General features: G+C 42.1%; 3 protein-coding genes across 3 annotated transcripts; all 3 read right to left on the bottom strand.

Moving 5' to 3' along the window:
- Nucleotides 1-5563: 5563 nt before the first annotated feature.
- odc1 (ornithine decarboxylase 1) lies at nucleotides 5564-11044 on the bottom strand. Its single transcript, XM_076299644.1, has 11 exons — nucleotides 10906-11044; nucleotides 9364-9506; nucleotides 8826-8953; nucleotides 8530-8703; nucleotides 8123-8295; nucleotides 7795-8011; nucleotides 7600-7683; nucleotides 7326-7488; nucleotides 7102-7217; nucleotides 6717-6931; nucleotides 5564-6625 (listed from the first exon to the last, which is right to left on the bottom strand). The coding sequence occupies exons 3-11, from the start codon at nucleotides 8925-8927 to the stop codon at nucleotides 6487-6489; spliced, it is 1383 nt and encodes a 460-aa protein (XP_076155759.1). The 5' UTR covers nucleotides 8928-8953; nucleotides 9364-9506; nucleotides 10906-11044; the 3' UTR covers nucleotides 5564-6486.
- Nucleotides 11045-21509: 10465 nt separating this feature from the next.
- nol10 (nucleolar protein 10) lies at nucleotides 21510-49844 on the bottom strand. Its single transcript, XM_076299645.1, has 21 exons — nucleotides 49659-49844; nucleotides 49247-49292; nucleotides 45503-45601; nucleotides 45246-45323; nucleotides 43632-43669; nucleotides 43342-43478; nucleotides 43182-43247; nucleotides 42890-42950; nucleotides 42702-42787; nucleotides 42448-42526; nucleotides 41681-41830; nucleotides 38702-38768; nucleotides 32993-33045; nucleotides 31791-31917; nucleotides 29066-29145; nucleotides 28626-28724; nucleotides 27474-27566; nucleotides 27077-27250; nucleotides 26370-26704; nucleotides 25157-25259; nucleotides 21510-22097 (listed from the first exon to the last, which is right to left on the bottom strand). Exons 1-21 carry the CDS (start codon nucleotides 49722-49724, stop codon nucleotides 21903-21905), a joined length of 2232 nt encoding a protein of 743 aa, XP_076155760.1. The 5' UTR covers nucleotides 49725-49844; the 3' UTR covers nucleotides 21510-21902.
- A 2957-nt stretch (nucleotides 49845-52801) lies between these two features.
- Nucleotides 52802-56470, bottom strand: LOC143139434 (cytochrome P450 2F2-like). Its single transcript, XM_076300028.1, has 9 exons — nucleotides 56309-56470; nucleotides 55702-55864; nucleotides 54618-54770; nucleotides 54325-54485; nucleotides 54038-54211; nucleotides 53807-53945; nucleotides 53519-53706; nucleotides 53270-53411; nucleotides 52802-53048 (listed from the first exon to the last, which is right to left on the bottom strand). The coding sequence occupies exons 1-9, from the start codon at nucleotides 56468-56470 to the stop codon at nucleotides 52861-52863; spliced, it is 1470 nt and encodes a 489-aa protein (XP_076156143.1). The 3' UTR covers nucleotides 52802-52860.
- Between the last annotated feature and the right edge of the window lie 9656 nt (nucleotides 56471-66126).

The following is a 66126-nucleotide window of genomic DNA, read 5'->3' on the forward strand; positions in this document are numbered from 1 at the left end:
TAGACTCAGGTTAGGTGCACGAGCTACCGGCGTGGTCACGTCACGTAGGCTATAGTTCTTAACCATCCAACATGACAAAATTATGTGAATTTGACATTCTCAAGGAATAGCTTAGGCTCACATGATTTTTTTTAATTTCAGAAGGACCACTAATAAATCATGTGAGGTTCTTTCAATAAATTCATGCAATTTCAACAACCCCAAAGAGACCTTTTTTTCAGTGTAGGCTATTTCGCGGTTTACCTAAGTAGGCAAGGCAGTCGTGACCTAGGGGAGACCGGGGACAGTTGCAACAGGGGATGGTTGCAACATGTCAATTTTCTCCAATCAGAAACAACGTAGAGTGATGACACTCACAATGCATATGCTCAGTTGGATGCCCCCCCTAGCAGAGAAAAAGCAAGCAAGGAGATTCCTGAACTGCTCCAGGATTTATTGTAAAAAAACATTTTTTTAGGTAAGTATTTATTTTCTTGAGCTTTGTTTCTGTTAAACTGCTGTCACTGTTTTTGTGATTCAGCTCAAACTTATATGATTTAAATGAGTGATATGGTCACTTTAAGCTAGTATGGTTAGCATGTGTCAAGGTCCCCTTGTTTAGCTAGCACATGAGGTTTTATCATGGCTGACAGGAAAGGGGACAGTTGCAACAACTGTTGTGTCCCCGTACAGTCCCGTACAATGCATAAATATGATAATATAAAATATATATTTTTAAAAACATGTTTTACATGACAATAGTCTAAATAATCGTTAACTGCCTCCCAAATTGTTCCATTCTTCCTATGTCACTAAAGTCCTACTGTATTTTATATCAATTTCAATATTTGACATCTGCACATAAGGCCTACCGATCTAGACAAATCTATAATTGTCAGCTAATCAAAGCTGGTGAATAAATAACACTGTAATATTATTATAACTCACATAACTTGTATTAACATACAAAAATAATCATTTTGCTGCACTGACATTTATTGTAATATATTGTATTTTTAACATGTTGCAACCATCCCCAAACAATGTTGCAACTGTCCCCGGGCCCGGGGTCAGTTGCAACATCTGACTCCTTACATTCAAATGCAAATTGTGAAAAATGTAGATTCTGTAATTATCTTTAAATGGTTTAGACTATTAACAGACAGATGTAAGTGTATTGTATAAAAAAAATGGTTTGTCTAATCCAAACCGTCTCTGAGTAACAGAGCCAAATGCAAAAAGTGTTGCAACTGTCCCCGGGCCTGGAACCGGAGGGTTGCTGGTTCAATCCCTGACCAGTGGGAACGGCTGAAGTGCTCTGTACCAACGCAGCTCACTGCTCTGGGTTAGTGTGTGCTTCACCTCACTGTGTGTTCACTAATTCACAGATTGGATAAATGCAGAGACCAAATTCCTTGTATAAGTATACTCTTGTTCTAGAAACCTGATTTACATTTACATGTTTTCATTAGTGGGGTTGTTTGATCTGTGGCTGTGCAAGACAGTATAATTTTCATCATCCTGCGTGTGAAGTTACTAGAACAATAGGCGGCGCCAAATATACAGTTATGGAAATAGATGGAGTTTAGAGTGCAACCGTTTCTTTGGCCAAGGATTATTTGGTCCCTGGGGATCATAGGGTCTTACAACTTCTCGGTTGTTAAGGTTGAACTGATGGGCGTTATTAGTTTCATCGTGTAAATCTTCTATGCAGTGGTATGCTGGGGAGGAAGCAGGCCCAGAGTGGGTAATCGGGAGAATCGGGAGAATTCCTGGTGGGCCGCTTCACTTTTGGCCGGTCGAGGGATTGGAGAAAAATATTGGCATTTGTCACGTTAATCTATCTTCTCTTAAAGTTGGCTACACACGTTCGCATTCTATGCCTAACACGGCACCCCTAACACCATGCAGCCTGCATGGGTTGTTCTCCCCTCCCAAGAAGAGTTAATTGGTTGGGTCCATATAGCCCGTCTTTCCTAAAAAGTTTTCTCAGATACCAGCTGGGCCGGCCCTACCGTAGTGATAAGCGTCAGGGAGGATGGATGGTAGAAAGATGCCATGAGGGACTGAAAAGGCCAGGTAAAAAAGACGAAAAGTATTGGAGGGAAATGCTGCCAAATGTGCCATGCTTCCATTTTTTTTGAAGAGGACAGACATAAGTGGCAACTGGTAAAGAGATATAGCCATGATTATAACGGCGTAATTGGGCTAATAACCTACTGGACGTAGCCTGGACTAGCCTGAGCAGCAGATCAGCCAGTCCCCCGCTGAAAATGACGAGCCCGAAATTAACTATGACTATAGGGACAAGAAAGGATAATAGAGTTAATGAATAAAGTTATTTTATGGAAGAAAGAACAACAACAACATGATAGCTGACCCATGCAGAAAAAAACATGTAAACAATACAGTAGTTCAATATGCCTCTTAGTGGAATTGTGGGATACATTTCAAATGCTTTATTTCTTCCTTCCTGTTTTTGTTAACTTATCAACCTATCCTTGTGGAATAGTGGAATATTAGCCTATAATAAAAACTACAGGATAGTAAGAGCTGAAATGTTGCCTTATTTATCCAATTTCCACCACCACTAAAAAAGTGGGCCGGTCTTGGGCCTGAAACTCCCGGGCTGAAAAGTGGCCCCACTCCGGCCCTGGGAGGAAGCACAAAAAAGGATGCGGGGCGACTTGACAGGCTGGTAAGGGACTGTACGATATTTACCGGGGGGAGAGGGCCGGTCGCCAGACGATCGGGTTAAAAATGTTCTGCCTGGCCCTCCCCCCTGGTCAAAAATGTTTTTCCAGGGGCCTCCCCCCGGCTCAAAAAAATTCTCCTAGGCCCTCCCCCCTACGTGAATCAAATAAAACTGGTCGGAAAATGACGTTTAATAAGTTAAAACGGCCAGCAAATGTCATTAGCACACATACACACACACGGGCTACAAACCAGTGTTGCGCGGGTTTGGTCACAAGCGGCCCGCGGTCGCCCGATATTTTAATCAACCCGACCGCAACTCGGACCGCGAATATTAATTAGGACAAAATTATACCCGACCCACGATCCGACCCGCTTATTTACAAAATGTGTGCTTTTGGTTATAGCCTGCATGCAGTAGTCCATTTCTGTAAAACAAACTAATTTATTTGCAAACCTTTATGCAGTAGAACTACGCAGGCATGCAGGACATAATGTTTGCGCAGGAGAGAGAATGAGAATAAGAGCGCAAGCACGCACGCAACCACCAAGGATTAGAACACTAGGATAAGATTTGGCCATGGACATACTTCTTTCGAAAATAGAAATGGGGAGGCAAGGTAGGCAAGAGAGATACATTGCTGGTCAAAACGTTAGCGTAAGAACTGGTTTAAAATGCTGAATGAAGCACAAAGCTTTACTAAAGCACATCCACTGTTTAAAGTCACAAACACAACGAACTAAGGTAACTTTTATGCATGCGCGAACCTATACATACCGGTAGATATGGCTGTGTAGTCTGTGCCATAAGATTTATTCCTGCAGGCTGCCTGTTTCGGCTGTCATACTTTTAAATGGCTTCGCAAGAAGTAGGCCTACATAGACCATAACTTGTACTACTGTCATCTTCTTTCAGAACTTTTCCCAATATTTCCCATAGCCTATATCGCTTTTCCTGAAGGGGTGTCTTTATTATTTTAACTCGCGTCTTCAGCTTCTTGACTTACTGTATTGATGCTTTACTGTATTGATGCTAGCCTTCTCGTGATATTTTAAGTAGGCCTATTTGTAGAAAATATATATTTAATTAATTTTAACTGACCCGCCCGCAAATGACCCGAATATCATTAAAATATTTGGTTTATGACTCATAACCGCGGGTGACCTGCAAGCTTACAAGGGGAGTTGTGGGAGATTCAGGTAGGGTTGCGACTTTTTGGACTCGCCCACTCTGTCAAAGAGACGTGAATCATGTTTTGTTCTACAAACCTTTTAAAATATCGAAAACGGCCATTGATCAGGAGAAAAAAATATCATGGATCAGGAAAAAAATTATTTCTTGGCTGTTCAAGACAGAGAGCATCCTGATTGGCCGGTTTCATGTTCAGTTCAGTAGGAACAGGAGCGTCATGGCAGAGGCAGAGTGCCCCCCAAAAAGGACCCATTTCACATCAGACTACACGAAAGTGTACCCTTGTCTCATAAGAGTTCAAAATAACAATAGTCTTGCATGCTGCACTGTTTGTAGGCTAACAGTGACTTTGGCGGGTTAAATGATTGCAAAAGACATGCTGAGGTGAGTTTAACAAGTGTAATTTCATCTGCATATTATTCCAGACTAGCCTACTGGCTATTTGCCAAGGCTACATAAAGACCAAACTACCAAAATCTACATATTTTATTATCACAATTTCTAATAGGCCTTACTTATTTGGTGTGGTGAGTAGAGACAATTAATTAACAAACATAGGCTATTCATCACTATTTCAGTATCTAAGAAGGCTAAAGTAATTTTTTTTATTGATATTTATTTTATTTTTTATTTATTTACTTATTTTTTTACTTTTTTTTTTTTTTTTTTGGGGGGGGGGGTACCTCCCTGAAATGGCTTTTTGCAGGTTGGGATGTCTGCGACCGGCCCTCCCCTCCCGGTAAATATCGTACAGTCCCTAAAGAAAGCTGGCTCTGTAGTGGGAGCTGAACTGGAGTGCATCACTTCAATATCTGACAAAAGGTCAAGGACCCTGAACAAACTGATCAACATCTTGGACAATGAGTGTCATCCACTCCACTCCACAGCACTATTGTAAAGCAGAAGAGCCTGATCAGCTGGAGACTACTGCCTTGCACAACAGACAGACTGAGGAAGTCATTTGTCCCCAGGGCCATTGAACTGTTCAATGCTTAACTTTAGGGAAGAGGAGAGATATACTTCTCCGCATAGTCTGTCTGCCTCTTCATCCCCTCCATGTTTGGATACGGTCTGTCCACTAGCCACTTTTTACCACTGTCTTTCTGCCTCACTGTTTGCGTGCTATATTAGCACATTAGCACATATGCATAACCCCTCCCTCCATGCCACACTTATACCTTTTCTTAAAATAGTTATATATATAGACATATAGACTTTATTCTTGCACTGTTGGACTTACTCATTTGCACTATTACCGTGACACTCACTCACACAGAGCACCTTACCTTACTATGCACAGAGAATCACAGGCTCAGTCCCTGCCGCAGTCATTGCAAGCACCTCTTGATTGATTAATCACCACTATGTGGATACTGTTTTTAGAATTGATTTAGATTAAGTGTTAGTTAGTATAATTTGTATTTTAGTATATTCTTTATCTTCTACTGTCCTTATTGCTTAGTTGTGTTTATATTATATACTTTTAATTACTTTTTCTGCTGTTAGTGAATGTGTGTGTGTTGTCTGTATGCTACTGAGACCTTGAATTTCCCCTGGGGATCAATAAAGTATATATCTATCTAAGTATGTTACATGTTTTAGTTGGCCATATATTTAATGGAACTGATTTACATATTTTTGATATAACTGTACAGGGTGGGTTCTTGGTGGTAATAATTGCATAGACAGTATACAGAGTAATCTGGATCATGTTAATATTTTTATTCCCTTTGCCTTCCCATTGTCCTTAATAAAAAATACAGAGACATTGCAACTACATTATTTTATTTATAAAAAATACAAAAAATTAAAAAAAGGTTTCCATAGGAAAGCAAATTATAGATGCAATCCCAGCTCTTCGTAATCCACTTCCAAATGCATTGTTGATGGCAACTACATCCTCTCGCTTATTAATATCAACATACTTACTAGCAAATAAAAATACATAAAATGTTTAACAAAAGGAGAACCAAAATAAATTCTGAGAATATGAAGGGCATATGCACATATTTCAGTATGGAAGATGAGATTGGAGAACTTAAATACATTTATAGCAGCCATTTCCTGAAATGCAGCCCTTTCTCGTTCATAACGCACTCTGAAAATTGCCGTCCACAGAACACCTTAAATGCAATTAGATGTATTCATGAGGGATGCTTAAGAGATCGAGATGCACATCAGGATTTCACCTCCATACTAGGAAATGAAATCATGCCTATGTTTTCCCCCTTCATGTTCTCAGTCAAGTAACTGGCCTTTCAATGCAAGTAAAAAAAAAAAGACAAAGACATCGGATAACCGCGGGAGGGAAAAAAAACAAAACAAAAAAACAGGGTGAGATGTGTGTGCGTCTGCTAATGCGTCAGGAGTGTGGGCCCCATACAGTTATGAACAAAACAGACACATTCACACAGACTCACATGAAATGTATGCCCTGAATGACTAGTTGGTTTGTCTTGAAATTGCCAATTGAAAGATTTGAAGTCTAGACCATTCACATGGTTACTGGCTGATGGACTGGTGGGAAATTAAACACTGTAGGTTTGGCGTATTGTGTTATCAGTGAGCTGTGTGCATCAATGCTTTGTGCATGGTGGATGGGGTGGTGCTGCAGGTGGCATTCACAGCACATGGGTGGGACAGGGCTTGGCTGGGAGCTCAAGGCCGCTCTCACGCCCACAGCAGGACGGCATGCTGCCCTGGCTCGACTCTTCCACAGGGGCGGGCATCCCCTGGGCACGGATCTGCTGCATGCACTGCCTGTAAATGAGATCAATGTTAATTCCTCAATAACAAACTTAAAACGTATCAAGTGATTTCACATTTGTGTCTTAAGACTGAAAGAACGCACCAGGCCGCACGGGTCATGACATAGTGGATGTCGGGCCTCTGGAAGCCGTTGAAGGTTGAGGCGGCAGCCACGGTGTAAGCCCCCATGTTCTCAAACAGCAGCCAGTCGCCCACCTGCAGGTCAGGTAGGGTGGAGTTCTCCACGATGCGGTCTAAGCCATCACAAGTAGGACCCCAGATGTTGCATGGGTACAGCCGCTCGTCTGGCTTGGCTTTCTGTACGCCAACAGGAAGCATAACAGTGAGCTTTGTCAACTGGTCACTACAGGAGAACATTTTTGGAACATTTCTAATCCATCAGTTTAGTCTGGCTTTGTTCATGGACTAAATGGTAGACAGAAAATTAATGGTTTCAAGAGTGTTTCAGATGTTTAACATGAGCTCACCTTGTGCAATGTTGGTAGCACATGGGCATGGTCATACAAGATGCAGTTGAAGGACCCATAGACTCCATCGTTAACGTAATACATCACGGTACGGTCATTGGTCCCATCGTCTTCCTCTGAAAAAGGGAAAAAGAGTAAGGTCAGCAAACGGACAGTGCTTTGGTCATACACAGTGCTATTAGGTCTGGCTTCACAGAACTGCTGGTCAGATAGAATCTGCGTACCATCAGAGGCAGACTGCTCATTCATCACAACTTTCTTGGCAATGATGTTGACGGCGAGTGTGTAGGCTGACGCTACATAGTAGCGGCCAGGCTCAGCGATGACCTTCACCCCAGAGTCAACAGGGAAGTATTTATCCAGTGCAGGGTTGATGACCGCTGTGATCTGTGAATATTAGAGGGCCAAGTTAGTAAGACCACCTCCAATGATGCCAACTACAGGGCTTGTAGTGCACTGGATGACTTGTGTGAGAGTTATAATTGGTTAAGAACAAACCTCTTCAAACTTCAGCTTGGCATCTTCTGATCCAGGAAAACCACCCCCAATGTCCAGGAGGGTCATGTCGTATCCCAACTCAGCCTGAATGAAGAAATGTTGGTTAAAACACCACTTCCTGAAATTCACTGGCTCTTTAAAATCATTTATAAATTGATGCAAATAAACAAATGGAGTGCTTTCAACACAACTTACCCCCATGTCAAAGACGCAGCGGGCATCAGAGATGGCCTTGGTGTAGGTCTCAGGGTCAGTGCAGCCACTGCCCACATGGAAGCTGACGCCAATGACGTCCAGACCCAGCTCCCGCGCACGCTCCAGCAGCAGCCGGCTGTTCTTCAGCGTGGCGCCGAACTTGATGCTCAGACGGCACACGGCCTTCGAGTCGTCCGTGGCAATGCGCAAAACCAGCCTGACAACGAGCAGACAGACAAATTATTGGATACAGAAATACAGAAGCGGGAACAGAAAGCTGGAGTGACCGTAATGACTGCTTTTGACCTCCTGTTACGGGAACACTTACTTGGCACTGTCATGGCAGCGGGCCACCTTCATGAGCTCCACCTCATTGTCAAAGGTCATCATCTGGACACCATGGGCCGAGGCGTACTTGATCTGGGAGACCTGTTTGCAGGGGTTGGCGTAGATAATGCGGCTGGACTCCACACCCAGAGACTGCACCAGCTGGATCTCCGTCTGAGGAACCAAAGAGAGGAGCCAATCAAACGTGAGCCCACTGTCTACAGTTGTCAGCTGATTAATGACAGTGCAGTGTTTGCAGCACAAAACAAGCAGTGGAAATTAAAGGGATAAGGTAAAGAAGACAAAAGTGTTTAATAAGTGTGAATGAATGAATACATTTGTGTTTTTTGTGATTGTCAGTTCAAAAGTAATCTGTTTAATTCTTCAAAAACATATTGGTGGCTGTACCTTGCTTGCACAGTCAAAACCAGCTCCCACAGAGGCTAGGGTCATGACCACCGCCTTGCTATCGTTACACTTAACGGCATAGAAGGGTTGGACCCGGGGCAAGGCACGAGCCCAACGGAGGTGCTTCTTCAAGACGTCCCCAAGGTCAGCAACATAGAAGGCATCCTTGTCATCCTGAAGGCAAGACATTGTAGCCCAATTAATAAAATGAATTGTGTAACAAGACACACTTGAATAAAGATAATCAGATTAACAGGGGAGACAATGAGGGGTTACTACTGTTGAGGGGTACTTACAGACATGGACATTTCATTGATGTTCTGATCCACTATGTCCCGTGCACAGAAACCCTCCTCCAAGAGGGTGAAGTCAAAGTCAGCAGGAGTGAAAGAGTTCATGATTCCAACTTTGGATTGCAAAAGAACTGCATGAAGGGGAAAAACAACTTGAGTTTAAGACCAGCTAATCTGTCTATACATTAGACATCTCTGATTTAAAACTGTCCCGTTAGTGGGAATTTGCAAGACATTCTCCTCATTTGGAGCCCATGTCACAGGTGTGTCAACCCAACCAATCAAGTGTTCAAATAGTCGCCTACTGTACATAGCCGAACACCATCAATGTGTTTAAATTACTTTACTGCTAGCAATAAAGGGATAAATAAACCCCTACTGTTTAACAGTGCAAGGAAAACTATGAAGATAACAAAACACTACAACAGTTTGGTAGCCTTCATTCAAATGTGGTGATGTCTATGCCTTTACACACACACACACACACACACACACACAACATAAAAAAACATTAAAAAAAGGACAAATATTCAACACTCACTTGAACAAGAAAGAGATGGAATTATTTCTTCTTTATCAGGTGTAGAGCAGCCAAGGGGGTTCTCCTGTAAAATTGAATCCTTTCAGATAAGACTCAAGGCCATTCCCCTCTGAGTAGGTGTGCAATGTTCTCAAGTGATTATTCTGTGGAAGGATCATAGAAAAGATGCATATGGCGTTAGGCCTACCCAATTGGCAACAGATTCAATGCTGCCCTGTATTGTTACTGGTCATAAACAATAATATGACTATCGTTAGACCTGTGAATAAGCACAGAGGGCGATAAACATTTATGACGCATCTTCATTTCTCTGCGCCCCGATTTCGCTCAGTGAACCCCACTCAACACGGATTTCACCCCATATAGACCCTGTAGGCCCAGTCCTCTTATGAAATACCCCGATGGACTTCATTCACAAACGTGGATGAGCAAACAGACCAGTCACTGTTCACTCTGCGTGACAACTATAAAGGTCAACTGAAGCGCACAAGGAAAAAAATGTAGCAAACAGCCGGCGAAACAAGTGCCCTCCTCTGTGCGAAGTTCAACATAATTATAGCCAATGTGGAGCCGAAGAATCGGACGACGCAGAATTTGCATGAAAAAGAACCAATAGCGAAAACTTCAAGCACACTCTTCCATCTAGAGAAACCAATAAGAACAAACTGGGACGCCCCTTTTCCATTCTGACTCGAAACCCACACGAACAGCATGCGCTACAAATGTGGTAAACGTTGATAGAACACGTTTTTTTCCACTTCTCGCGGTTAAAAGCAAGCCAAGAACAAGATCACATTTTTTTACAAGCATTTTTATATTAATCCTAGTCTACGAGTCATCAGAAAGCAAGAAGCATCACATTAGTCACCAGTCCAAGATCACTCTACTCTGAGACCCAATTCATATGTAAAGTTAGAAACACAAAAAAACTAGACCACAAGTCAAACATGATATGAGCTAGCCTAATGTAGCCCATCAGTCACCATCAGAAGACAGGGTTGCCATTCATTGTTTAACATTACACAACATTGTAATTGCGGTTTCACAAATTAGGTTTAAATATAAATGTCCATTTTGGCATAACGCGAAATTACATTACTTTGCTATCCACCTATATTCGTCCTACCGCATGAACCTAACTGTAACGTAACATTAACTATCGGTGCGTTGAAGACCGCTAGCGCAACTTGAGGAGTAGACCACGTTGTAACAGGAAGCCATTAATTCGAACCCAGCTGACGTTAACCAAGTTCTCTTGACAATCCACAACCTAGCCGAAGATAGATGTCTCTGAGGACTTTACACAGTTAATTGACGTAAACAGTTAAAGAAAATAACCAAAGACAATTCATAACGGAGTACCGACAAGTCAACTGAAGTCTAGCAGATGTTTCTACGATAGATGAGATGAGCTAGGATGCTAGTGACCGGCTAGGGTAGACGGCTACATTAGCAGATATTTCCGTTACTGATGCTACTTTAAATTATCCTTTACTAATTGTAATATATTCATCCAAGCACAAATAACTTTATTATACATACCTTTAAAAGCATTTACAAAGAGTTTTTCCATTGGACATGAATCCTTGAAATAAAAGTGTCGGTTTATTCTCGCCAGAAAGCAACGCCTTGTGACACTGTGCTACCGCCTGCCTGCCCTGAAGTTGAAGTGGAAGCCGGTAGCGGAACGCTACCTTATATATAGTTTAGCCGTTTCCACGGCAACATACCAGCTGAAACTGGACTTCTATCTCTTCAATCCCATGTGCGAACCGGTTTTGGCTTGTTACCGGCTCCACGCGCTCAATGCAAAGAAGAGCCTACTGGAGCTCTTACTGGAGAACTTTGAGAAATGAATGGGATTGCCTATGGAAAACAATAGGAGTTGATAGGAAGTTTTAACATGGCTTATTTAGGCTACTTTATTTTGTACAATTTAGGTCTACACGAATACGACATAGATCTGCGTCTCTGGCCAGATTTAACTTATTCGTAGGCTATTATCTTATGTTTCACACGTCTTTGACTTTAAGAAGGGGAGAAACTAAAATTGCGTAAAAAATGCTTGATAAATAATTATCACAAAAAAAGGATTGACATTGATTGATGATGATTTAAATTGATTGATGATGACCACCAACATAATGAAATAAAAAATTTGTTCATATATTTATTATTTATTATATTATATATTTATTCTTTATTATATATTTTTTCTTTATTTGTTGCTTCTTTGCAGGTTTCTCTAGCCTACCATGTTTTTTTTTATTCTCACAAATACCTTTTGCACTAACAATGCAGCTCCCACGTCCATCTTTGTTGGAATTAGGCTACTATATAATTTGTTTTAGGGTGTTGTTGGTGAGATGCCTTTTCCTGTTCACCTGACAATGGGTAGGCACCTTCCTAACTGAAAAAGGCTTTGGCATCCATGGCCATGCTTGCTTGTTGCTAAAGCACATGTCTGAACGTTTAGACTATGTAGAAGTCCCACATAAGGGGTATGTCAAAGGGGTCAGTGACAAATAAGCATTTAATGACTGCTGTCCAGTCATTAATTATGGAGATAAAATATTCAAACTCCAAGAGAAGTAAAATTATGTTTGAGGCTCTAAGGCCATATGACGGCTACATCAAGAACTTTGCTGATTCAGGACACCTCCAATTCCTCAATTTCCATAGAATCTGCGGTCATCTTAGAGGAATTTGTTCTGTGCTTCATCAGCTTCAGCTTTATTCTAGTACTGGCGTAACTGACTGGTGTAAAGTTCTGTTGCAACTGACTGGTGTAAAGTTCTGTTGCAACATACTGGAAAATAACACAATGAGGAAACGTCTGGTACCAGAGTTGGTGCAAACTGCCCTCAAACAAACCAGAAGCAGATCATTTGTGCAGGGTCACGTGACTCACTGAGTCCGTCTGGTGTCTTGACTAAATCTTTGAGTGACAGCAGGTCCTTGTGGGTCAGTGCTCTATCCAGAGCAGAGTTAGACAGGAACCCTGGCTACCACAAGTGTTGAAGTCATAGAATCAGCCACACGGACAGGCCTGAAATTTCAGCTAGAACTTTCTAGCATTAAATCCACCAAATTGATACAAATAGCATGTATTAATTACATCATGTACACAAAATGAGTGAGCTTTTGAAGTTTTTGTAGGACTGGGTGAAAACAGAAAAGATTGAGACCGCCAGTTAAGGCAAAAACATCTCCCCACCTCAGACCATAACAGATAAATAAAACTTACGTTGGTTAAATGGGTGTAAGTCTGTTTTATTTGTCACATGCCTTCAATAAATGGGTGATACTGGAAACAATGACTGCGATGACCATGTCTAGCTCCAAAAAAGCTGCTCAAAAAGGTCTTGAAGCCTATGACCTCAAACAGAGATGTCATGTCCCTGGATGGTACATTTCAGTAAAGTTGCCACAATAATTTCCTCAAATAAAGCATGGTACTAGGAAAATGACTAATGTGCTATGAATTCTAAGAATGAGGACAATTCTGTCCCTCACAGTCTTTTTAGTGAAAAATGTCTGCATCTCTTCCAAGTAGACATGTGAAAAGTTACATAAAGATAGTTTCTCATAGTGTCACCACAGTGGTGGTGGGTTTGAGTGGTGATATATTTTGTGTTGTATTTTATGTGAACCCCATTACTCTCTGTGACTGGCCCTGAATTGAACTCCGCAGATTTACAGTTTGGTTATGAGAAATTCCGCCTCAGAAAGAGAGAGGCTGGCGTGCAGGTCCAAAGCCTGCAGTCGCACCAGTTTCCGCTGCAAGCTTCATGTAGGAAACTTTATGAACCATGAAAGACTAAGTTTCTGTGGCTCAGCCATAAATGCATTTCCCAGATGAAATAGTTCACGTTAGCCCCCCCCTTCATAAAAAATCGCCTCTCCTCAACCCCCCACCCCCAACCCTATTCAACTACATGGTGTTTCCATGTCGACTGTCTGATTTCCTGCCAATCCAGAGCATGAGGTCATTTTTTTATGACTGTGCCTCAAACCCGAAGAACCGCAATGCTTTTTATGAATGGAATTATTGAAAAAAAGGAAAGTGAGCAGTGAGAGCAGGGGAAAAAGAAGACATGTCTGTTCTCCATCCACCACTGAAATCCTCCACCTCCCACACTCGCAGTCTTCGCCCCAGGGATGTCAGACGGACGCAGACTCTAACCCCTGTAGCATGTGCCTTCCCTCTCCACAGGAAGTCCAACAGGGACACTGTGCTCCTCAAGGCTAATTAATTTATCACAGGCATTTTATCGGACTTGGCGTCATGGGATAGGCAGAGCATGGGAGTAGTGACCTTGAGCTCAACTTTTTCTTTATTTCTTTCTTTCTCTCTCTCTCACTCTACCCCTTTCCCTTTCTATCTCGCGCTATCGTGTGAGTTGTACGGGGCCTCTGTTATCACCTCCCAACCAACTGTTATCTGCACCCTACACAGAGGTGTCAATTGTTACGGCCTAAGATATATTGGGGACACATCTAATATGGCTCAAAAATTTTGCCTGAGGAAGAACCAGCCGGGTCGAAACATTGCAGCACACAATAAACGTACGGGAGTTTTTAGCAGAGTGTGGGCATTTCATTCTTTTTTGAGTTCTAGTTCCATTTGCCCTGCACCTCACCAGTGGGGATACTATTACAACTACTCTACACATCTAACATGGGGCTGATTTGGAAGCAAGGTTAACACAACCATCCATGTATGAATAACATACAGTAGGCTACATACACACACCGTCTGACAAGTCAGATGATGTTTGAAATGACCAATTATGGCTTGCCTCTGTCTTATTTGTTATATGTTATATGTTTGCTTCCCACTGGTCTCTGTAAAGCACTTTGGTTGATGCAAATCATGTTTAAATGTGCTATATAAATAAATCTGATTGATTGATTGATTGACCAATCAAGTCAAAATGATTAAAAAGCTAACAGCCTTTTTGAGTTCTCCAAAGCCGGTTTAACACTAAACAAAGTTTGTATTATCACATTAATCGTGGTGTTTTCATGAGGACCAGGTCTTATGCTGGGTAGTTGGTATAGACCCTTTCAAGAGAGTCCCATTATCAGCATCATAGTTGGCCCCACAAGACTTCCTTTTTAACATTCCATATGTTATCTTAATGCAGAGGAAGTAGATTGGGGCCTAAATAGAACGTTCAAGCATTGTTTTTGTTTTTACTGTTGAAAGGGTCTATAGCACACTGAACCATATGTATCTTTATGTGAGCACTCATGCCAGTGCAGCAGCTCAGCCACTGACAGCTGTCTCTTGTGAACAAGTGACGTCACGTGCACGTATTTGCAACGGCTAAGTTCATTAAGTTATCACTGAGCAAACACACTAAGCTCGAGGTGAATGCAGACTATATACTTCCCTCTAAGCTTGTGGATACACACAGGTCCAAGGGTTAATATGCGTGCACATCTCTCTCTCTGTGTGTGTGTGTGTGTGTGTAAGTGTAAGACAGTGGCACAGTGACTCGGGGCATGTGACATGTGGCCTAGTAATGGAGTCATTCAGCAAGTCACACTCATTCATGTCATGGTGATCCCTGATGTATGTCAGGCTTGACTTTACCACAGAAGGATTATGAGGAACTATTGAAGCTGCTCTGCATGCAGCTATAAAGTATTATAGACATATAAAGGATGTGTTTATATACTTACTACTGTGTTACCTCATATCTACCCAATGGAGTGAAATAGAGTGTTAAATATGCATTTAATGTCCTCCTTGTGCACACAGAATACATTTGAACAATGACTAGTTTCTCCCGTCTTTTTAAAAATCAATTTGTTCTAAATTCATGCTGTATTCTGTTTCTTGTTTTTGTTTGTTTAATTCATTCACTAATTCAAAGACCCAGAGAGCAATTGTCATACTGACACACACAGATAAAAAGGTGCACACACACACACACACACACAGCTGAAGGAAAAGAGATTGCTGAGTGGGTGGCGGCTGGCTGAGGGTCATTTGCTGCAGTGTGGGGACAGTAAAAAAATTAAATATACAGATGGGGAAAGCACATAAAAGGAACCAGATGTCAATCAGCGGCCCAAAGTTCAGCTCCCTCTCCCCAGCATTCAAGATGCCGCATTTGGATCAGGGCTTCACCACAGAACCCAACCTCTAATGGGCTCGCCAGCACAGGGATCTCCTCATCAAAATCAAACTTTCCAGTTGGCACCACCTCTTTCCATGGAATCCACGTCATGAGTGGTTGCGCAATGGCTGCATTTCATAATTACTCACACAGACATACATATCATGCACATGTGCTGTAAGAATAGACAATTGGTGTTGAGGCATGAGTAACTGTCCATGAGTCATAGATTTATTTGTTGCGCAACAACGTGATACGACTGTTACTCATAACATAACACTCAATGAGTAATGAGCACACACTAACAAACCCAAACACATACCAAAACACTAAATAAACAGACAGGTTGTTAACAAAAACAGTAAGTTAAAGGCAGATTTTATGATGTCTGAAATTTCTTTTGGAATGCAAGAATGTCTAGAATTGCCTTTGTTCAGTCTACAGACTTTCTGTAGCTCTCCTCCTGGGCCTTAGAGTAGGTGAACTGACCAGTCATATCAGACTGGGCTATCCATACCAACCCTGTTAAGTCACACCTTGACATGTGAGGGAATGAGAAAGGCACAATGTGCACTGGGAGCTTTGTGTGGGTTTGGTCAGTTTGGAGTATACCTACAGATAGAGGATAGTCCCTGATAACTTGACAATCGTGGCCAGGCTGCGCCGAGCTCATTTCCATTTCCAGTACAACACTTGAACTGCGCCGCACCATGCTGGGCCGTGCTCCTTTTGGACCTCCTCCTGAACTGGGCCAGAGTCGCGCCAAGTCCGCCTCCAAACGTGACGCTGAGCCTGAAGTCTGAGCACTGTCACAATTTCACAAGCTTTTTTTAAAACTGGAGATGCAAAACAGCATGAAATTTCAGGTCACTGATAGGAGATGATAGAAAATAGAAATGAAAGGCCATCACAGGCAATTCTAGGTAAACACTCCAAGCTCAACATTAAAGCGCTTAAGAAGTAAATCACTTGCCACATCAAAAGAAGAATGACAATTCATGCTGACAAGAACACTGCGGTCGTTCAGGGAGAAAATAATTTCCTTTGATTTCTCCCTCTCCATGGCATAAGTATAGGGTCTGCTCAAAGTCAAAGCATTTGTCTAGAAACATGTAAAGTGGGGGCCCATTTGAATGCAGATACGTATCCATCCACAAACACAAATAACAGAGTCAGTGACTGTCTGGCATTTATTGAAATGTTGAGGCTTTGCTGATTTGAAGTCAGAAAACCTCAAGTGCTTCTGGCCTCCCAATCTCTCCCCTGGGTTCAGCTGTGAACGCCTGCTTTGTAAAGGTCACAGCGTGGCCATCCAAGCTGAGTGGAGATCCAGAAGGTCTCTCAAGCCAATGGTGTTCATGTACTATTCCAAAAAGGACTCGTAAAAACGCACAACGGAATTTGAAAGACCTTTTCATGGGGGGAAAAATAAACACTTAACACTGCCATTCTCGTGTTCACGGACCCACTTCAGTAAGTAGCTGGAACTTTGTGTGGTTGATATGACACACATGGGAACAGGACAGGGCGTTCGTCATGGCACCAACTACCTTACAGCCTCTCGCCACAAAATACAGTGTGTAGCGGGCAGCGGTGCCATCTTCATTCTGGGCGGCAGCCACGTGGGCAAGACGGCATCGGTGGAGATCCATCGCCGCGTATCTTTTATGACTTGTCAAGTGGCGTGGTGTGGTGGAGCAGGAGAGGGAGCGGGCGCTGCGCTTAGCCGCCTGGAACTCCTGAGACCGAGGCAGACGGGCCGAACGCCAAGGGCGACGGCGGTGAGATCACTCTCTCCGCGCACACTCGCACACGTCCAGAGTCAGCACATTTCTGCCTCTCCCATGGGAAGAGAAGGGCCCGAGACAAAAGGGAGAAAGGGATAGAGTGGGAGACACTGAAAGAGAGGAATCAGGGCAGATCGGAGGAGGAGAGAAAGTGTAGAAAATGTAGGAGCCTTTTTTTCTGACATCATTTGTACAAAGAAATATTACATAATCTGTCGTTTTCAAGAATTTGGGCATTTTGAACTCGCAGTCTCTATTGTTCTGCTGTGGCATGCACATAAACTACGCATGCTCTAAGGAAGGTGAGATGACTGAAAGCTTAGCATTGATAAATTATTGAAAAGCTGGTGCAGGAGTCACCTCCAAATATTGATCTTTGACTACCAGTGCTGAGAGGATGTGTGACAGAACCTATGTGCTGCTGTCTGTCTCACAGTGTACAGGGAATGAAATATAAGGCCTTTCAGCTCCCTCCCTCCCCTCTATAGCCCTCAGTCACCCCTCTCTGGCCTCTCAGAGGGTAAGTAATGATGAAAGTAGCCTCAAATGCAAAGCGGCAGAAGAGGGGGGAACCTCTGCCCTCTTTTTCTTAGAAATCCATCCCTGGCCCCTCGCTCCACTTTCTCTCCCCTTTGCTCCGCGCGCTCTCCCGTTGGCTGAAAGGGTGCGAGGTCTTCCAGGCCCTTTGAACTTCCCACCAAACGGCCCCCAGACAGTGACGTGAGTGGCGGTGGCTGCGCCTGATCCCAGTGAAGCGCGCGGCGAGTGGGATTAACCAGTCAAAGCAGCCCCTCTCCCCGCTCCCGGAGCCTAACCTGCTTTGGTCTCGCCGCCGCTGGCCTACATGCAGCCCGCCAAGACTCCTCGCCCCTCAGGCTGCAACAGCTACTCAGATGCACTACACACAATGGGACGGAGCGGCCATGGGAAGCACATGGGGCAGATAAGGCGGGATAGGGCACCGGGGCTGTAGGGGACACTATGTGCTCATTGATACGGACCGTAACTGTTACACTTTTTTAAACATGTTGAGCTGATAATTGTCTAACTGGGCCTTTAGCTCCACAGTAAGATACCCTGCACATGAAGCTTGGTACATATTGTATGTACACAGCACTGCTGCTGACATTTGAGAAGCTACAAAGGGATCTCAGTGCAAGACATATTCAAGTATATGAGGTTTTTTTTTTCCTTCTAAACACAACAAGCCTGACCTAGAAAGCCATCAAGCTGAGGGAATTCTGAACATATACAATCTTAGTGCAAGGTTAAGTTATTATATTACCTGGTTTAATTCAAATCTGTGGAAATTGGAAGCAGACAACACAGTATACTGTGTACCCTGACCAAAAAAAAAATGCTGAAGACAAACATTTGTTTACTCCTCTGACCGTCGTTAAGTCGTCTGCTCATCCCCTCCTTCCGCCTCACTTGACGTATGATCTGTCCATGAGGTCAGGGGTCCATTTGAAAAGCTCATGTTCAAGTCGAGGATTTGTATGTGTGACCATCTGCTGTTCTCAAGCCCTTCAACCCCAAATGCAAAATGTCAAACATATTTAAACATGAGTACATGTGGTGAATCCAAAGGCTGGCTGGTGAGCCGGCTTACTTCATCAAACATCCACTGACCTATTTATGCCCCGAATTTGGGCCCAAATGAACCTACACTGTGCAGTTCACTGAAGCTAGTGTTTCTAACACTAAGAAACAAGACCATGAATGGACAAAAATGTGACACTGAAAAACGACACCATATTGCCCCATCTTTTTGGATGTAATAAAAAGATGGGGCAACCCAACCCAAATCAGTTCAGAATCAGAAGAAAAAGCCTACTTCTGTTATTGTGACAGGGCGTGTGGAGAGTGAACGAACGTATTATGTAACATCTTAATTCCAGAGTGCCCTTTCATTGGTCCACCAAATTTCCAAGCTACAGTTGGTGGCAAGACCTCACACATGTAAGGTCTGCTCTGTTGGGCTGGAGAACAATTTCCAGCGACGCAATTGTCATGGTGATGGGAGATCTGGGACACTTAAAGTAGGTCAGGCACTCGATGGCATTTCTAGGAGCATGGCACACTTTTTCTCCCCAAACACAAAACACCGGAATTACCCATCACAGAATCGGAACACAGTGGACTCACCCACTGATGAGGAAACCTTTTCTTTCCTGTCGTGAAGAAAGAAAGCCACTAGCTCAGGGCTGTGTTGGTTTCTAACATGTCTGTTTATGGACACATGTCTGTTTATTTTCTTCACACTGCCTTTGGCAATTTCTTTTGTGAGCTAGCAGAACAGGAAACCAGACCTACATTACTCCTATATGTGCACACACACACACACATTAAGTTTATTCACAAAGAGCTGAGACAAGACACCTCCCAGCAAACACTTCAGAAGCTCACATCTCCTTCCCCCACCCTCCTTACTTCCTGCTACACACTGCTGGATGACTTGGCCCCCACCACTGATGATCTATGACAGGTTGAGAAGTTAGGAAACACTGGCTTGCCAAATCGAGTCCCGTAAAGACCAGCCCCCAACTCTCTGCCATGTTTTCCGTGCTGGTCAAGACTGGACCTGACTGGTTTGTTTCAGCCATTGTTGTCAGGGAGCCACCCACTCCCTCTACACACATTGATGTCTTTTGTTGTGAATGGCCATTTTTGCACCACAAAGGTGTCATTTATGAAGACTTGACAACCATTTCATTTCAATTACCCAACTAGCTCCTTGTTGGGCCATATCCCATAGTTCATTATCTGAAATCTTGACACAAGTCAGTTGCAAAATGGATTCCACTCTTCAAATTAGTTCTTCTTTCTTACCCATTGGACTTTTTGTGTTGTCCCATAACTCAATTTAAAGAGATCAAATTATCATCTATTATCACTTTGGTAGACTTCCCTTAAGTTTCTGCATCAGTTTGGTGCTGACGTTTTCATTGGTCTGTTTATCACTCTGGTCTAGGCTGGACCCAACTAAAAAAAGTTTAGCCTCCACATGTACAGTCAATACTGGTTTGTTGTACTTGTCAATAGCCCTTATATCCTTTGAGCACCAAAGTCGAGTAGCGTGAAAGACATGTTAACCTCTGCAAATGGTTCCAAATAGTTTGAGATCATGCTTAAGATAAAACTGATAATCTGGAACCTATGGAATGTTGATATTTTGGTAGTAGATAGTGCAGTGAGCTAATTGCAGCCTATTGAGCTGCTCGTCTCTGGACTAGAAATCGTGCCTTAACTTCTCTACGCTGCCATTATAAAGATCTACCCTCAGGAACCCCCCAGTCTATAAAGAACAAAAGAAGAAATCCCCCAGAAGGTAGCTTAGGACTGACAATGACAGGGCAGTTGAATGGACGAGGCTGCTTGCTCTGCTAAGTAAATGTGTCATTGCCTTCAAGGTGTCAGGGAGGCCTGGGAAGGGGGAGCAGGATATGCTGCACCATGGTGTCATAAGAGCACAGCTCTGTCTGAGAGGACAACGGGGCCTCTGCAGCCAGGGGCTGCTGGGAGAGAGGAGGAGGGTGAGGGGAGAGGACGACTCATTCCAAGAATTTGGGCCTCATTTGCCTTCGCTCTCCATTTCCACGCTGCTCTGGGGGTTGGGGGTTGGGTGGGTGGGCTAACATGTCTGATGGTGGGTAACTGCAACATGAACAAAACTGTTGTTTGTCAAGAAAAATTCCTCTCCCACACAGTCATGAGTGAGAAAACTTGTTTTTATCATGTTTCCCCCCTGAACTACTGAACTTGTATGTTATGAGCATAAACATGGCAAGTTAAGCAGAAATGTCTTCCAGGTAGAGGCTTGCACTGGATGGACTTTCCAGCCCAGCCCCTGTTGCACAAATAATATTTAGTCCCGCTCCCACCCTCATCTTTCAAGTTTTGTCCCATTCCTGCCCGCAGTATCCTGCAGGTGGACATGCACAGGGTCTTGCTCCTGCCCACTCCCATGCTTAAAAACCACTGACCTTGCACCTGTTTATGTAAACCATGGGTTATTACTGGCTACGAATAAAGTTTTGTATTTGAAGAAAAAAACAAAACAAACTGTTCACTCTATTTGAAACATATTGTGTGGGACTGCGCACAAATGTATTTCTGCCCGCCCCACTCTTTAGCACCAAGTCTTTTAAACTCTGCCAGTTCTGGCGTATACCTAAAGGACATCTCTTTCCTACCCACAGTTCTAGACATATACACCCAAAGAATGAGGGACCACAATTTTTGATTAAAAATGCTTATATTCCAATATAGTACACAATCTCCTGTTTAGTCTGCCCTGAAGGACATCGGGAAGGAAAAGTACAAGCTGAAGGCTGCTTCACGGACAGATACACTTCTGAGGACACAACCTGAGTAGTGGGTTACACTCTGTGTACTTCAGGATTCTCTCTCTCTTTCTCTCTCTCTCTCTCTAAAACACACACACACATACACACTTTTGTTGTGTCACTTCTGATGTTCTCCTCATGATTTGTAAAAAAAAACTATGAAATAGTCTTTTGGTCATGTGAAGATGACCATTCGCCTGCATTCCACCAGGGTTTCTTCCTTATAAAAGCAGTCCTCCACTGGTGAGCTTCCCAGTGGCCTGTGAGGGAAATCAGAAGCGGCCTCTGCCTCCTCCGCGGCCTCTGCCTCCTCCGCGGCCTCTGCCTCGGCCTCTTCCTCCTCCTCGGCCTCTACCGCCACCCCAGCCTCGGCCTCCTGTCTGCAGGTGTCCTGCAGATCGCCTCACTTTCCTCCTCTCCTCGTGGTGGTCCCTCTCCGCCTTCTGCTGGGAGCGCTGCTTCTCAGACTAACACACAGCGAGGGAGAAAAGGAGAGAGAGAGAGAGAGAGAGGAAGAGAGAGAGAGGGTCATTTAGTCAAATATAAAACACTAGTTTTGCATGGACGTTTTCCACAGGTCTGTCCTCGTTCCTGGTCTAGTGGACGGAGACATGCCATGCGCTATAAGTCTGGGGACAACTATGGGAGATCTAGGTCTTACAATTGTGTGAATGGTCATGTGATTTGTGCAAATGGTCATGTGATCTACGCTTCAGGCTGATCTATGCTTCAGGTGTCCCCCCCTACCACGCAGACAAGATCCAGAAATTGGATCGTGAGTGTATTTGAACTGAAACCATGTTTTAAAATGAAAACAGAATAGTGTGAATGTTGCCTAAATACTGGTGTGAACAATTACGATATTTTGTCTGTTTGAGATATTCCAAAGCCAACTCATGGAGTTGGCTCAAGTGGAGTTGAAGAAATAAAAAAACAGCAAAATTGAGGGGTGCTTTTGTCAAGTTATGTGTGCTGTCGCTTGCACTGCACTACCACGTTGGAAGAGTTGTCTGCTGACAACTGCTTATGCTTTTGTCACAAAGTGTCAGTAAGTCATGGCCGGCCAAAGAAAAGCTTGCACTGCAAAAAATAAAATCTAACCAAGAGTTATTAATCTTATATTAAGATTAAAAAAAAATCTTTTTGGTATTGTTTTTAGTATGATGAGACCTAGCACTCTCTCGAAAGATTATTTTGACTTAATTTAAAAAGACTTATTTTAAGAAGTCTTATCAAGACATATTTACTCAACACACTGGCAGACAAATTTGCTTGTTTTCAGGATGAGACGTCTTAAAAGACGTCAAACTCTTCTTAAATTAAGTCAAATAATTTTACGAGAAAGTGCTAGATAAGTCTCTTTATACTTAAAACATTAATAACTAGATTTTTTGATCTTGATACAAGATTAATAACACTTGGTTAGATTTTATTCGATTAGCGGTTTTTACAGTGTGAGACTGGGAAATGCCACACCAATCCTGAGCTACAGAGCTGGGAAGGCCTTCATCCCATCATCTTCGTAGCAAGAATACTTATGGCACATAGTGGTTGGTGAGACACATCACCCATGCTTACTCCAGTCAGCACCAATACTGTCAGACAGTGTGTGTGTGTGTGTGTGTGTGTGTGTGCCTGCGTGCGTGTGTACACATGTTTCATATAGAATACCATCCAGACCAGAAGTAATCCAAACATAACGTGCCCGAACATCCTGGAGACGGGGTGGTCCTCAAAACTCGACACAATCTGGTGGCTTCTATTCTTACACCCATAATTGCCCTGCCGATTTAACTGCTGTGTGGAGCCAGGCGTTGGGGAACACTGTCACCCTGCAAAGCCGGCATGGACCTCCCAGGCAGAGGGGAGCCACTTGTCTGTGGCACTGACCTCAACCTCTGTTTGGCCTTAAACCCGGTGGAGAGCCGGGCCAAGGATGCGTGGGGGATTATGAAAGGGATCATCTGGATTAACGCAAACATGACATTTTCGGTGACATTCCTGGCTAGTTCAGAGAAAAAGGCAGCCAGACGCGCCATTCGCCTGTGAGCCTCCTTCCCCAGCCTCAGTTCAGGAGCGAGAACGCACAGTGTGCCAGAAAAGGGGAGAGAGAGAGACAGACAGAGAGAGAGACAGAGAGAGAGACAGAGATAAATGAGTGACAGAGGAGAGAACAGAGGGGGAGAGAGAAAAGAATGCTGCAGACCAGCAGCATTCTTGGTCAACAAATGGAGGGTCAGCAGAATCCCAAACTGTTGGATGCAAAGAGTGAGAGTGTGAGAGATAGAAAGTGGGAGAGAGAGAGAGAGAGAGAGAGAGAGAGAGGAGTGTGAGCTCCTGCTTTCCCACACTCGACCCAGAGTGACCTCTTTCACCCACTCAGTGCTCGGGCCATCTGCACACTCCCATGAGAGAGGGAGGAGAGGGAGGAGAGGTGGGAGAGAGGAAAGGAGGCGGCCACTAGAGGATGACAGCAAGAGGAAAAGGATGAACAGAGACAGAACAGAGAGGGTCAAAATGTGGCCAGAGGGGGTGGACAGTATATGCGGCGTGTGCGTGTTTGTAGGGGACAAACCACACTCTTCACTCTGCAAACTCAGCAAGGGATATGTACTCTGGGATTAAAAAACCACTATTGGTCAGTTGAAATATTAGTCGATTGGCTGGCCAGTCGTTTAAAAATGATAGAAATGATATACGGCAACTAAGCTGAATATAACTTTAATCATCATGACCCAGCTTTGGTGGTGTGACCTTGCTTTTGGTGGTGTGCACTGCACTGCGGTGACCTGATCCATTCTGTCATGTTGATAAACTCCCTTGGCATGTCCCACTACTCTGTCTTTAGCTGTTGAAAGTCTCATTTGCACAGCTGCTTTCAGCCTAGAATATGACTGCTGATAACCCTTGATCAGCTTGCAGTTAACCATGTAGTCATGACTACGGCAACCTCCAGCCAACATTTCTGGGAACTCGCACTAGTGTCTACCCTGAAGCAGAAGCTAAACATTTAAAGAAATTAAACTGATGTAAAGGGAGTGCCAAGAGAGGCCAATATTTCACAATTAACTTGTAAAGGACTCGTTTACATTTCCATGACAGAATGTCATTATCCTCCAGATATATTGTATTATACTGTGATTTATTCTGTTGTTTTTTATTCATGCTTAATATAGCTGATGTGGGTTTTCAGTAAGCCCTTGCACACTGCATCTCTGACTTCCCCTGAAGGCTTATGAAAATAGTGCACAACAGCAGTCCTCTTCATGAATTATTAATCATCCTGCTGGCTGTGATCACCTTTGCTGACTAACTCTTGAAGGAAACGATCTGCTATTGGCCTGTCTGTAAAAGACATCTACAACTACCAAATATGGAGTCCCAGACATACATAGCCACATCATGCATAGGTGTCAAAGGTTCTTAGCGGGACTCATGATGTAGTGTGAACACTGTGCACATGTATCCAGACAAGTTGTGATCAGGGATACAATGCACTGCAGCACTGGGGGACTCCACCACTTACCTTTTGAAGTGTGAACGTGAGCTGCTTGCTGCCGACCGCCGAGTCAGCAAGGTTGGACATGCCCGAACTCTCATCCAACCTCAGACGCTCCTCCAGGGTGGCCCTGTTACAAACACGCACGCACACACACAGATATAATTGGAAGTAATGGGAAAACCCCTCTTTAAACAAACATTTCCATTAGTGCATGAGGCATTCACATCCTTCCTTTAACAATCCCACACAAGCTTTAATAAGTCACGCCACCATCTCACACCACAACTTGGATCTGCACGGGTCAGAGTCAAAGGGTAACAGAGAGAAGGAGATGGTTCGGAGCCTCAGCTATCTGCCTCTGATAGATTTCACAGAGTGGTGCAAGACCAATCCAACAGGGAACATTCCAGACTTTAAACCCTGAGCAACCTCTGGCTCATCGCAGAGACAGATCAGCACAGCAGATCTCTCCACGCTTGTGAGCCTCACCCCCCCTTTCTCATAGATCACCAAAGACCAGCCCTCTGTGTGTAGCGTGGGGTGGGGTGGGGTGGGGTGGGTGACTGACCCAACAGGGGCAACCCCTACGACAGGCTCCCATCTATATTTGGGCCTCTTCCAATGATCCTTCTCCTCTTCCTGGCTCCAGCATGTGTCACCTGTCAATTAACCAATAGGATGTTTCACAAGCCCCCGCCACTCTGGCATTCCAGAGTCCAACAAAGACGGCCAGATGGACAGGCACAGGCACTAGGCCAAAGGGAATGCGGAGGAAATGGACAGTCTGGCAAGAGCGCTCTGGTCATTAGGGTATAATCTTTAATCAATGACGCTGCTCAACTACTGAGGGAGCAGTAGAGGGGTGGGGGCACTGCCAGCCAAAATGCCTCTCAAATTGCCCCATAATCTTTGGCACAGGGTCAGAGCAGCATTAGGAGAATGATTAAAGGTTTATCAGGGGCAAATGGTATGCTGCTGTAGGCTACTGGCTGGGTCCTGCAGCTTATCTCGCTCAGGCAAGTCATTTGGAAACGACTAACACAGAAGTCTCAGTATAGGGGAAGCTGATACCAGCCAGGTCATAAAGCCAGACTATTGTCTGGTCCTCCCAAAGAGTCTGAATACACACTAACCTCAGGACTGTACTCTTACACAACTTCTTGCATGCAATCCTCAGTGGCTACTACATTTGACTCCACATAGCCAGACAGACCATCCAATGAGCGGCACTACTCACTTCTGGAGTTTCTGCTTGCGCGCCACGTCGCCAAAGCTGCGGAACTCTTCTCCAGCTTTGATCTGGTAGAAGCGTGGCTGGCTCTGCGGCTGGGTCTGCCTCTGGGACGGGCCCTGCTGGGCAGCCGCGGTGCCGGACCGGAGGTCAGCGTCTCGGTCCTGTCGCCGGCCGTCCTGCCGCTGCTGGTCCTGGAGCTGGCGCCTCTCGAAATGCAGGAGGCGGCGCTGCTCGCGCACCTCGGCCACCCAGCTCTTGTCGTCGTCGTCGTCCGAGGTATCCTCGTCGGAGCTGCCGCGGCCCTCCGGCTCCTCTTCCTCCTCCTGCTGGGCCTTCTTCTGTGGTTGGGGGAAAGACCAAATTCCAGTCTCTATATTCACATCTGCCAGTCAAGCGACTAGGAGAAAGTGCACGGTTTTGAGACTTACTTTGGCTAACAGGCAGGCTACACCGGGTGCGCAACTAAGGAGCGTAAAGCATGTTCTAGAAGACTGGTCTATTTGTTTGGAATGTACAAGCAGTTTTCACAAGCCATCCAGTGTAGCCATCCAAGCTAATTGTTGCGGCAGATGCTCCGCAAGCGGGACATAGCGCATCAGTTACGTGCCTGGTCTAGCCTGCCTGTAAAGGACTTTAGATGTTCTAAACCAGTGTCTGGTGCCTTAGCTATTAGCCTCAGTAGTGAACCTCAGACTTGTCGGCCACCTCACCTCTTCCTCAGCCTCCATCTCGGCCAGCATCTTCAGCTTCTTCTTCCTCTTCTGGCTGACCTTGGAGACGAGCGGGTTGAGCAGGCGGTACTCCTCACTCTCCTCATCCACCTGGTAGTCGGGGTTCTCGAACATCACCTTGAAGCGGTCGTCACTGAGCAGGCTGGTGGAGCCCTGGGGAAATAAGAGAGTCAAAAGAGGAAGGTGAACGTGGATTACAGAGGAACGTCACCCTAATCACGGGTCAAAGCATCTGCTTCAATTTGTGGCATCTCTCCTCTCCACAGAGGTTTGGGCTTGAAGCCCTTTAGCATTACACACCGACAGTTACACCGAGACATTAAACACACCGGCACAAATAAATATATTTCTTTATAAATGTGTCTGTGTGTCCCACCTTGGCCTTCTTCTTCCTGGACTTGAGCAGGGCCTCGTCCTCTCCCTCGTCCATGAGCTTCAAGGCCAGCTCCTTGTTCACCTTGGGCAGCTTCTGTCTCGGAGACACACAAGACTCTGGTGAGCCAGCGCATCTCACTGCTCCTGTCCAGCACTAGCACACCTCCCACCAGCCTCTCACAACCCCAACCGGCTCCAGCAGCCAGAGATAAAAGGCCAGGTATCCCCTGTCCCGCCATTTCACTCCAATTCAGATCAGTTAGAGCCAAAAACGCTGAGATGTTCTGCCAATACTAGACAGCCCGTTGTTCCTGCAGCTGCATATTGCCTAGTTGGCTGATGCACAAAGTTCTTCTGTCTGTAGAAAGCGAACGCTGTGCCTTGTCATAGGCTACCCGGAATTTACTAAGCTTTCACTTCAACAGGTAAACAACCTGCGACAACATTAAAATGAATACAAAGTTTATTGATCATGAAATTGGCCTAATACATAATAAGAGTCAACAACCAGAGATATATGCTAATGCAGTAGTTCTAATCTATTTAAAAATATTTGTGCTTGTAGCCCACTTTGAATGACGTGAAAGTAAGACATCAAAAAGCAAACAAAAGTTAAAGGTGCTCTAAGCAATGTTGGGTAACGTCACTTCTGTTGACGTTCAAACTAAACAGAAAGCTAGCACGTTTAGGAGAGTTTCAATTTGTCAATTTGTTTGCTGAAACAATTTGTTATGTTTTTATGGTCTAGGCTGGACCAAGTTGTTTTTGTTGCCATTTGTGGAGCCTGGGCTGTCCACAGAGACCATGTTTTTTACAGTGTATACAGGGCACAGGCAGCTAGCGGATGGTGAAGTGATGTTTGCTGTATGTGACAAAAAATGTTTTAGCTTAGGAACTGTGTAACATTGCTTAGAGCACCTTTTATTTAATGTTGCTTTTGACATAGGTCTGGTACAATGAAACAAAACTGGTGTCCTACTGATTCTGATGTCTCTGAAAGTTTTTCTATTTGACGGACTTTGACGGATTTGGATTAGGCTACACCTGTTTTTAAAAGGCGGAAAATTTTCACCGCAAATTTTCACTTCTTATGTGCGTACCCCCACAAGACATAACCACAAGGCATGAAAGTACACAGTTTACAGGGCCACACCTTCAGCTGCACCCGCTGGGTCCTTGATTCATCAATCTTCTGTCGGATCTTGTCCTTGCGATACTCATCATAGGCAAATGGATTCACCATCGTCTTGACCTGATGGAAAAGCATGACAAGGTTCTTTCAGGTCGTTTCCCAACTTCTTAAAGAAGTTCTACAGAACATGTGATATGACAGCATGTTGTAACTAGCAATCAGTGTTATGTAGCAATGTGTTTTTGCATTTTGAAAGAGAGAACACTGTTATGTGACTCATAGGACATGCCTGGTAGGAAAAAAGACAAACATTTCCTACAGATTAATATCAGTAGCTCATTAAAACGTGATGAAGATTAATGCAACTGCTCCATACTGACACTGACAGTGAAGATACAGTTAATTAAATGTTTGGCATTCCAGACACTCTTACAGACAGGCACAGGCACACCTACACATACCTTATGGTAGAGGCGGATGTCCATAAAGAAGCCATGCATGTAGGCACGCAGGAGGGGTGTGCCAATCAGATGGGTGAGACCTACAGGGTTTATCAGAGGACAGTTAGCTGCACCACACGCACACACAGACAGAGACACCACAACTATCTCCACCAAAGATAGTTCCAGCATATTGAGCAAATGTATGGCCATTTAGAAGAATTCATCCAAATCAAAACCTCAGTGAAATTAATTGGTCCCGACATGGATGGGTTGATCACATAAGAAACCAAGTAAGCGCAAAGAAGCATTAAGGGCACAGCACAAAGCTGACAAATGCCATGAGTTGTGCAACCGCCATACATGTGCATGTACATTGGAACAACTGAACGGCTAATTGAAATGTGAGGCCATATGTCATTGTGCTTTTTCACTGGATTTGACGGGAGAGTAATGGCTTTTGCAGGACGCCTGTAATTAAAAAAGCACCAAATCCCTCTTAACAAGTTAGGTCAACCCTGACTTTATGTGTGTGGAACAAAACTCTGACTCTAAGCCATGGATGTGGTTCTTTGGAGAACCACACACAACTTTCTTTTTTTGTCAGCTGGCCTCACACCCGTTGTGCTGGAGAGGTCAGATGATCCATTAGGGGGAGAGTGTGTATGTGTGTGTATGTATGTGAGAGAGAGTGAATGAGAGAGAGGGAGAGAGAGAGTGAAGAAATGAGCCTGAGAAACCACCACTCCCTCAAGGGTGACTTCCTGTAACGGGGGCCTCAAGATTTACAAGGCCCTTACGTAAAGGCGTCTGGCAGCGTGCCTGATGCGTGTGGGAAAGGTCCTGGGTGGCCCGCTAATTAGCAGTGTGCCAAACGGAGAAGGCTTCGGCGCAGGACGCCTTGGATGCATCGGCGCTGTCTGCGAAGCATGTGAGGGGACGCTTCAAAGTAGGTGGGGGGCGGGTGGTGGAGCTCGCTCCTGCTGCCTCCGAGCGAAAAAAAAAAAAAAAAAAAAAGGCAAAGGAAAAAGCGATAGGAGCGCAGGCATGCAGGTCTCCGCTCAAGGGCCTCTCACGCACCACGATACCTGGCCCATGACTCACCAACCACATCTGAGGCTTGATGTACAGGTTGGGGGGGGGGGCAGGGCCAGGCCTCTTCGGAGCCTCTCAGGAAAAAAACAAAAACAAAAAAAAACGGCCTTTATCCAGGTAAAGTCCATGGGAACAAAAAGGCTGCATACCACTGACGTCCGCCCGCGCTCGGCGACTACAGGGCTGAAAACGGTTTGATTTGCGTGGACTTAAATGGTCTCCATCGAAGACTTGGAGTGAACAATGACCGACCAAAACCCACACGCTCTGCCTAAAGCACTAGAAGCCCTCGCTTTTCATGGGACGCCAGCCGGCAGTGTTGCTTGGTTTGCCACCAGGTTTTTTGCTGCGGAGCGACGCGGCGTTCTCTCATCCTGCGTGTGACAAAAGTGAAGTCCAACCAAAACTCAACAACCCGAGAACGTTTGTAGAAACGAGAAAAAGAGAAAAAAAAGGAAAGCCAATAAACACTTTGACCAGGGCCATAAACACTACACCCGAGACGGTCATCTGGGCTTCCTTTATCCGGAAATTAAACTGTTTTCATGAGAACCTGAGGAGCTCCGCAAGACTAAACAGAAGAGAGGAATATCGAACAAATGAACCCTCATGACGTCACTGCGAGTGTCCTGTTTAACTAAGGCTTCCCTTGCAATAACTTTCTGAGAGAGAGGTCAGGGGAGGCCAGTGAGTGGACGGAGGAGAGAGGTCTCTCAGTGAAGCGCGAGAAAGCGCAGTCTTTGGCCCCATTGAGGTCTTGTGTATAAATATGAGTGCCTGGATGGTGAAGAGTGTGTATGTATGGACATATCTGTGCCTCTGTGCGTGAGAGAGAGAAAAGGGGAAACCAAGTGAGTGTGTGTGCGTGTCTAATGCTGGTGTGATCAAAGAGGAAAGGGAGGGGAAAAAAGACAGACATCCCTCCCCCTCCGCCTACTGTTATACAATCCCAGCATTCCACAGCTGTGGCGGGGCTTCCCTCCAGGCCCCCCACCCCCACCCCTCAGCCCCCCAGCCCCCACCCCATTCCCATGCTATGCGCCTGTCACTGGAGCTCATCTCCTTTCTGCTGATGGCTGCACTACTGCCTTTCGCCATCTCCTCCACGCTTCCCACCTTCCTTCCTCCCGCCCTCCCTCATCTCCCTCGTCTCACTCGTGTGGAGGTGTCTCTTTCCTCCCGCCTGCAGATGGTATCAGCGTGTGCTGCTGGCGGCAAGGGCCGAGTTTCAGCAGGCCGCCTAAACCAGCAGGATTTCTTTCCTGCACCTGGCACCACTACACACAGTGGGCCACAAAAGGGGGTATTAGGGGACTAGGCCATCATAAATTTCAGCCTCTACTGATGGTGTAACCCAATGTCTGGTGGAGGCTAATATAACCCATTCATCAGGAGATGCCTGGGAGAATCGGCTATGCGAGACCTCTTACCTCTCTGTAGAGGAACGGGCTAACACACAGAACACTACCCTAGGCAGTGCATTGGATTCCATCTCAAAGTGAAGCACACTCTTATAAGACAGCTTTTGTGGAAAAGGCCTGAGCTTTCTGTGGGCCAATGAGGACAAGTTTGTAATTTTCCATTTTCACATAATCTGAAGGACCACACAGAAATGGATTCAGTGAAATCAAATAAAAAAAAAAAAATGTACCCAGGTTTTCCAAGTCTTTCCGGGTGACGAACTTGTAGTCGTCGTAGACAGTGGTCTCCGGGTTCTCCTCCAGCTCCTCGGTCAGGTTGTCCAGGAAGGAGCACCAGCGCGGAGCAGGGCCGAGAGCCTGAGGTGGCACAGAGGACAGCCGTGAGTGACCAATGGCCAGAACAGAGAGGGAACTGGGTCTCCACATTCACACAGGGTTCCCCACATCAACAATCATCAGCATGAAGGACCTCCACATGTAGGCCAACACACATTTCCTGGGAGGACATATTTGTTGAGTGTATTTGAGTGTTTTTGGTAGACTGTGAAACATTACATTTCATTCCAGTGTTTAGCCAGGCTTACATAAGCGACTGAAAAGGGACATGTGAAGGGAAAACAAATCAGTAGTATGCCCTTATTAACCTTGCACTGTGGAGAATAAAACTTGGGCACACTAAAGTGAATTATGCTATCATTAGTAGACCCATGCATGTCCTTTCATAAATATCTTCTAACACGATGAAACACCTGCTGTTTTGACTTTTTTGTGTAACAGAATGACATTAGTTTTTTAGGGTGAACGTTGTCAAGGCCAGTTCCTTTGACCAAGTGTCCATCTATGGAATACACATGGCCTACAGATCATCTTCACTGTTGACAATGACACCATTTCTAACCTTCCCAGACTGGTATCTGCACATGAGGCTAGTCAGGGGGTATTTCTCTGCATTTTTTCAGCACTAACTCCAACTATAGCATTCTGAGAAAGTAATCTGCCATGGTCACGCATGAACATCTCAGTGCCATCCACAAACACACTGCTGTATTGTGTCACAACACATTCTTTCCAGAAAGCCATGATAGTGGCGAAGGCACAAGGAGCTTGGCTGACACCATCATCAATGTGACGTCCAAGGGAGCAGTACAATTAGGGCATGGGGTTGGCACAAACGCCTATGGGCAACATGAGGGTGAGTAATCAGGTCTTGTGGTTCTTCAGCTGTTTCACAGTAAAAGCCCCAGGGGAGGGAGTCGATGAGTGGGTCGTCATCTGAACATGAAGATAAGTATTGTATCTTGCTCTCTTCCTTCCTTGTATGTTTGGGAGGTGATCGTCATTGGAGGCCAAAGTCATTAGAGATGTCCAGAGAGAAAAAAAAAACAGTTCAATGTCAAAAAAAAAAAAAAGTACAAGACACTTAAATACTTACTGGTATGTACAATGTGTTCATTTTGGGATCTTCATTGGCAGTAAAAAGCATACCTACACACAAAGAGAATGTAAAATGAGTATATGACAGCAGCATAGAATGTGTGAGTGTCAGTGACAAAACAGGGGTCTGTAAAACAGGTTACTCCTATGCAGACGCTCGTTCACTTGGGCAGGAGGGGCAGAGCCCTACTAACGATTCATCCACTAGAAAAGTAGATCCACAAAATATTTTTTTAAATAAAATGTTGTTTGTTTATTATTGTAATCTGTGGCAAAGTACTCAATCATGTTACATTTTTGTATGATTTGCAAAGAAATTTCGAAATGATCGCAAAGATCTCGTTGATCATATCCATAGTTGTTGTAGGCCTGCTACGTCAAATTTCAGCGCCTGCTGTTTGTCTATGTAAATCTGTCGACCGATAATGGAACTGCAGCTAGAGCGCGGTTAGTAGAAGGTCGGGTGGGCAGATCATGCCACTGCCCACCGTATACGACGTCAGAACTTACTGTAATATGCCTACTGTACTGTAGTATGCCTACTGTATTAGTCCGCACGAAGTTTGTGAGGTCAGACAGACAGTTGAAAAATGCCGAGTGAACAGCGTGTGTGCAATAGTGTGGAGTTTCTCTTAAAGAACTAATTCGAAAGACTTGATTTTGTAGTTAAATTAGCTATCAAAGACCTAGGACTTGATCAGCCCGACATTAACATCGTATACCAACAAACAAAGGACAAGAGTCGGTCATTTAATCGGACATTTTCACGTTCGTGGTAGGCCATATGTCTGATAAGAAGCTCTGGTTGTCCTAAACGCAATAAAATGTTCTGTTTTCCATGCCTGCTTTTCCGATCTTCTGGGGGACAAGGGGATGTTTAGAGTAGGCTAGTGTAGGTGTGTGTGACATGAAACATTTTCAGAGAAGGCAAAAAACTTGAGGCTAGCATCTGAGTTGTGCAAATTAGCCATGCTGGAGAAAACTAATATTGCAGCACAACTCGATGAGGGCTACAGTGTAAGTGCGAAATCGTGTAGGCCTACGAGTTTGTTCACCTGAGAGTGACACAGATAAAGTAAGGCTGATTGCACAGACATTTGATGGGGCTAGTGTCATGAGAGGAGCATCTTGTGGAGTGCGTAAGAAAGTGCAAGATGTGTAGGCTACCCTAATTGCTATGCACATCAATTGAACCTGGTGATGGAAAAGGCTGCGTCAGCAGCATCCTCAGTGCGTGTCTTCTTCTTGGATCTTTATGGTTTCTCCGCTTTTTTCACAAGATCTCCTAAAAGATTTAAAAGCTAATTTTGGAGTGTTTCGAAATAATTGAAACATCTGGACATTTTGATACAATCTCAGTTAGAGAGGCTAAAGGGTTTTCTCGAATGCTCTTAGATCCCGAGTTTTTATTCATTTTAGACCTGTTCTACAAGATCATGCCCCATGTAGATGTGCTCTATGCACAGCTGCAGAAAATAGCAATTGATGCAGTGGAGGCACACAGGGTTACAGACAAGTTTGTGGCCAACATGAGAACGATAGGCCTACGTGATGTCCCGTGCCTTTGTGCAAAACATACCGGTGTCCAGGATAAGCGCAGGTCCACTTCTAACTTTGCGCAAATTGCCTATGAAGTGTGTGACAATCATAGTTACCGCTACCGACAGATTTTTATTCACTGGCCATTTGTCTGCCGCCATCCTATTTGATAGTTCAAGCTTCCTCAAATTTTCCAAATCATTCCCCAAGGAGTTCGTAAAAAACTGCCCTTTTACTTGTATGTGTCACTTAATATTAATTTCTATACAAACCACGGTGGACACACAAGCACTCATTCCATGGTATACCCCCCCCCCCCTCATACTGTACACACAGAATATTTACCTTTTTAATGAATAGCCTACTTTTAATTTACTCTTTAAAATTGAGCTGGCTCTTGAACACAATAATTTTGTTACTTATAATTTCTTTTATGAGTAGGAACCTATTTTTGACCAGGGGTGCTGAATAACAAAAATAATGGATGTCCGACGATTTCTTCCCTCCTGGACATGTTTCGGATTTTGACTGCTAAATACGTCATTTTAGTGCGGTGTGCGGGTGATAGAGAGAAGTTTTAGAAAAGTCCTGGGCAGCCACAAATTCCAATGTTCCGCGACAGCAATCCGAAGCCACCTAGCCCACCCTAACCCCACAGAAGCGCACTTGACATCATTAGCCTATTTCAGTATAGCTAAGGAAAATTACTTTTCTGATCGTCAAAACCACACCAGAGATGTTTGGCTTTAAATATAGGCTAATAATCAGGCTGCAATGATCTCGCAAATAATTTCTGAATAGCCTAAAGTGTGTCGTCTCCACAGCAAGTGTCCTAATAATTTCTATCTTAGCGACTAGGATAGTGAAATTATTTCACTAGCTATACATTTATTAATTTTGCAAAACTGTAAAACACAATTAAAGTTTCTTTCAGCTTATCCATGCTTTTTTGAACGTGTAAATCGCATAGAATATGTAGACCTATATCAACTGTACATCGTTATCACATAGGCCTAGGCCTAGCTGAAACCACGCTACGGTTCTTACAGTAACTGACTCACGTTCACTCTATCTCTATAACTGTTCATTTTTAGTAGCCTATATTCGAGCCTATCCATAACCCTTTTTTGTTAATTGACTCATCATTTCACATACAAAAATATAAATTATGTCAGACAGCAAATTAGTAATTATTTAAACATGTATATAATATTTTTTAAAAATCTATCTCCTGCCAGCAGGGGGTGCTGCCCTCAGCACCCCCCTTCCCGCGCCCTTGTGGTTTAATGCGGCGTGAAGCCTACGCTTGGAGCTCCAGTGGAATTTTGATTTCGAATTCTCAGTTAATTTGTTTCCCTCTTGAGTTTTTCCCCCAAAGTAGTTCTCCACTGATTTGAGCTAATGAGCTGATTACCGGTACCTACCTTGTAGCTTTTGTCTGGAATCTCAAAATTTCACTTCTTATGAATAAAATAATTATTATGTAGGTTAACCATAGGTTAATAATGCATGAACAAAACGGTGTTTTGACCGCAAGTGGTAACATTATGGGATTCCATTCCCCAGATTTTGCTCATAGCCTAGCCATAGAAAGAAAGAGCCGTAAAAATGAACAAAATCTCCGTGGACCGTCCTTAGTGTGCCTTTTTTTTTCTAAACTTGATCATCAGACTCTGCCCGCCTATTTGCCAACCCAGGAGGAGGCGGTAATGGGTTCTTCTAAGAAAATGTAGGGGTGTTCCTTTCTATTTCAAGAAAAGATTCTTCTATATTCTGCGAAAAGGAATATCAAGGTGTTGTTCTTCCCTGAAACCCACAGACACGTCTGAACATTCTTTATAGGTTTGTTTATCTGGCTTAGGCCAGGAACACCAAGGAAATACAACACACTCCCACTTATATCCGAGTGCATACCAGGTGAGTGAAAACAATTCCCAAATTCTGCACCAGCGCACCCCAGAGCTAACGCACCCACGTTACAATGATCAAGGCCAAGATAATGGATACATACATCCATCGTATCAGTTGGGCAATATCAAATCTCCATCTTCCTGTAAAGCCAATGAACTGCAATCCCACTACATTCATATGTATTACTGTATACTGAATATTTGTTACATCATACCCCAGTGCATTTAGCAAAAAGTGTATGACCTCTGCTCACGTAACAACAAAAAAACATGTTGCTTGTTTTTAAAAAAAAAAATATTATTACATTGTGTGATCAATATGCCAGAATAACTGCACAGGGGTGCAAATAGCATACACTGATATTTGTACCAGACGGGGTATTAATAGAACACATTGCTGTGTGCACCAGGGTACGAATAGCATACATTGATATTTGTACCAGACGGGGTACTAATAGAACACATTGCTGTGTGCACGGGGGTACGAATAGAATTCACTTCTTATTGCACCAGGGTATGAATAGCATACACTGCTAATTGTACCAGGGGTGCAAACAGCCTTACCCAATAAAATAACATTAAGTAGGTTAACCATAGGTTAATAATGCATGAACAAAACGGTGTTTTGACCGCAAGTGGTAACATTATGGGATTCCATTCCCCAGATTTCGCTCATAGCCTAGCCATAGAAAGAAAGAGCCGTAAAAATGAACAAAATCTCCGTGGACCGTCCTTAGTGTGCCTTTTTTTTTCTTCTAAACTTGATCATCAGACTCTGCCCGCCTATTTGTCAACCCAGGAGCCGCTACTGCTCCTATGAGATAAAAACCCTTCAATTCACAAAAATTCCAGGCATTTTCCTGACTTATCTAACAGCAACTGGACAGTCCCAACCCATATGTACACGGACAGCAATGCTGTCTTTAACACCATCATCTCCATCTCCTCCTAAGAGCAACCTAGTCACGTAAAGGCTAAGGCAACTGTTAATTTCAGACACCATCTGTCACCGGATATTAAGCCTTCTCCTAAGCCACTGAATTCTCCAATAAACTGAATGTTCAGTTAAAGGTTAGCATCTCCCAGGCAAACTAGATGTAAAACAGTCAAAGGTCAGAATAGTTTATTCTTTCAAACACTGAATGCTAAAGTCCCAGTCCCTAAGGTTAGCTGTTTAACACTTTACATTAGTTATATCAGCAGAAAACCACTAAATTCTCCTTCTCTCTCACAAGTTGCTGACACAAATGTAAAAAGTATTGACAGTGTAAGAAAAGTGTTACTGTGTCCCTTTGACACCATGTGGTAACATGAACCTTACGTGACCAATTCCCATAGAGTGTGTATAAAATTCAGTTTGTGTTACTACTGCTACCATCTAGTGTTTACAAGAAGCATTACACCAGGGATAATGATGGCTGCATCACCAAGAAAGAGAGGGCTTTTTCAGTACATGAGCCAAGGGAGGTTAAAATATGCCACAAATCTAGAATCCAGTAAGCTGCGAACAGTCCATTTTCCACAGACAGCTTAATAGATTTCTCAAAAATAAAAAAGTCAATAATTTCTAAAAAATTAAACACTAATATATGACGAAGTGGCCCTGAGTTTGGCAGCGATATCACTGGCATATATGGTAGAGCAAGCGCAGTATTGCGCAAAAGAATTGCCAGCGTTAAGGTGTGATCAAACGCAATAAGTGGGTTGAGCCAGGTTGGATTCAATTAATAAAATGTTTTTTTAAAGCTGACCAATAGCAGTGTTGAGCAATATGTTTAAATGGAATGCGTCAGACGAGATTACAGTAGTCTTTGAAATCTCAATATTGTGCACCTGAATTACCCTGGAAAACCAATGTCGCGTAGATTTTTTGCCTATAGCCTACTCCTACTGTCCTGCTTATGATCACATAGGACGGCAGAATGTCCCATTCTTACCATAAAGGGATGTTGACTTATTTGCCAATAGAGCCTAGATCAACGTTGTTGCATGCGATTGGTTTAACCCATGCTTTTCTATAGAGGATGTTTTGAGTGCTGTGTCTCCTCATTAGAATGTCTCTGGTTCATATCTGTATTTGTTAGCGCTATGCTTTTGAGCATGAGCTGCTAAATAAAAGAAGGCCAGTGCTGAGGATGTCCAAAAATGGTCATATCAGAGATTTTGTGACAGGGACTACAGGAGAATATGACTTCAGTCTGGTGGTAAGGAGAACATAACATAACATCAAAATAAAATTTGGCAGGACTGCTACTCACCAGAATTTGGGTAGATACAAACATCATTGATGTTGCTCTGAGGTTCCACGGTAGAGAATATTTTACCCTGCAAAAACCAAAATATGTCAAAAAGGTTCATAAAGGACATCAAACATTTTTAAAAGTTATTTGTAATAACAATTTATGTACATACAGCGGGGAAAATAAGTATTGAACACGTCAACATTTTTTTCAGTAAGTATACGTCCAGTGAGGCTATTCGCATGAAATTTTCACCAGACATTAGTATTAACTTAGGTAATCCACACATATATAAAAATCCAAACATTAATGTCTAAAAGTAGAGTTATGAGTAAAAAAGTGGAATGGCACAGGGAAAAAGTATTGAACACACTAAGAAAAAGCAGTACACAAAGGCAAGGAATGGCAAGGAACAAACTGGAATCTATAAGTATTTAGAGAAATTATCCCTCCTATCTGTGCAAATTTATATAAACTGGGTTAGTACATACTGGTGGGCTATAAAAAGGTTTTTTGTTACCAAGGTGTCACACAAGAAACATTTCATGATGGGCAAAAGCAAAGAGCCCTCCCAAGACCTTTGCAACCTTATTGTTGCAAAACATATCAATGGAACTGGTTACAGATGCACTTCAAAACTTCTGAATCATCCAGCAAGCAGTATTGGAGCCATTATCTGCAAGTGGAAGGAACATCAATGCATCATCAACTGGCCATGCACAGGATCTCCTTGCAAGATTTCTGACCAGGAAGTCAGAAGGATAGTCAGAAGTGTAGCCGAAGATCCAAGGACCACTCAGAGAAAGCTCCAGAAAGACTTGGAGGCAGCAGGTACAATTTTTACAGAGAAAATCATAGGTAATGCACTCCACCACCATGGCCTCTACGCACGCTCATCCCGCATGACTCTTTTGCTGAAGAAAAACATGTCAAACCTCGTTGAAAGTTTGCTACACAACATTTGGACAATCCTATGCGATACTGAGAGAATGTATTCTGGTCTGGTGAGAGCAAAACTGAACTTTTCGGATGTCATACTACACACCATATTTGGAGGAGAAATGGCACTGTGCATCACCCTAAAAATACCATACCAACAATGAGGTTTGGAGGTGGTGGCATCATGGTGTGGGATGTTTTTCATCTCATGGTACTGGCAGACTTCATACAGTTGAAGGAATGATGAATGGAGTCATTTTGTTCCAGGAGAAACTTTACATCCACCAGGATGATGAGGATGAGACATGGCTAGACCTTCCAGCAGGACAATGATCCAAACCATTCAGCAAAGGAAACTCTCAATTGGTTTCAGAGAAATGAAATCAAGGCCCTGACTTCAATCCAATTGAACAGTTTTGGAAGTTAACTAAAGATCAGGATTCACAAGAGGGACCCCTGGAATCTTCAATATTAAAGGACTATCTGTTTAAAAGAATGGGCCAAAATCACACCAGAATACTGTGACTGATTAGTTTTCGTCATACAGGAAATGCCTTGAAGCTGTCATTACGAAAAAAGGCTTTTCCACAAAGTATTTAAGAAATTTCAGCAGGCGTGTTCAATACTTTTTTCCTGTGTCATTCCACTTTATTACACATAACTCTACCTATGGACTTTAATGTTTGGAATTTTTTATATGGGTGGATTATCTGAGTTAATAGTAATATCTGGTGAAAATTTCATGCAAATAGCTTCATTGGAAGTATACTTACTGAAAAAAATGTTGACGTGTTCAATACTTATTTTCCCCGCTGTATGTGATGTGATTCTGGCAACCTTTGACTAAGGCAAGGCAACCAATCACATATGTCTTCAATAAATCATTAGATTCAGAGGCAACCAATCTCACTCAGGATATTTGAACTTCTGAAAATTATAAATGCGGCCCAATTGCTTCTAAGTGGCAGAGTTTGGATATGTCATGCCATGCCAGTCACAGCAGGACACAATATGATATGTGCCACATCTATGTGCTACTAAATCAAATGTACAGTATATTGGATATCTTAATATCATATATATGTTTTGTTATCACACGGATTAGAACATTTTATATAATTAAGCTGACACAAGGCAACGTTTTGAGCACTATTGCTGGGCAAGGTTCCTGTGTATATTGATGTTATGGCACATTCCCATTGATATTGGACATCATTTCTTTTTTTTTGAGTTCTTTAATCATCAGTAAGCAAATATTTATGATCATCAAGTCAAAAACATAGATCCGTGGTTGTGTGGTTGCCCAAAAACATTGCTCAAAAAGTTGCCACATTTATTAGTGTCAATGTCGTTGGCAACAAAGTACAGATATTCAAATTATTAGGTGAGATGTTGGTGTTTGTGATATATAAAATTTGCTATTATTGCTAAACATACAGTTGAGGATCCATACTGAAAATAAAGAACAGATAATTCCTCAAAATTTCATTATCTCACCTACATTATAATTTTTTAAAAGTTTTGTGTCCACACTACACTGAAACGCCATAGACGTGCATGCTGGTGGTGCTTTCGGGAACATTAACTTTTACCACTATGATGGCAACCACACATCATCATGCTAGAAGTTCTCCATTTCCCCTGTACACACTATAACACAAACCCAGTTTTAAAAGTTATCCACCTTAGAGATCTTTTTGAAAAGTATTTTCAGTGTTGGAATATGCCGTTTTAATGAGGACGGAATGGCTAAGTGGAGAAATAATTATGCGTATTTAGATTCACCGAACATAATGTGGACAGGACCTAGGTCTTTCTAATCAAATTAACTTGCAATGTTAAATTGTTCTAAGGAGGTGTTATGAACAGTGATTTCCCAAGCACTACATTCCATACAAAGTTACACCCATTTCCATGACCTGTAAAAACCTGTAAAAGGAAATCAACCATACATTGATTCCTAATGTAATAGGGAGACAAGCCTCAGCAATGTCTTCACCTATCCATGAATCTCTATTCAAGGGGAGGAGACACTTGTGTTAAGAGCGCCTCTCTTACCGTGTCCTTGTGCCACATCTTGATGATCTTTGAGTCAGCAGAGATCACCAAGTCCAGCTGCTCGTGGAAGTTGAGGGACTGGATGGGAAGGCTGTAGTAATGGTCCTTCACTAGCAGCGGTTGTGACGACCGCAGGTCATACAGGAGAACCTGCAAAATGGGCCAAACAGGTGAATCTGTGGTCCCCGCAACTAGCTCGGGATAAAACTCATTTAACATGCATTTTTCATACACTCTGGAAAAAATGAAGAGAAAAATGTGGTCTCTTAATTTTGAATATGACCATTAACTCATTTGAATGTCACTCAGCAATTCTAGAGCTGTATGTCCATTTAAAATAAGTTCATCAAAATGTCAGCTTTAAAGCAACACCAAAGAACTTTCCCTCTGTTGCACGCACGCTATTTGTTTATCCAGCACCGGCTTTGCAAATAACGATGTCCAAAGGCAAGGTAGAATATTTTGCATGACTTATAAAAGTACTATGTATTGCGACATCAGATGCAAGTCAAATTTGTAGTTTCTTATGTCTCATTCCATCGAACTACAGATCCTCTACCCGATCTGGCAAACTTACATAGTGCGGTTATAGCCGATAGAGGGCTGCGAAGCGAATGCAGAATTGCCGTTCACCCTGTTACGAGTTCATGAACCACTGAAACGATTTTGGAAACATAATTTTAAGGTATAATATAATAATTTTGGTGTTGCTTTAAGGCATCAGTCTCCACCTGCTTAGCCATGTGGTCTATAAAGCATCCACTCACCTGACCAGTGCTGGTTCCCACTGCCATCCCAAGGGAACCATTGAATTTGAGTGCAGTTACTGATGGCAGGCCATCAACTCTGTCAAAAGTGCGTGCACACAGACACACACACACACACACACACACACACACACACACACACACACACACAAAGGTTTTGGATGTGATGAGATTATAGTGAAGTATACTGAAAACAATTTGATCTATGGTGGTGATGGTAGAAGAAGAAAAACTCCACGAGTGTGAGGACTCACTCTGTGCTATCAGTCACACTGCTCAGGGCACAGTCTAGAATGCTCACACGATTCCTGGCACGCGGATCCCAGCATTCAACCTTGCCCTGCAAAACACACATACAAACATTATACACATTGCCCACCTATACCATCCAAAAGTCTAAATATAGGAGCTACAGATACTGCAAGTCTTCAACTTCCCCTACCTCTATTGTCCCAGTTGCAAACAGGTGATGAACAGGGTTGATGTCGCACACATTGTGCTCTCTGTAGACAAGACACCCAACCCCACCCAAGAGGGTAAAATGGTGAGAGTGGAAAAGTTCTGACATATCAACATTTCTCTGACATGATTAGAGGTCATGTGTTCTGACATATGTGACTATGTATGAACTATATATGAAAATGGAAACTTCAGAAGAATGAATAAGGAAGTAGACAAAGACAGAACAGAAGTGGGCTTGGTACTGGTGCTCCACCTAGTGGGAGGATACTCACACTGCACTGGTCTCAAGAGAGTTGAGGAAACGGCCTTGTTCCAGATTCAATCTATATATTTCAGAACTGGAAGAGCAAATCAAAACAATGTATACTGCATTACATATCAGAAAAGGAAGCGATCCATCCTCATACCATAAATGCCTGAATGAGACCTTACCTGGCCCCCACAAAATACAGGTCACAGGAGGGGTAGTGATAGGAGAAGTCTCGTCCAAACTTTGGAATTCGTGTTTTGTAGTAGAAGCCATGCTGGGAGTGAAACGCAACGTAGCGGTCCATATGGAGAAACACCAGCTGCACCCAAATGGAACACACGAGTGTACAATGAGTAAATGAGCATGTGCATGGTAAATGGTAAATGGTAAATGAGTGCGCAAAAGTACAAGTAAACACACACAGAAACAGTCTTGCTGATACAATAAGGACTCTATATATAAAATGTCTTACCTTGGAATAGTCATCAGAAAGGATGTCAAAGGCAACAACTGAAAAAGAAAATAAATAATAATAATTATTATATTTTATATATAATTATTATATATAATTGTATATATAATTATTATATATAATTAATAAATACCATCACTGTAAAAACTAAAATAATACTAGGGTCGAACGATACCAGCATCAGGTATCGGGTCAATACCGTGCTCGCGCCGATACAATGCGGCTATCTAATTAAATATTGCCTGTCTCTACAACAATATCTTCGAAATTTTGTCCACATTTTTTTACAGTTACAGTTAGTAGCTTAGTTTATAGCATAGAACCTATATACATGTACAGTAATCATGCATGCGTGTGACAGCATTGGGTCATAAAATAAAGACACACCAACGAGGGGAGACACATGAACATAAATAGACTATCAAAACAAAAGATAGTTGAAAAACATCACTGTCGGGTCTGTCGATAAGCGTATGTGGCTCAAATCAGCGTGGCATGGGCAGAACCTCCGTCGGTTTTTCTACAGCCAGTTCAACATTTCTCACTTAACATGATTTCTTAATGAATTATGCCAGTCTACAGCAACTTCACTGACTCTGGAGCTCAGTAGATATTACATTAGGGCTCCACAATTAATCGAATTTTAATTCACGATTTTGGCTTCCCACCATCAAATTTGCGTGATCGAGCGATATTAAAAATGCGTACCCCACCCATAGAACGCTCCACTACGAAACAAATCAAGCGCTCCTTAAACCTGTCTGACCATGTGCCTGCATTTAGGCAAAAAATCGAATGTGTGGCACACAAGCGGCTCATCCATTGTTTCGGAAATATTTCAGCTTTCAGGCAAGAAACCTGCTTGCTTCCTCTGATGTAGGCTATAATAAGAGTGGAACTGATGACGGGATCCGTGAGTTCTGTTTATGAAACTAACAGACTACATGTGTGGAACCTACGATGTGCATATGCGTTTTAAGACACAACACTCAAAATGAGTGAACAATAATTAAAATGTAGCCTATGCACTATGCAGTGTTTTACTAATCAACGAATAACCAATCGACTAAACTCGTGGAGGAGAAGCAGAGCCAGAGTTATCGGGAGCTTTGGGAGGATTCACGGTGGGTCGTTACGTTTTGGGCCAGTCTGAATATTGTGAGCTTAATATTGCCTTTGACGTTTATTTGCAGCTTGGGCTGTGCGGTCTCAGCCCCTCACTCGCAGTCTACCCAAATATTAACAAAGTAGCACACACAAAAACTGCTCGAAGGTCGCAGCCAAGCCTATATTTGCAGCAACTTGGGGGAGTAAATGTGGGGGACAAATGTGGTGAGCCAGATAGCAAGTCCAATATATTTAGGGGAAAAAATAACTAAAATGAATGAATAATTGTGATAAATAATAGTGATCTCAATATTGATCAACATAATTGTGATTATCATTTTGGCCATAATCATGCAGCCCTAGTGCACATTGACACATGTAATACCCCTTGGCATTGAGTAGATATTCAGTTCATGTGAAAAGCATTAGATCTCCATACAACCAGTTTCATTGCCATTTTGTCCTCATTATAGTGCATATGGGAGGTATCTCAAAACTATTGCTTACCATCAGAGTCCAAACACCTCTCAAATTTCAAAGATAACTGATAAGTGTCATAGCAGCGTATCCTGGGTTTGTAGGTGCCTGCAAAATCATGTGAACAAGTAACAGGTTACACTTACACTTATATATGGCTGCAGAAAGACATAACATTGACTTCAAATTTAATTAAACATATTTAAAAATAAACAAATAATAAACAAACATTACTAATATGCCATATATTAAAATATCTCAGGTCATAAATATGTTCTAAGGCTTACCTGCAGCCAAAATGTACTGCCCATCACGTGACACTTTGAGTGAGGTACACACTGTAGGCATCTCAAAATCCTGTATCAGTTCAATCCTACGTTGGATATCTAAGGGGAAACACAATGTTCAGTAAATCGCCTCCATACTAGAGCTTGATAATGTGCTCTTCTAATATGCCATTGAGCAGCATCACTTGTTGGTGGTAGAGCCTCCGATCCTCAACATCTCGAAAAACAGAGTGGCTCTGGCATAGTGTTGTCACGATACCAAAATTATGACTTTGATACAATACATGCCATAAATATCTTGATACTCGATACTGAAGCGATATCCAAATCCTGAAATATCTGGAAAAGAAAGGACGCAGGCCTCCTCCAAGTGTATTGAGTCATTTGTGTTGAATTTGGTGCACTTTTGGTTAATTCTGGGTTTCAAACTTCTAAACTTCCTACATAATTATTATTTTTGTAGTCAGTAAAATAGTAGTTTGTGTGTGATTAAGTCCTTTATTTTTTATTATAGCTCATTTATATTGTGTGATGTTTTGGCAATAAATTACCTTTAAATAGCCAAAGTAGGCTAGATCAAGGTCAGTGTTCAAATTACTGCATGCAAATCACTTAATGCTATGCAGAAGAGCCTAATCTTTAGGCCATCTGATGTAGACTACCCTAGGCCTTCCTGTGTTTATTGGATTTCTTTGACAGTTGCAAAGGGAAAAAGTGAAGTCTTCTTTGCTCCCAGTGTAATTTAATAAGTACGTTTCAACCACTCTTTGGGTCTTAATCAGATATGCCTACACCATTATTACATTACATTACATTACATTTGGCTGATGCATTTTTAAACAAAGCGACTAACAACATGGTAACTGTTAAGTTTTAAAGCAATTCTCTCAACAATTTTAGGACAATTTAAAAACGGTAGAGTACAGTAAGAATAAGTGCATCAGTGAGTGCTGTTTTTAAACAGTTGAGTGTCAGTTCAAGATGGATGGTAAGTGCTAGGATCAGCAAGACTTGTTGTAAGTGGTGCTCTGAGAGGATATGTTCTCTAAAGAGCTGGGTCTTCAGGAGTTTTTTAAAAAAATGGAGAGGGATGGCCCTGCCCTTGTAGGAACTGGCAGTGTGTTTCACCAACGAGGAACAACAGATGAGAAAAGTTTGGATTGGCCTGAGCGTATCTGTTGCAATATCTGTGTGCATTCCTACATTAGGTCTATTTCTTTGATAGTCAACATCATTTGCTACCACATAACAAATACCAAATAACAATACAAAAGTTTCTTACAAACTTTCCTGCATACTTCTTTAATGTGCTGCAGTCAGATGGGTGCCCTAAAGACATAACTAGATCTTGAGCATCTATTACCAGTGTTGAATGAGCAGTTTTTGTAGTGATCACTACTGGACATTCCACATTGCTAGACAGCACTTGAGTGAGGATGACTTATTTCCACTTCACAAATAACCATCGCTATCTGCAATAACTACAGTACAGGGACATTAATCAGTTCATAGCTGAGGATTTGTCCTAGGTCCACTTCCCTTTCAGCATCATATGCAGTAATGATGCACTGGAGAATGTTTCTTTTTGTTGCACTATAAAGGATATCTTGTCTAAATTTTATTTTTATTTGCAAATAATGCAATCTCCATAGCACTCTTCAGCAACCCTCAAACATGCACACTCTTCCATTTTTTTGCATGGCTGGGATTTGAATGATAGGAAAGAGCACCAGTGAGATGTTTTAACTAGGCAAGCACAGTCACCTTTAAAGTAAAAAAAAATACAGTGTAAATCCTCTGTAAAGACTGACAAATGTTCATAATAGTTAGTGACAAAGTACTTTCTACAGAAAAATGAGTAGTCACTTACTATTCTATCAATTTATTATCAAGGAATCTATTTTGCTTCTAAACGTCATACTGAATTTTAGCTATTATTTCAATTTATATTTAAATTTGATCTTATCTTCATTTGCTACTTGAGGGTCATTGGGGTAATTCCTGTCCTGTCCTACAACATATCTGATACATAAAGAGTATATTAATGCCTTATTTTTTGCAATTCCTGTGATATCTGATGGCAAAACCAAAAAGTATGTGAATTATGCTAATTATGCTAATTAGCAAGCTTAAAACTCAAAATTGAGCTTGGTAAACAAAATATTTGAATCCAGCACCCTCAAATTGTGTGAAATAGCCCCTTTACCGACTTTTCCTAAAATTTGCCAACTGGACTTTTTCTGAAAGTTTGTTAGCTATCTGCTCTCCCTCTATTAGAACTGACATGCAGATTAGAACTAGAGAATGTAATTCCAGGGAATTACGAGTGCATGAAAAAGCAAAAATGGCTGCTGAATGAAATATTGTTGAATATTGTCTAAAATATAATCTAAGTAAAAAGATGGAGGTCAGATAGAGAAAAAAGCTGGCGGGGAGTCATAATTGATGACAGCTGACAGTTGGAATGGGCGAACAGTTAAATAGTTGAGTAGTTTAAATAGTTAATTTATTTTATAGCGAATTATTGTATTGAGGACTTATTTTGAAGTTGAGGACAGAGGAAACAGTTGGCGGGAGTTGTAGTTGATGACGACTGACAGTTGGAATGGCTGAACAGTTAAATAGTTGGATAGTGAAAATCGTTGGGTTATTTAATAGAGAATTATTGTTGTGAGTACTTTTATTTTGAACCAGTTGTGGGCAGAGGAAACAGTTGGCGGGAGTCATAGTTGATGACAACTGACAGTTTGAAAGGCTGAACAGTTAAATAGTTGGATAGTTAAAATGGTTAAATTATTTAAAATGGAATTTACATCCTGCATCCACAGCACAGAGGCAGGCTAACGAAACACAATTGTTGCAAACGTGTGTATAATGGCAGAGCCGGCGAAGTATGAAGAGAGTATGAGACTGTATGCTTAAAGCCTGAGAAACTGACAGTTGATCGAGATGGCCTGGCCACCTGGCAGAAGATTCTAATTGCTGTGATGTCGGAAATTTTAATAGTTTTTAATTAATAGTTTAAAGTATAAAACTTACAAAGATGAAACATACCTAGCACTCTTGTCCTAAGTAAGACCTACGTACAGGGATGGATTACTGCACGGGCCTACTGGGCCCAGGCCCAGGGGCCCAAGGGGTCAGGGGGCCCTGAAGCCCAAGCCTTTGCATGGAATCATTGCCTCAATATCAACAAATCAGGATGTAGGCTATGAATCTGATTGAATTTAGTATTGGCCATCTCCAAAATGCACCAGAATACAGGAAATCACATCAAACAAATTAAAAAAATTCTGGGGGAGGACCCCCAAACCCCACCTCCCACATATACGACAATAAGTGGGGGGCCCTTAATACATCTGGGCCCAGGGGCCCAAAAGTTCATAATCCGCCCATGCCTACGTAACATAGTTTGAATGAAGTTTCTACTTTAAACGGTTGAAGCTGCATTAAACGCGTTAGAAGAAGAAGAATAAGAAGCCTAGGAAGAACAGTACAGTGCATTTCCATGCACTGTAATAAGAAGCCTAAGAAGAACAGTACATAAGAAGCCTAGGAAGAACAGTACAGCACATTTTCATGCACTCTAATGAGTACTAGGACATACTTGATCTAGATAGGCTATAGATAGATAACGAAGAAATCAAAATTGGTAATATTACTGGCTGTTTGACTGAATGACCTGTAGAATGCGATAATGCAAAAAAGTTCATGATAAAGCATGTGATTCCATCTACAACTCACCAACATCACTTTTTTGCAAAGCCCTTTTCTTCCGGTCTGACAACCACTGCAGCAAGAAAATATAAACAATGGTTAGTTCTGCGCAAAGCCATTGTAAATTCTTTGAGTATCAGCATGAGCCGTGTGTTGACATTGTAACTTAACATAACATTAGCTGGCACTCGAAAGACGTGGAAGCTAGTCAACACAGCTAACGTAGCATGTAAGTCTGATATTCATGAATAAAGTTTGAAAGTTTGAAAACCTCTGGTTTGAATGACAACGCTTATTTAAAAATATGACTACAGTTACAACTTTCCTCATTTAACCCACATTTACGCCACCAACATATTACAGCACAATACAGTACATAACATAACCCATGTCAGGCTAAAGCGTGTTACTGTTAGCTTGCTGCTGAACAGCATCTTACCTCAGGCAGTGATTTTCCATAGCTCAGATTGTAAATCTTCACGTCATTTACGGTGGATACCTGCATGGCTATATTTGTCAGAATCACACACAAACCATACTGTAATATCTAACTATTGTAAGAAATTGTATTGTTGGTTAACTACAGTGACTTCACTCATGCTTTCCACGTTGAGTCAACAACAGGATGTGATGTGCACTACAGTTGTGGGCCGTGTGAAACACTTAGTAGTAGCCCAAATAGTTCCGCAATTTCGCAAGCGGACAGGTCATTTTTCCAATTTGTCTGTTGTTGGGTGTCTGCGAGGCCCCTCACAGGGGACACAGACAGCAAACATGTTTGTGCTGTGTAGCAGACATGTGGACTCGAGTCACATGACTTGGACTCGAGTCAGACTCGAGTCATGATTTTAATGACTTCAGACTCGACTTGATAAAATTCGGCATGACTTGCGACTCGACTTGGACTTGAATACTATTCACTCGAGACTTGACTTTGCCTCTTTGACTTGTAATGACTTGAAATGTCTCGTGTCAAAAAATAATTTCCTGATCGTGGACCAGTCACCCCAGAGATGCTTTCACCTCGCGACGAAAAAACAAAACATAGTGGACACAAACAGGCAGAGCAGTGATCAGTGCTGCTGTTACCACCACACTCATCACGCACTGTGTGTAGGGCACCAAGAGACAGAGGAAGGACCAATATTAAATAAATATTAGCTTTACTGCAAACTGATTTGCATTCTTGTTAGAAAACGTTTACAATGTCAAAATGTATCAACAGCTTGTTACGTAAAGATGATACTTTTCGGGTCCTCTCCATTAAGATCCAACTTGAATGTATGCTAGCCCAGCCTACTCCATTTAATTGAGAACGCGTCTCAGCGCGCACGAAAGGGAGAGAAATGTAGGCCTATGAAGGGAATGAAGGAAACAAAGACGAGATTAGAGGAAATTGCGGATTTATACTCACTACTGTTATAAACTGTGAAAGCCAGGGCACTTTGACATAGGCTGCACTCACTGTAATTTGGAAAATGGACAAGAATATGAAGAGTTGTCTTTGCCTTTGTGTAAAGGAACTGGTGAGTCTTGAATTCTTAATTCGTTTACATGAAGCACATGATATTATGCCGATTAAAACGCATTCCACATACCTAGGTGGCTACTGGCTATACCAGGCTCATAATTCACTTTTAATTGCAAACAGAAAATGTCTAGCAAGCATCATGCCATTACATGCTTTTATTTCCAAATGAATGAAAGCTGTTTGTGCCAACTTAATATCATGCGTATCACTGTTAATATTGTGCTATACATGTGGCACAAACAATGTTAGAGTTTGTGGACTAGCCATATTTGAATGGAGCTGGTAAAAAAAGATCATTAGCCCAACACAATGGGCTTAAAGTGACAGTGCACCTTTTACAAATGAGTTAAACAGCATCACATGTATAGTATTTAAGAAATGAATATTTTAAAACAAAATTACTATGTCATTATTATCCTTTAAATAATATAGAAGTGTTTTACTTTTACCTTTGTGGTTACTAAGTAATTTTGTGATTTATGCTGTATTTAATATGCCATATAAGAAGCTTAGTCTTTAGGGAGAAAATTTACTTTTTAATCGCAATTAATCTTGATTCATTCATTTAAAAATATGAGATTAATTAGTTATTTTTTTAATCGTTTGACAGCCCTAATAAAAACGTAAAATATTTAACTGCAGCAATTTACTAATGTAGCCTATGTGACGATTCTTCTCGTCGCCATTTATTGTAATCGTTAACCATGACCTTGGCTTCCCTTATGAGTGCCACTGGCAGACAGCCTAATAAATTGTTTGCAGGCAAATCTGTGGCCTAACACAGTGAAATGCCATCAGTCAAATTATTACAGTGGACGCCGCAATTTGGAAAAGCAATATATATTTGCTGCTGTGCTGAGTGTCTTGTAGCTATCCGTTTCGTACAGATTACGGTATGCTCATGCGTATATTTCACAGGTATGCGCATGCATATATCGTAATAGATTTCAAGACAGAACCATTGAACATATTTTAATCTGTATTTAGAAAAAACATACTGTAGATTAGATTGATGTGTTAAAATTATGATCGATAGTCTAATAATGGCATTATAAAGTGAAGAGTACCTGATGACTTGTTCAGGACTTGGACTTGGACTCGACTTGGCTTTGAGGTGACTTGGACTTCAATTCAATTTCAATTTCAATTTATTGTGCTTATAGAGCGCCAAAACATAACACATGTATCATGGCGCTTTACAGAATGTAGGCATTCTTGGACTCGACTTGCCCTTCTCCGTCTTTACTTGGGACTTGACTTGGACTTGACTGCTAAGACTTGCCAAACAGTGACTTGGTCCCACCTATGCTGTGTAGCCTACCCTCAATTTAGTTGTTTCCCCCATTAGGCTTCTTTGCCTTTACCATGACAGGAATCTGGCAAAGACGGCTTCAAAATTGTGTTTAGGCCTACTGAGGGAATTCTGGATCTCTTTTTACAATTCCACAAATCAGAACATCTAACACACAGGTTTCTCCATAAAACAAATCCATCCAATGTAGGTAAACAAATCCATCATAATAAAGATACCTATTAAAGATAGGTTAGCCGAGGCTACTAACCTAAGTGAGGACAATAAAAAACCGTCTCAGTGAATAAAATAACTGAAGTCTATGGCACGACACGAAGATGTGAGCAGGGCTGTGATATTTGCTGAATTGTGGTGTGTCAACAACAGATAGTTTGCATACTCGACAGAACATATTTCTTGGCATCATTTTTGAACTGTGCCCTTCAGGTTATCATCCTACTGATTAACTTGAGAAAGACATCAGACAAATCCAGATTGAGATTTATTTTAACCATTGTGTTAAATCTAAATGTTAAATCTCTACTTAAAAGGTAAACACACCAAAGATGAGAAAAATACAATATATGCACATTTAATAATGATTTTTTAGTCATAATACAAAGTGAAGGTCTCTTGACATTTTAGCTTATTATGAAGATGCAAGATCTGTAACAGTATAGGCAAAATGTCTAGAATTAGCATTGACCCAAAATTGACCATTCTGTCTATTGTTTATCCTTGTGTGGAAGTGCATTTTAAATTTGGAATAATATTTTATTCAAGATTCCTTCCTATTGTTTTTATTGTGGTTCTACAAGCCTATTCTGTCCTCCTCAGAGTCACAGTCATGCTGTAAGGTTTGGGTGTCAAGGTCACACCAAAAACGGGAGTGAAGTCTGGATCTCCAGCATCCTCAGGCCAGGCAAACTTGAAGCGACGCAATAGAGTGACCATGATCAAGAAGAGTTCCATACGGGCCAAACCCTCACCAAGACAGACACGGGGACCTGCCACATGAGAATGCATAAATGTAGAGAAATGTTTGGAACGTTGATGGAGGGATGTTTGGAGATGTTTGAGTACACAGTCAGGACAAGTGTCTCCACATGCCTGTTAATCAATATTCTCTGGCCTACTAATTAGCAATAGTGAGCAGAAGTGAGTGTAGTGGATATTTTAGGGCATTATGACTCATGCATATTTTGCATATCACATACTAGCATCTTACCAACAGAGAAGGGCATGAAGGCCTCAGGCTTCTCAAACTCTCCCTGTTCATTTAGGAAGTTGGAAGGATTGAACTCATGAGGAAACTTCCATTGTCCCTCCTCACGCATGGCAGACCCCAGGTTAGGAACGATCAAAGTGCCCTGTGAGAGAGAGGAGATGAAACCATTTACCATTTCAGTTAAGTTCAGCTGCAGAGATATTTGAATACAATAAATGAAACGAGTTCAAATTGTTCCAGCCATCTTGCCTTAGGGATATGATACCCCAACAGCTCTGTGTCTTTAGTTGTGCAGTGGAACACGCTGAGAGGCACAGTGTTGGCGATACGCTGTGATTCATGGACAACAGCTTGAGTGTAAGGCATTCTGTGTCTGTCTTCAAAGCAGGCCTGGTCTTTGCCCTCCAGAACCTCCTCAATCTCTTGATAACATTTCTCTAAGGTAGCACAGAGACAGTTCACGGTGACCAAACAGACTAATGCCTTTGTGATATCTGCATGAACTGTGACATAAGCAAAGTTGTGTCAAGAACAAACCCTGAATATCTGGATGAGTGGACAGATAAAGGAAAGCAGTGAGAAGAGTGTTGGAAGTGGTGTCTGTTCCAGCAAAATGTAGGTCCAGGATATACATCATAAGCTGTGGCTCTACAAATGTGGACCCATCTTCTCCTCTCTAGGCAGGAGTGGAAAGGTATGATGAGAACCATGCAAATACAGATAACATGGAAAATGTTTTCCTGTGAGGGACCCTGCCATGATGCAAACCTTATCCATCTCATCCAGGTAACAGTCAATGAAATCCCGTGGCTGCCCTGGGATCCTGGTCTTCTTATGGTGATTGATTAAATCCATGCTCATTTTCTGTGCTGTTGCAGCATTCTCAAAAGCCCTTTGGAAAGGCAGGGGCCAGCTCCTTACCATAGGAAAAGTGTCATAAACCTGCAGGAGAAGGAATATTAGAGTCAAATCTAAATCCCAAAAGATGCCTATACTTTGGTCATAAACATATTACATTGGAAAAAGACAGCATAACATGGTTACTAATACCGTACCATGGCCCAAGGTCCATTGGTAATCTTTGCATTCTCAGTGTAGAGCTTGATAAAAATCTTTAGGGCCTCGTCATTATACTCATAACGTGCTCCAAAGAGAACAGTGCAAATTATATTGGAGGCAGCATTGTGGAACATAGTCTGCGGGCTCATGGATTTTCCTGTAGAAACATTTAATCGATATCATCCATAACATTTTGCTAATTGTTTTAATATTTCAGATCATTTTGAACATATCAAAGTAAAACGAATATGCCAAAACAAGACTTAGTACAACTAAATATTACTCATACCAACACTTTGGTCCAATTTTGCAATAACATAAGAAAGCTCTCTGTAGATTCTTTCTTCCATTGACTGCTTCCCCAAACCAAAGTTCCTCAGGGTCATCAGTGCAAATCGCCTGTGGTCCCTCCAGCTGGACCCATAGTCTACCAGAATCACACCTACAGAGCAGAAGTAAAGTGTTTAATCAATCCAGTGCAGTTTTGTTTTTATTTGCTACTGGGCTTCCCCAGTTGCAGAGTATTTTTCTCAAATGTCGTAAATACCACTCTAGCAACCTTCCCGCTGGATATGGTAAACTGGCAAAAATAATCTCTGAAGAGCCATGTCGACTGACAAGGTACACAGTTTCATACAAATTGCCGTAAAGTAATTTGTGAATCTCCAGGTGAGTGAAGTTGCAAGGCTGGTTCTCCATAGATGGGTAGGGTATGGATGGGAAAGTGCACCATTATCCCTACAAGTTAGTTTACCATCAAAATGACTTTTAGGCTGTTATATTAAGGTACAAACTTGCATAGGATGCCTTAAATCAACAATACTGATAAGCAAATCACAGTATCTCATTGCATCACAGACAACAAGTTCATTTAGCAGACACATTCATGGAAAGCACATTACAACATAGTGTAGATATGAATGGTCTTTTATCAGTATGTTTCCTTAACTGGACCTTATGTAACTGCATTGTTGTGATGTTTGCCCCTGTGGTCTTCCAGTCAAGCTATTTGAACATTAGACATCATGGACCACATTTAGTTTTAACAACAGTGCTGCCTTGGTGTTTCTGAATAACCTGGTAAACAAAACCTTTTCTTCTCGTCCACTACAAAACAATACACTTTCTCAGAAATAGGTCTATTTGAGACGTACCCTATATCCTGTTTGAAAACAGTGGATACATTACATACAATGTTTCATGTATGATGTAACTATGCATCATAGTTGCTTCCCTCTGTCACATCTAATTATCATAAGGGAGGAGTTGTTTCAACAAGTTGTAAATATTTACAACTATAGTTAAACAGCACAATATAATCTTACATAGTTGAAAAGCTAGCTATAATGATAAATATGGTTTATGGTGTTTACCTCGGCCTTGTGTAATATCGTTGACCATGAGGCCTTGAGGTCGCCCAGCAAAATCTACACCTTTCGTCACCAGAGCCTCCTTTATTGCCTCCACTCCATGCAGGAAAACGGCCGGCCTTGAGCCAATGAACACACTAAAAATCTTACCATATTTGTCTGACATCTACTGGCATGAAAAACAAAATACAATCTGTGAATGTTTGTTTGGTGTAGTGCAGCACATGCATATCTACACATACACACACAGGTCTCACGAAGATAGTTATTTTACAAGATGTACTGTGCATAGACCCCAACACTCAGTATAGACTATTCTGTATTGACATAAATAGAATAATATGACTGAAGATCTTATTCATGATGGAGATCAAGTTTTATATTCATGAAGATCAAATAAACTCACACTTGTTAGGAAAGAGATAAAAGACTACTATCTGAAAATCCTTCTACAGTATGTCTTGTCCACTGAATCTGCCTCAAAAATGAGTTTAAACATTGCTAATATCTCAAGACTAACTTCCCAATCTAAATCTCTATATCCTGACAAACCTCTCTGAAAAATGGAGCAAAGTTCATGGCAAGACACTGGAAATTAATAATATTTTACCCGCTGTAGATCATTTAGTGGGTTGAGCACGCTGAACTCCAGCAGGTTCCCAAAGAAAGGCAGGGGCCGGGGACCAGGAGGGAACTTGTTTGGCCTGCGAGTCCTGAGCTGGACAAGGACCAGGCACACACAGATCCACAGCAGAATCAAAGCAGCCCACATGATGACTGTTGGCCTACTACTCTGTGCTCTTAACTTTAAACTCTGAGATAAATAGCGAGAACAGCCCGCCCACTTAGTGTGTGTGTGTGTGAGAGAGAGAGAGAGAGAGTGTGTGAGAGAGAGAGAGTGAGTGAGAGAGAGAGAGTGAGTGAGAGAGAGAGTGAGTGAGAGAATGAGAGAAAGAGACCTGTGACGAGTCAGTTTTGATAAACAAAATTACGTTTAGTTCAACAAATGTAATAAATCATTTTGTTTTGGACCGAATAAAATTCTATAACCACAACTTAATACTGAGGCCAAGATTAGGATACAATAATGTTTGCAAGCCATCTAAGAATAAATAGTACCTCATTACTATACCTAGCTATTAAAATTAGACCAAATTATTAACAAATAATAAGCACAACTGTAACCTGATACAAATATTTTAAAATTAGATGCATCCAAAAAGCCTTTCAGATAAAATAAAATAAGAAATAAGATAAGACTTTATTTAATCCCACACTGGGGAAATTAACAGCCATGGAAGATGGATCCAGCAATAGTAAGAATAAGCAGCAGAAATATTAAACAATATAAAAATTGAAAATAAATTGAAAAGAATAGAATAGTTAGCCTGACAAGCCAGACCCACATTAAAATGTAGGGTCTGGGCACTCACCGTTCGCAGTGCTCAGTCCGAGGGGCGGGATAATCGGTTGTCTTTCAAATTCCCTCTGCACGCAATAGGACAGCGCTGAGTCCCATGCGTTTTTTCACCAGCGGAGCTAGTTGGCTAGTTCAAACTTTTGCCAACTTAAAACAAGCTTAACTCGTGTCACACTGTTGGCCAAAAGCAACATCCATCTTCTTTGTTTTCAAGTAGCAGGGAATTCAAGCCAAACCGTTGCAACTCTGCCATCAATCATTATGTTAAGCCCGCCTAACAACTCTATACACGATTTGATTGGCCTGATAGAAGTTTAATTTTTCGAGCTCACAAGCCAACGGAGAGTTGCTAGACTAGCCCTGCAAGCAAATGTAATTTGCTGCCGCTAGGGTGCATCTAGATTTCTAGGCTATAGAATAGTGCAAACAGAGCCTAAATAATAACAGTGCAGTGCTTTATGACAGTGGTGATATAGAGCCTAAACAATAACAGTGCAGTGCTTCATGACAGTATTATAATAACAGTGCAGCGCTTCATGACAGTATTATAATAACAGTGCAGTGCTTCATGACAGTATTATAACTAGATGTACCGCAGAGCGGTACAAAATATGACCGCCGCCCAGTCCAGCACATTTTTTCCACAAAAACAAATCACGCTGAAAGGCCTATATGATTCTAACTGTCTCACTAAATTGCAAGGCCAGTGTTGGGGAGTAACGGAATACATGTACCGGCGTTACGTATTCAGAATACAAACTAGATGTACCGCATAGCGGTACAAAATATGACCGCCGCTCAGTCCTGCACATCCATTCCGCGAAAATAAATCATATTAATGAATTTGTCTCCATCTTCTACTCCATTCCCCACTCTTGAAACTTTTGTGTATGCTTGTTTGGAATGTGTGTTTGCTCTAAACAATCACAAGTAGGGCAGTTCATCACAGTCCATCCATTGCAACTGGACTGATGAAAGGTACACCTGTAGGCTACATTGTATTTGGGAAAAGCAGAAGGTAGCAGCATAATGTATTTATTTATTTATTATTAAACAAAACAATCCCTGTCAGTTCCATGCAGTTTTCAACAGCTATCAAGAAGAGAGGTCATGTCATGGATTTTTGTGAATGTTTCTTCTTCTACATATGCATACGTTTAGTCATCTAGTTCAAATGATATTCAGCTTTATTGTCAATGCACAAATTAAATACCAGTAGTCTAAAACAAAATGCCGTTTTACCCAGTGGTGCAAATAACTGACATGTCCAAAAGGGCCTTCATGAAATGCGTTGCGAGACTGCTCATACACATTTTAACGGGCAAAGTTGAATAGCTACTGTCCGTTATTGTTTGTGCAAATAATATGCTGATTCATGTTCCCTTGCATTTTGCAACTATGAGGTCCATGGTTAAGCTCAATCTTTTGACGCAATCTTTTGATTTTCACCCAGCCTAGTCCATGGTAGGCGCCCGATAGAAATATTGTTTAATTTTGCGATTGAGATATCCACGCACTGGCGCCCCCCCCCTGCGACGTGTTCGCCCCCCGGCTTTAGAGCTATTCTAAATGCAAAAATGCATAGAGGGAGTTATGACAAAACCGTGACTGTTAACAAACTATAAGCTATAAGGTAGGCTATGCTAGGCCTATTACACAACACAAATTGTCACTAGGCTATGCTGGCGACCCAAATACAATCTCCTTTGGAACCAATGGCTTACACCTTACAGTATCAAGCTGCCACCTCTTGGCGAAAAGTTAATAGTTTTGCATATCAGTAGTAATACATTTCACGTAGCTGTGTGAATCACGGAAAGGGCGAATGAAGTGGACACTTTGGAATCCCCACTGTACAGTAGCTCAAGGTCTGTGGCTAAAGCAGCCATAATGAAAGCGTTATCATTGTTTGGATACTTCACACACACGTGTTTTTTAATCGCATAGACTACAACTACCAAGCTGGAATCAAAGCACATCGACTCCCCTCTCACACCCTAAACACGCACTTCGAGCAAACAAAAAGCGCCTCAGTCTCACAGAATAGCCATAGGCAAAACTGTATCTGACCGGTGTAACGTTGGTACTAAATCATCCATCGCAAAGAATGATTTTTGTAGCACGTGCAACAAATATGTGTAGGTACAGCCCTGCCCTGAATACATCTCAACGTGCGCTCTAAAACATCTGGTTTAAATGGAGATGTAGATCATCACGGGTGCGTTAATAAATCTACATTGCGGCGAGTTGACACAAATTATTCACTTTGACGAATTTATGTAGTTTCAGTTACTTTACTTTGAGCCATGCTCTTCCTTACTTGAATCACCTTTGAAAATAGAGGATTGAAGTAGCCTATATGGGTGTTTGGGAATGAACGTTGACTCAGATGCTTTTTGAGACCTTGAGCAGAAATGTCCCAGCCAGGTGTTTAGGATGCATCATAGACAGGTTATCTTTCAGGTAGCCTATATATTTTCCATTAAAAAACCATCACGTAGCGAACGTGTTGTGGCTAACTCACTTAGCTCCTGTTAGTAGCCTAGGTTATGGTCATAAGCAAATGAGATGACAGTCGAAAGATACAATTAGTGCTGTTATCGATTTGCTTGGTAGCCTATAAACGCATTTATGGTTTTCTACAAATACATCAATAATCAAATTGGCCTCCATCACTCAACCATGCTAACGGTAACATTATTTTACCTACGTTCTGCTATTGATAGGATTAACGTAGCCTACCTGCAGTAAAAAACAAGCATGTCCGATAAACATTCTCAGATTTATTTCGGCTTCAAGAGGAAATGGGAATTACATGTCATGCAGAAATCATCCTACCCTTAGACGTTCTCTGCGGTAAACTACTGTAGCCTACAGTCTTGTCCTTGTAGGAAGCGTAGTGTCTTTCCAACCCACTTTAGATTAACTTCCAACAAAATTACGTCTCACTGCAACGATGCGCCATCTAGTGGACAAACGACTACTTATCGCCAATACTGGAAATGCAGCCATGATGATGATGATGAATATTTATTTTGGCTTTCTTTTAATCCTACTGAATTTGTAATTATGTATCGGCCGTTCTAATACCGATAGTATGTGGGTGCCTGTGTGTGTGTGTGCATGTGTATATGTGTGCACCACCATCTACAGGCCAATGAGTGTACAGTCACTAAATGTACACATAACTTAATTTTTTAGACCCCCCCATGGATGAAATTCTACTAAACTTGGCATACCCCCAGAGAATGTCAGGTTAATCATACACATAAAATTTGGTGCAGTTCTGAACGTCTTTACTGAAGAGAGGGGCGATTAAAGCAGAATGATATTGCATTTTCATTTTTTACCGGGGGGGTGCAAATCACAAATGAGTGATTATGGGCTAGGTTGATGTGGGCCCTTGAGACCAACATACCATAAAAATGTCTTCATCCTCGGTGCCACGGTTCAGGTAGTTATTTAGGAAAAACTGCATTTTTTGGGTTTCGGGGGGCCCAGTGCGGAGGTGGAGTGGCCCCCGGGGACCAAACGAAATTTTTCCGTAAAAGTCTAGTGGGGCTACATACCCACCAAATTTCATGTGCCCCGGTGTTTCGGTGCCCCGGGTATTGTTGACCAAAATTTCAGGAAGTAGATGACGAAAAAAACAAAAAAAAAACTTTGACAATCCCTATATGACCGCTTCGCTAGCTTCGCTAGCGGCGGTCATAATTATGAGTAACTGTATTCCGATACAGTTACAAGTTAAATAAGTAAGTTGGTATTTAGAATACAGTTACATTGTTGAAATCAATGGATTACATGACGATACTTCTCTGTTTCATAAGTTTATTCACTCTCTAAATAAATTAAAGCAACTCCATTTCCCAAAAGCTCCTGAAAGCAACTATGATGAAATTGTTTACATGTTTAAATCCAAGCCCCGCCGTCTTGCACTAGCCTCAAAACGCAGCCAGCGCGCATTATGGACGCGTCATCGGAGACCCTGAATGACTGTTTGCACAGCAAATTAGGACTAAAGTAAGTGGAGGTAACTCCTGTTCCTCACTGATCGTGGTTCCTGATGTCTGTTCAAAGGATATTTTCCCAAGTATTAATAGCTCAGGCTACTTCGGCCAATCGGTTACACAGTTTGCTAAGCAATAAACAAAGCCTAGTTCACGTGTTGATTTAGACCTACAATAAAACCAATCTCTAAAATAGGCACTGCATTCTAAGTTTTTTATTCTAACTTAAAATAGATTTATGGATTATTACTTTTTTCTAATTTGATCTACATTTACGTTTTAAAATGAATTATATGGTGCAGCCTCTGAAGAATTATTCTTGCGAGTAGCATATTTTAACGTGCCGTTTTTGATTGTCATTACGCGATCACGTTCATTTTGAGAGCACTGATATACAGTAGCCCATAGTGTTTACATTTACAGGTTATTTGCGCGTTCCACCTGTCATATGCGCCCCTCACTTGTACTGGGTTGATGCCACCGAAAATCTCACAGGCACACCTTAATTATAATTTCTGGCTACACGCTTAAAGTAGCCTATTTATTATGACCGCCGCTAGCGAAGCGAAAAATTTCGTTTCGTCCCCGGGGTCCACTCCCCCCCGTGCGGGGCCCCCCGAACCACAAAAAAAGCAGTTTTTCCTAAATAACTACCTGAACCGTGGCACCGAGGATGAAGAATCTTTTATGGTATGTTGGTCTCAAGGGCCCACATCAATCTGGCCCATAATCACTCATTTGTGATTTGCACCCCCCCCCCCGGTAAAAAATGAAAATGCAATATTATTCTGCTTTAATCGCCCCTATCTTCAGTTAAGATGTTCAGAACTGCACCAAATTTTATGTGTATGTTTGACCTGGTATTCTCTGGGGGTATGCCAAGTTTCGTAGAATTTCATCCATGGGGGGGTCTTAAAAAAATTAGATTATGTGTACATTTAGTGACTGTACACTCATTGGCCTGTAGATGGCGGTGCACACATATACACATGCACACACACACAGGCACCCACATATATCGGTATTAGAACGGCCGATACATAATTACAAATTCAGTAGGATTAAAAGAAAGCCAAAATAAATATTCATCATCATCATCATGGCTGCATTTCCAGTATTGGCGATAAGTAGTCGTTTGACCACTAGATGGCGCATCGTTGCAGTGAGACGTAATTTTGTTGGAAGTTAAACGTGGGTTGGAATAACAATGGACGCTTCCTACAAGGACTATAGTTTACAGCAGAGAACGTCTAATAAGGATAGGATGTTCACATGAAATGTAATTCCCATTTCTTCTTGAAGCCGAAATAAATCTGAGGATGTTTATCGGGCATGCTTGGTTTTTACTGCAGGTACGTTAATCTTATAATATTGTAGCGTCGGCGCAAAAAGACAGTGTTAGCGTTCTCCCGCGCAGGGCATCCTGGGATACGAGAGCGAACATTTGGGGGGTTTATGTCTGTATTTCTCCTTATTTTTGAGTGTAATGTTAGCGTCTTTATTGTGACATGTTTCCCTTTTAGTTCTCCCTCGTGTGTGATCCTTTTTGTGTGGGGGGCTGCGTCCTCCCCTGTATGTGTAGTGTGTGCGTGTACTTGACCTGCCCCGTGTGTATTGTGTTCTTGGTCTGTATCCCTGCTCTCGTTCTCAGCATATAAACCTTTTGATTGGACAACTGTGTGTGTCGCTATCAAATCGTTACAATATCAATAAGGACCTAGGTAATGGTAATGTTACAGTTAGCGTTGGTTGAGTTATGGAGGCCAATTTGATTGATTGCATTTGTAGAAAACTATAAATGCGGTTATACCAAGCAAATTGATAGCAGCACTGTAATTGTATCTTTCGACTGTCATTTGTTGCACGTGCTACAAAAATCATTCTGTGCAATGGAAGATTTACCAACGTTACACCGGTCTGATACAGTTTTGCCTATACATGCGTGAGACTGAGACGCCTGTTTATTTTGTTTTAAGTGCGTGCAGGGTGAGAGAGGGGAATCGATGTGCTTTGATTCCAGCTTGGTAGTTGTAGTCTGTGAAATTAAAAATCACGTGTGTGTGAAGTATCCAAACAATGACACCTTCATTTCATTATGGCTGCTTTAGCAACACACCTTAAGCTACTGTGTAGTGGGTCCCATTTAGAAGTGGCTACTTCATTCGCGCTTTTCCTTGACTCATGGAGCTGCGTGAATTTTGTTACAACTTTTCGCCACGATATGGCAGTTTAAGTCCGCTTGATACTGTAAGGCGTAAGCCATTGGTTTCCAAAGGAGATTTTATTTGTGTCGCCAGCATAGCCTATTGACAATTTATGTTGTAAATAGGCCTATAAGCCTACCTGTAGCTTAGGGAAGCTAACAGCTTTCTATTAGGATCTAGTTTGTTAGTTACAGTTTTGTCATAACATTTTTGCATTTAGAATAGCCAGAGCGTGAACAATATCGGGTGCCTATGGACTAGGCTTGGTGAACCCAGCCTGATCTGCCCACTATTTATTTTTTGATTTCTTAAAAGATTGAGCTTGGTCTGGTGAAAGCCAGACTAGCCATGGATCTCAGTTACACAATGTAAGGGAACATGAATCAGCCTATATTTGCACGAACAATAACGGACAACAGCTCTTCAACTTTGGCCCGTTAAAATGTGTATGAACAGTCTAGCGACGCATTTCATCAAGGCCCATTTGAACATGTCAGTTATTTGCACCACTAGATGTAAAACAGCATTTCGTTTCAGAACACTGTTACTTAATTTGTGCATTAACAATAACGTTTCAGACTACTATTACTTAATTTGTGCATTGACAATAAAGTATTACATGAACTAAAGATGACTAAAATCTTATGTAGAAGAAGAAACATTCACAAAAAAATCCATCCATCCAAAAATGACCTTTTTTGATAGCTGTTGAAAACGGCATGGAACTGACAGAGATGTTTTTGTTTATAAATAAATAAATAAATAAATAAATAACATTATGCTGATACCTTTTGCTTTTCCCAAATACAATGTAGCCTACAGGTGTAAGTGACCTTTCATCAATCCAGTTGCAATGGATGAACTGTGATGAACTGCCCTACTTGTGATTGTTTAGATATTTTAAAGGTTTTAACAATGCTACATCTTCTTTGGCTATTCTTCACCTTTTCAGCACCAGTAGGCTACTTTCTGTGCAGCCGCACACACACACTCAGGCATGCCAAACAAGCATACACAAAAGTTTCAAGAGTGGGGGATGGAGTAAAATATGGAGACAAATTGAAGTGTGATTTATTTTCGCGGAACGGATGTACAGGACTGAGCGGCGGTCATGTTTTGTACCGATATGCGGTACATCTAATTTTGTTTGTTTTAAAGCAACACCAAAGAGTTTTTTGTACCTTAAAATAATGTTTCCAAAATCGTTTCAGTGGTTCATCAACTCGTAACAGGGTGAACGGAACTTTCTGCATTCGCTTCGCGGCCCTCTATCGGCTATTACCGCACTATGTAAGTTTGCTGCATCGGGTAGCGGATCTGTAGTTCGATGGAATGAATGAGACATGAGAAACTACAAATTTGACTTGCATCTGATGTCGCAATACATCATACTTTCATAAAATCATGCAACTTATTCTACCTTGTCTGTGGACATTGTTATTTGCAAAGCCGGTGCTCGATAAACAAATAGTGCGTGCGACAGATGAAAAGTTCTTTGGTGTTGCTTTAATTAGCCTAGTCGCCTGCTGTAGTTTTAGTGGTCACCTTGCTATTTTAAAGTTGTATCAGGTAGCTTAGTTGACTTTACATTCTCCTATGTGGGCCTAACACTTCAGCCATTTGGAACAGAAGAACACACCAGAATAGGCCTGTTTAGTTAGCCTAGAAATCTAGAAGCACCCTAGCGGCAGCCAGGGCTAGTCTAGCAACTCTCCGTTGGCTTGTGAGCTGGAAAAATTAAACTTCTATCAGGCCAATCAAATAATGTATAGAGACGTTAGGCGGGCTTAACATAATGATTGATGGCAGAGTTGCAACGGTTTGGCTTGAATTCCCTGCTACTTGAAAACAAAGAAAATTGATTTTTTTAAGTTGGCCAAAGTTTGAACTAGCCAACTAGCTCAGCTGGTGAGAAAACGCATGGGATAGCGCTGTCCTTTTGCGTGCAGAGGGAATTTGAAAGACAACCGATTATCCCGCCCCTCGGACTGAGCACTGCCAACGGTGAGTGCCCAGACCCTACATTTTAATGTGGGTCTGGCTCGTCAGGCTACTGTTTAGTAGGCCTAAGCAGGATTTGATGGCCACATTCCTACACTTATAAAATGCAATTCAATGCGGAAGTAATCTAAGTATTCAGAATACGTTACTCAGATTGAGTAACGTAACGGAATACGTTACAAATTACATTTTTGGGCATGTATTCTGTATTCTGTAACGGAATACGTTTTGAAAGTAACCCTCCCAACACTGGTGCCTGCGTATGTGCCTGTGCATGCATGCGTACATATGTCTACTGTGTGAGTATGTGTCATACGTTTGATTACTGTGAATGTATGTGTGTGCGTGTGTATCTGTTTGTGCACATGTGTGCACATGAAATGGGTTAACATGACCCCTGGAGGCAAACATACGGAAAAAAATGGTCATCCTAGGCCCTACAGTTCTCAAGATATTCACAGAGAACTGTGTCTGCCCTACCCTCCTTTTGGGGGGTCCAGTCCAGCGGGGGGGCTACAGATCAAAACAAAAAATGACGGTTCCATGCTATCCATGTGGGGTTACATGCCCACCAAGTTTTGTGTACCCCGGTCTTTCAGTGTCCCGGGAATCCTTGTTGGTGTACGTCACTAAATGTACACATAAATTATTTTATTGTAAGGCCCTCCATGAACGAAAGTACACACAACTTGGCATGCATTCGGAGGGTGTCATAATGATCCTAAACTTTTAATTTCGTGCAGTTTTGACTATGGAATGAAAGACCTGCAGTAGCGTTCCTTTTTGCAAGATG

This window comes from Alosa pseudoharengus, unplaced genomic scaffold (genome assembly GCF_046254945.1).
Source record: "Alosa pseudoharengus isolate Yale_2024_CS ecotype anadromous, Long Island Sound unplaced genomic scaffold, YU_APseudo_1.1 YU_APseudo_1.1_scf_22, whole genome shotgun sequence".
In the NCBI taxonomy this organism is placed as follows: domain Eukaryota; kingdom Metazoa; phylum Chordata; class Actinopteri; order Clupeiformes; family Clupeidae; genus Alosa; species Alosa pseudoharengus.

Bases quoted from the DNA above. Each gene is read 5' to 3' on its own strand.
- nol10 (XM_076299645.1), bottom strand. From the start codon at position 49,724: ATGCAGGTATCCACCGTAAATGACGTGAAGATTTACAATCTGAGCTAT. The intron at 42,951-43,181 runs GTGAGTATCCTC...TCTTGTCTACAG, and splicing joins TCTCTTGAGACCAGTGCAGT to AGAGCACAATGTGTGCGACA. The intron at 22,098-25,156 runs GTAAGTGGTGGA...GCTGTGTGTTAG, and splicing joins TCACGTTCACACTTCAAAAG to TCTGAGAAGCAGCGCTCCCA.
- LOC143139434 (XM_076300028.1), bottom strand. From the start codon at position 56,470: ATGTGGGCTGCTTTGATTCTGCTGTGGATCTGTGTGTGCCTGGTCCTT. The intron at 54,486-54,617 runs GTATGAGTAATA...ATGTTTCTACAG, and splicing joins AAAATTGGACCAAAGTGTTG to GAAAATCCATGAGCCCGCAG. The intron at 53,412-53,518 runs GCAAGATGGCTG...TCTCTCTCACAG, and splicing joins TGGGGTATCATATCCCTAAG to GGCACTTTGATCGTTCCTAA.
- odc1 (XM_076299644.1), bottom strand. From the start codon at position 8,927: ATGAACTCTTTCACTCCTGCTGACTTTGACTTCACCCTCTTGGAGGAG. The intron at 6,932-7,101 runs GTGAGCTCATGT...GTTGGCGTACAG, and splicing joins TGCTACCAACATTGCACAAG to AAAGCCAAGCCAGACGAGCG. The intron at 6,626-6,716 runs GTGCGTTCTTTC...TCTCATTTACAG, and splicing joins GTCATGACCCGTGCGGCCTG to GCAGTGCATGCAGCAGATCC.